Genomic DNA, 70,591 nt, shown 5'->3' with positions numbered 1-70,591 from the left:
CTCTAGCAAATTTATTTTTTAGCCAAACCTAATAACCACCTTTGGATAGAACATCTTTGGACTCAGTTGTTTTAAACAGACTGTCCGATCTCTGTCTTGCATGAATTGTTTCCCGCAGGAGAGCGTGGATGTCAATCACTGTGGCCGCCTGGTCGCCAGCTTTCCTTTGCCTTTGTTTTGTTTTGTTTGACACAGGGTTTTCTCTGTGTAGCCCTGGCTGTCCTGGAGCTCTGTAGACCGGGCTGGCCTGGAACTCACAGCTATCCCCTTGTCTCTGCCTCCCAAGTGCTGGGATTAAAGGTGTGCGCCCGGCTCAGTCTTTCCAACCTAAGGCCTTTCTCTGCTTTTCTCCTCCCTTGTAGTCAGAGCTCAGCTCAGGTTAATCATCTGCCCTGTGTTGAGCTTTTATCAGCTCACATCTTCCTACTGAGTTCACTTCTTATTTAATCAAGGTTCTAGGTAGGATAGGATATGAAAAGGAGAAATCCCCACCCCCAAAGGATTGCTGGAGGCATCTGAAGAGTGATTGTGACCCCATCAGTCCCCTGTGGATGAACAGTAGCCCCAGTGCGGCTGCCTTTTGGGGTGCTGGCACTGGGGGACTGCGTCCTGTGAGAGCAGTGGTGTCATTTCCTGCTCTCAGTGAGCACCCTTTCTCCAGTGCGACCTCCCTTACGCTCACTCACTCACCCCCTTGACTCCATACTTTTCTTACTGTGAAGAGGTGGAGTTAGTGCCGAGGCCAGGCCGACCTCAGGTCCCGCAACCCTGGAGAACACTGAAGTGCAGAGGCCAGGCCGACCTCAGGTCCCGCAACCCTGGAGAACACTGAAGTGCAGAGGCCAGGCCGACCTCAGGTCCCCCAACCCTGGAGAACACTGAAGTGCCGAGGCCAGGCCGACCTCAGGTCCCCCAACCCTGGAGAACACTGAAGTGCAGAGGCCAGGCCGACCTCAGGTCCCCCAACCCTGGAGAACACTGAAGTGCAGAGGCCAGGCCGACCTCAGGTCCCCCAACCCTGGAGAACACTGAAGTGCAGAGGCCAGGCCGACCTCAGGTCCTGCAACCCTGGAGAACACTGAAGTGCAGAGGCCAGGCCGACCTCAGGTCCTGCAACCCTGGAGAACACTGAAGTGCAGAGGCCAGGCCGACCTCAGGTCCTGCAACCCTGGAGAACACTGAAGTGCAGAGGCCAGGCCGACCCCAGGTCCCCCAACCCTGGAGAACACTGAAGTGCCGAGGCCAGGCCGACCTCAGGTCCCCCAACCCTGGAGAACACTGAAGTGCCGAGGCCAGGCCGACCTCAGGTCCCGCAACCCTGGAGAACACTGAAGTTCAGGGCTGCGTTCACTAGGCATCCCCCGCCCCCCACGGTTTCCTGTTCTGTGCCTTTGAAATACTTAAAATGTGGGATGAATAAAAAAGTGATTTAATATTTATAAATCATTAAGTGCCATGTTTCCAAGATATCTAAGGGCACAATATATATGAAATATTAGATAAGCTTAGTAAGCATAGGGTGTGATCTATGTTTTAAATTCATATCTTAAGTATGAATTTGCTGTTGTAAATGTGAAAATGTCTGTATATGTTTTTGCGTATACAATATATTTTGAAAACTACAAGTCAAATGACTTTAACTATATTGTCTTTGGATTTTTGGGTTATGTATAAATTGTTCATTTCGATTTGTTTTAATTTTGAACAGTGAAAGCGTATGTAAAGACATAACAGGTTCAAACTAAGCTTTAGGAGCTGGAGAGCTGGCTCAGGAGATAAGAGCTGCCCTCCAGACGACATAGCTTCTGTTCCCAGCACCAGCACTGCAGCTCACAGCCGCCTAAAGCTCCAGCTCCAGGGCGTCTTCCCGGGGCACTTGTACTCGTGTGTAAATACTCACCCGACATGTACACATAAACATAAATTGTACATAATAAATTTTATTGTGTATGAAATATGAAATGATAAGAAACCAGATGTGGCTGTAAATTATAATTTTGAAAAGCAGACTCATTAGCTTGGGTGGTCCTTACAAAGGGCCGTAGCATTTTCTCTTGAGCTCCTTTTATATTCCCGCTCCCTGTTAGGAGAAGCTAAAATAAATATGTAAATAAGGATGAAAACTGGGACAGCTGTTCTGCTTGGAGCTTCTCCCGTTGTAAGTCTACCCATTTGTATCACCTTTTCTCATGTTCGGAGTGCTGTACTGTAACTCCTGCGTAACCACTTTACTCTTTTATTTAAATTTTGTAGAAATAAGCTGAGCATACTGCTGCACGCCTTTAATCCCAGCACTTGGGAAGCAGAGGCAAGCGCATCTCTTGTGAGTTCGAGACCAGCCTGGTCTACATAGTGAGTTTCAGGACAGCCAATGCTACATAGTGAGACCTTGTCATGAGAAGGAAAAAAATGGTAGAAATAGCAAACAGGGTTGGTGTGTTGGTCTACCTGCAAGAGCGAGAACAATTCATGGCTTGAGTGCTGTCTTTCTCTGACAGAGCTCCACGAGAGAAGCCACTCAGAAAACTAATCTGAGTGGGTTCTTGAGTTAGCAGCAACCCGGGGCGCACAGGCATTAGTAAGGCTTTATGTGTGATCTGCTGCTGCTGCTGCTCCGGGTGTTAAGGCTTGATTCCCCTGCAGACCTTTGAGTGAGAAGGGTTCATATGTGCTCAGTGTATTAGCCACTATTTTTACCAAAAAGTGACAGACACGAAGAAGCTTTATGGTTTCACTTAATGGAGAAAGAGAGACGACGTCAGGAATGGCTTTGCTAGGGTCCCGACTTTATCTCTGGCCCTTGGGTCAAACAGACTTCTAACTACGGTGAATCAGTTCAGTGGTTTTTCTTTTCTTTTCCTTTTTAAGAGAAGTTGTCAAAAGAAAATAGAACACAGAGGCGGTGTGTAGGAATAATTTGATGAAAGGGTTTGAAGAAAAGAGCGAGTGCAGCTAAGTGCGTGACAGTGGCAGCAAAGGTAGCAAAGGTAGGTGTGCTGAGGCAGCAGGATGGAGAACTGGGCGCCCGGCTGCAGGAGCTGCCCGTCTTGTTGTTGGAGCGATTGTAGTTATTTCTGCTTCCTACCAGGGCTGTTTGGGGGAAAGTACATAGGCACAAAGTGGAAGGCGGCCTCGTGACTTTGAGAGAGAGCAGAAGGGATGTGTGGACAAAGTCCTGCCGTGCAACCCTTTATGCTGAAGGTACAATAACTAAGAGAATTTTTTGTTTGTTTATTTGTTTGGGTTTTTCGAGACAGCGTTTCTCTGTGTAGCCCTGGCTGTCCTGGACTCGCTTTGTAGACCAGGCTGGCCTCGAACTCACACTCTGGCCTTGAACTCGAACTCTGCTTCCCGAGTGCTGGGATTAAAGGCGTGCGCCACCACCGCCTGCCTAAGAGAAATTTTAAACTGACTTTAAAAGCCTATAAACACCCAGAGGAGCTTACAGGGTCATGTAGAGTTCTCTGAAATCACGGGACATGCTTGCTGCTTGTATGTCATTCAGCTTGTGTCATTACTATCAGTAGTGTGGTAAAATGCTCGTGTATTCACACTTGTTACGTATGCACACACACACACACACACACACACGATCGTGGGAAGATTACACTGCAAACTGTTAACAGTGGCTGTCTCCATGGCAGGAAACAATCACTGGCCGCTGTTGATGTGTGCCTGTGTCCCTTTTGGTCTCAGGAGTGACTTAGTAGTTAGAACAGTCACCTCTAAACATTTAACGCACCAGCACATGGTTTCCTAAGTTCAGACATGTAGGATGTTTTAAACACTGTTTTTACCTTTTCAGGGGCCTATTATCTAGAAAGTGCAATTTTGTTTTCCTTGGTGTAAGGAAACTGGCCAGGCCTGGTGGCACACACCTTTCATCTCAGCCCTAGGGACACAGAAACTGGCAGATCTCAAGTTTGAGGCCAGCCTAGTCTGCATAGTAAACTCCGGGTCGGCTGGGAGAGCTGTAGTGAGAAAGGAAAAGGCAGCTCTTCCGCCAGGGGAATGGCCCCGTCCAGTGTGACCGTCAGGAGCATCTTTTAAAGACTTGTTTTACTTGTTTGTTTTTAGTTGTGTGTGGGGTGTGCGTGTGTGAGTGCTGTCACCTGAAGAGGCCAGAGGACAGTGTCTGGTGTGTCCGAGCCTCCGAGGCTTGAGTTGCAGACTATTGTAAACCACCTGACACGAGTGCTGGGAAGTGAGCTCGGTCCTCCTCAAGCTGCGCATGCTCTTCAGTCCTGGCGGCATTTTACAATCACCTGTACTTTTGGCCATGTCCCCTTGATGGGGAGGCCTGATGGCACTCAGAGGAAGGATAGCACACTACCAAGAAGAGACTTGATACCCTAGCATCATATTCAGGGAGAGGAGGTCCCCCTCAGTCACAGTCATAGGGAAGGGGAATGGGGTGAAAGCGGGAGGGAGGGAGGGAGGAATGGGAGGATGCATGGGATGGGATAGCAAATGAGATGTAATATGAATTATTTTATTTTTCAATAAAAATGTGTAAAAAAAAAACAAAGACAAGAAAGCAAACAAAAAACTTTTAAAAAATAAAAAATAAAAAAATAAAATAAAATCAGCTGTACCTAGGATTCCCAGTATACGTTCTGAGCAGCCTTACCAGGAGAGTCACAGTTAATTATCCTTCCTAAAGTTGGAGAACTTTTTCAGTTTCTGCAGAAGATTTCAGCTGCAACTTGAACTCCAGTTGAGAGTCTCATGGCTTTTGACTAGGCACTGGCTTTTATGGTTTGGGTAGAAAAACAGCTGCCTGAGAAAATAATTACATAAATGGCCTTGAAATTGGAGGGTAATTTTGTCATCAGGGGACCTGTTGGATAGTTAATTTCTAAGACTTTCTCAAGGCTATATTTTATAAAGTGTATGGTTTGTCAGCATCCACTAGGCATTTAGAAAAACACTTAAGTTTAATTCATTGTGAAATTTTAGAGATAGAATGGGTTTGATCAGAATTTAGATAACTAAACTGCTGCCCTACTACGTCTTAAAATAATTTAGTTCATGACATAAGAATTGTCTGCTGATGTTGCTTTGTGGTCTCGTCCCAAAACAGAAAGAAGAGGGCAGGCTCCAGGGACAGCTTAACAGGTCGGACTCCAACCAGTACATCAGGGAGCTGAAGGATCAGATAGCCGAGCTGACTCATGAGGTGAGCGATAAGTGTTGGTCCTCACGTATGCCTTCCTGCCTTCCTGTCTGGATGTAACGCTTCACTACTGACCTTTTGGTGCTAAATGTTCTGTGAGTTCATGGTTTTAGAAGGTCGCCTTTTTAAGCAAAGATTTTTCTGTTCAAATAGGATTTGCCTTCCCTAACCCTTTAACAAGAACTTAAAATGGTCAGTCCGTGACACATATCTTTTTTTTTTTTTTATTGTGAGCTGAAAACACTTGGTGGTTGCCCATGCCTTAAATACACTTGTTATATTAAACTTTTTCTTACACCTAACTGACTAGATGTGTGCTGCTTGCCGTTGAGTGGAGGGGAAGTCTTTTCACTTCGGCCTTGTCTTCCCCTTCACGGTGCTCTTACTGAGATTGCAAAAAAGGATACTTGCCTAATATCAGTTAAACAGATTTCTTAGTATTTGAGTGCTTTTTAAACTGGCATCTAGGATCTCTGACAGCCAATGAAATTTCTCAGAATTTGACTAGCTCTTAGGCTAATTTAAATTACTTAACCAAGTCTATTGTGACTGGAGAGACTCTTTCTGTTAGTGCAGCTTAGGTCAGTTTTCTGTTCTTTACTATTTTTTTTCATGCTACAAATTCAGCAATACATATAAAACTTCTTTCTTATTTTGAATCTTAGTAAAATAATGTTTATTCACAATAATGACATTTGAAAGGAAAGCATAAACTTGATTTGCCTTAAGAAATGAAGAGGAAAGGAAACGCCTTGGCCGCTAGATGAATCTAACCCTCAAAGGAGCAAGTGTTGGCACTGCCCTTCCCTGGCCTTGCGTCCTTCGGTTGAAGGCTGAGTGCTGGGTGAAGCAACCCTGCAGGTGGTTAGTGGAAGAGTGAGCGCCTAGTGAAGAGGAAACAGAACCTAAAGCAAATGTGATAGGTTGACATGTGGCCGGCTCAGTTTCCCACGGCCTCTCACGGACGCTCCTGTCGCATCACGGCTATTACTCATGGCAACGCTGGAGGGTTAGGATCTCTTTATAATCTTTATCTGTTAGTATATTTTTAACAGATGACTTGTGTTTTATCTCTGCCCATGTGGGCACTCTGTAAGTCCTCCCTCTGCAAGTTTTTCCTTGTGCCTACAGCGTGTTCTTAAGAAATACTGATTGAAATAAAGCAAAAAATGTAAGAAAGCTAATATTGTTAGATTAAAAGTTATATATAAGTTGATTGTATTTCTAATACTAGCCTAAAAATCAATCAACAGGCATGAATTTTGCTTGTCACATCCTGTGACTGAAAAAACAAAGTTTTTCTCATTAAGACAGACAGAAAATTATTCACATGAGATTTAGCTTTAATGCTTTGATTGATTGATCGATCAATTTATGGATCTGTTTTTGGAGACAGGATCTTGCTTTGTCACCTAGATTGATTTAAAGCTTTGAATTTTTTTGCCTCAGCCGTTGGTGCACTGTGATTATAGGTGCACACCACTGACTGTGTATGTGGTTGGGCTTTGTGTGTCTATATATTAATGACTTTGAAAGAAGTTTCTTGTATAAACTTGAAGAGAAAATTAATCTTCTGAGTAAAACTTTCTGTTAAAGAGCTAGATCCAAATGAAAGATTCTAAGCTTGTGATGAGATACAGCTCAAAGTAGCCAAAATCCTGGGCTTAAGAAGCCCTTGATGGAAGCCAAGGCCTTGGAGCGTGCACAGCACACCTGGGGACCACACACAGGGTCAGCCGTGAACCTGAGGACGTGGTCGGAGCTCGGTGGAAGTGAATGTGACTCAAGGATTGTGTGAGGAAGTCATCAGGAGTCAGCGGAAACTGAGAGAAGGATTCTGTATGAAGGGTCAATACGAGGTCATTTCAGCTGATCAGTTGCAGATGCATCTCCGTTGTCTTTCCCAAGTAGGTTTTCATTCATTTGCCTGTTTTAGTTTATCGCAAAAGAAGCTAAACAAGTGAAATTTTACACCAATACCGGTTGAAACAGACGCCTGCCTGACCGACTGAAAAGGTGGGTCAGCGATCAGAGCATATCCTGCACTTTGCAGAGAGCCTGAATTTCAGAGGCTCGCAACCTCTGGTCTGTCACTCTGGCTCCAGGGTCCAAGTCTCCTCCTGGCTTCTGAGCACCTGCACAGGTGTGCACATCCTACACAGACAGATGCACGTGCTGTCTTACTGGCCTCCACCTGCCATTCCTTTAGCTGCTTGGTTCTCTAAGTCTTCATTTTCTTCTAGAATGTTCCTTTGTTTATAAAGGAGTAGCCAAGACTAGAATCAATGTCCTTACCCACAGATGGCATGCTGACAACAGTACAGTTCTAGAAACAGAAAGAAGGACTTTTTAATAAAAAGTTACTGTTTGTATTAATGGCAGCTGATGATCAAATTTTGATTTCTAAGAAAATTTTAATGTAAGAGCTAGGTGTGGTAGTACACGCCTGTAATCCCAGCACTTGGGAGACAGGCAGGCGGATCACTGTGAGTTCGAGGCCAGCCTGGTCTACAAAGTAAGTCCACGACAGCCAAGGCTACACAGAGCAACCTTGTCTCGAAAAAACAAAAAACAAAACAAAACAAAAAGTTGTCATATGTTTTTACAGTAGAAAAAGGTTAGTTTCCTCAGTGTAACAGCTTCTAATTACAAGGAGGTATATCCTTAAAATTAGGATATTTTTTCCCTTTGAGTCAGTGTACCAAATAGGAGCTCACACCAACCTCAGAACAAGTAAGATTTTCTTTGCTGACAGTCCCATGAATAGAGTGAACAGTCATATTTGTACACTTATGAAAACTACCCTTAAGATCCTTAAATGTTTACTGTGCCCTATAAATAATGTATGTATGTATGTATATAAACTAAGTTTAGTTGTACCATGTATAATTTTTTATTTAGAATAACTTCAATACATGAGATGCTTGTTTTTACATTCTTACTTGTTTGGACCTGGGCGTCAAACCCAGGCCCTGTGTACAGTAGTGAGCATTCCACCTACATCCCTAAATAAAACACTTAGGCTACTCGGTGCTCCATCATCTCGAGATGCCTGACGATAATGATCTTGTAAAGAGAGAACATTCACTTTAGCTCAACAGATCTGTAGGTTCCAGTCAGTGACTGGTTAGTGGGCCTGATTTTTTTTGGAGGAGAGGGGGGCTTGCTGAGTCAGCAGTACATGGTGGAATAAAATCCCGCATCTCATGCCAGGAATGCCAGGGCACCACATTTAGGGCACCTTTGGGGACACTCTCACAATGGTCTTCTTAGGCTCTTGCTGCCTCTTCTTGGATGTGCGCTATTACCCGTTCTTCTCAGACTCTTTGCGAGTGCGTGCGTGCATGCGTGGTGCATTGTGGGCACTAAGCAAGCACTGTATCACTGCTACATCCTCTGTCTAGCGCCATTTCATGAAAGTTGTAAAGCCTCCTGCTAGTGTCACCCTGGAGACCAAGCCTTTAGCACATGGGCCTCCAGGGAAGACAAATGACCCAGACTACAACAGCACTTAAAGCCAAGACTTAAGACTCATGTATTGTTAGGCCCGAGGTGTTTTTAAAATTTACGTAGCATTTCATTAGATAATGCGACAACGATAAGGCCCAAGAGTTAAGGGACTTATTCATAATTGCACACCTGTGAGCATATGAGATCCAATTAATGTCCCCACAGAAGGCTTGATTACAGCATCCCTTCCCTTCTATAGCCCTGAGGACTTGTGTGACTGTACCCGCCGTTCACGTATAAAAGTTCCCCGTTTAAATGAAAATTAATCACTTCTCTCAGAAAGGTGAATAGAAATCTAGGTTCACTTCATATTCTTTCTCTCTTTTCTATAGATTTTGGATTTTCATTTCATTCAAAACAAGGAAAATTATTTAACTTGACCTTGCAGATTTCTCAGTTTCTAGTGGGGGTATCCTAAAAATCCTAGAGATAAGGTGAGTCTCTAGACAAATCTGGTATTATATATACGCCCCCTTAGGAATAAAAGCATAACTGTAGATGAGTTAAATGAAGTAATTTAGCTGTTTGATATATTCTGTATGAAGAATTCATAACTGGTGGCCAGATTTCCTATAGATAGTTCTTCCCCTTCTTTCCTTCTCTCCTGTACACAGGGCTGCGTGTCTTTCTGCTCACTCTCTGCCTCATTAAATAGTATTATTTACCACATTCAGGGAAGAACTATAATTATACAGGCTGTCTTGCCCTAACCACTTTTCAGGCTTATGTTCTGCTGTATAAAGAGGCTCCGTCCAGTTATGTGCTTGTGACCTGCTCACACGTGCTTTTAACTTGTTAATGAAGCGTGTGTATTTGTGGTACTGATCTAATAAGAAACGAGCCAATTTATAAGAATAAAATACACACACACACACACACACACACACACACACACACACACACACACCAGATGGTCTAAAAACCACTTAAAGAAGAAAAATTCACAATTAGAAAACAAGAGGAAAGGTGCCAGAGAGGACAGGGAGATCGCTTGGGAATATGCAGATTTACGTAGGAGTTCTAGCACGAGGCTGGGGGGTAGTCTAGAGATTAAGAACACTGACTGCGCTTTTAGGGGACCCAGCCAGGTCCAATCCCCAAAACGCACATGGCGGCTCACAACCGTATCTGTGACCTCAGCCTCGGGATCTGACCTTTGAGGGCATCACATATATGCACATGGTGCAAAACTCCCACACATATAAAATAATAAGATAAATCAGAACATATTTAAAGAAATCTCTAGGGTAACGTCTGAGCAGGTAGCCAGCCAGTTTTGAGAGTACAGGGTTTGTGTCTGATATTTAGACTTAAAGGCTCAAATGTCTTCAAAAGATGATGCAGCGCCCTGGTCCCAGAGCAGGGCGAGTGAAGTTGTGCAGTTGACTACAGTGTGGAGCTGCCCTGGAGGCCTGGAGGGGAGGCCACAGCGCTTCCTACACTGCTCTGCTTGTGCGCGTGCTCCCTGAGGCTCAGAGGCGACCTGAGGTGGAAGTCAGCAGTGAGACGGGGTCTTGACCCTGTTTGTAAGTCGGCTTGCTTTTCAGAGTCCTGCCACTTTTTTGGAGTTCATGTTATTTCAGATATGGCCAATGGGAATTCTCTCAAGATGGTTGCAGTGTTGGGGCTCCCCCTACCCCTGCACCCACCTTCTCCCCCACCCCCATGGCCCATTAGTCTATCACTTCTGAGTTTGCTAGCATTTAAATAGTAAATTACGTGAGAATATTTATACTACGGTGTATAGTACCAAAGCAGTGCTTACTGGGGCTGATCAGTAAATGTCTTAAGATGTGGTCCTAAAACTCATCTGTGACAGTCAGAACAGCAGTGCAAGGCTTAAGAGACTAGGGCAGGGGAAGAAGAGTAACTCTACTACTCAGGAGGCTGAGGCAGCTGGCATCACTGGGAGTCTGAAGCCAGCCTGGGCTAGAGTAAGATCCTATCTCCAAAAAAGAGAGAGAAGGAAGGAAGGGAGGGAGGGAGGGAGGGAGGGAGGGAGGGAGGGAGGGAGGAGCTGGGGTGAAGGCCGGGGAAGCGCTAAGGCATATCACTTTGAAGGTGGGTGTAGCGCCTACATCTGTAATCCTAACACTTGAGGCTAAGGAAGAGGTCTGGAGCGATGGCTCAGCCATTAAAGGATGGGCTCACAACCAAAGATACAGGAGACGAGGAGGAAGGGCAAAAGTGCCAAGCCGGCATGGGCTCCAGGGTGAAGCCTGTCTCAAAGGAAGAAAAGAAAAAGAAAGAAAGGAAAAAAAAAAAAGAGCGCATGAGATATGAAAATTAAGAACAGGTGGTCGTCAGCAGTTTGTAAGACAACGAAGCGTGCTGCGAGCTCTGCTGCGCTAGACTCTTACAGTTCTCAGGAATGGGATTTAGCGGATGGAGTGAGGTAGGCTGTGCTTAAGGCTTTTTCCAGGACGGTAAGGACTAGTGAAAAATAACCCACAGCGTCAGCGTCCCGTGTCCTCTGTCAGGCGCTGCAGCTCTGCACACAACGCTTGTATTTAATAATGTCTTACATTTAAAAGCTTATGTTATTCCTACCCTTTGTCCAACAGCTGACTTCTCCTCTCACTGTTATGCCACACTTCCGGACATGTCCCTGAAACAGAGAGAAGGTGCTTGGTCTCCATGCAGTGTGTCTGGTTAACAGTAGTTCTGGACTTGTGCCTCACTCACTCAGTCACTCAGTCACTCACTCAGTCACTCTCTCACTCTCTCACTCATCCATCCATTCATTGATTCATGTGCATGTGGAGGGGTTGTTTTACTTTAGTTTTGGTTCCAGATTTTTGCATGCCTTTGTTCTCCATAGTGCTAGAGATGATTAGAAAACTCATCTTTACAACTGTGGACCTAGAGTAAGGAGACGCGGGCCTACGGCTTTGACACTGATCCTGTAACCTTAAAGTGCCAGTTCATCCAGCTAGTGAGCATTTGAACATCTTTTAGTTCCCAAGCATGCCTTAGGTATCGCCTCAGTTTATGATCCCAGAGCAGTCACACTGCCTGGTTCTTAAAGTTCCTTCTGTCCCGAGGCTCGGCCATGGGACAGGAAGTTGGAGCTGTCAGGGAAGGAAGGCGGTATGGCAGTGCTGTGGTTCAACCACATGGAAGCGTGGCCTGAGCACGCGGGACAGTCCCCAGCGTGGGCTGGAGAGGCGACTTTATGTAGAAGCACTTGCTTCAAAGGCTGGAGAACCAGAGTTCGGACCCCAACACCCATGTAAAGGACAAAACAAAAGCAACAAAAAAACCCAGGTGTGGTTGTGTGTCTTGAGGAATGGAGGTTGTGTTTTTATGCCGCTTGTTGCCAACCTGTAGGTTCAGTAAGATCCTCTCTAAGGAGCGAGGTAGAGGATGATAAGGCAAGACAGCTGATGTCCTCCTCTGGCCTCTTTGCACACATCACACACACATACACACACTCACACACACACACACACTCTCTCTCTCTCTCTTGCTCACACACACACACTCACACACATACACACCACTCGGGAGGCAGAGGCAGGCTGTGAGTTCGAGGCCAGCCTGGCCTACAAAGTGAGCCAAGGCTACACAGAGAAACCGTGTCTTTAAAAGCAAAAACAAACAAACAAACAAACAAATAAAATACCACAGTGCTTGCTTCCTCCTTCCCCCAAATTAAGGGCATTTATTAAGTGTCAGTAAAAAAGCTTTGCTTAAAGATGAACTGCTCTCAGATTTACTAAAGCACAAAGTTTTCAGCTGTGGCTGGAGGTTTTTACAGCAGTAAATCATGTGCTTTTCATGAACAGTATCTCACAGATGCAGTTGGACGTGAGATAATCAGATTTTCTCTCCCCACAAACAGAACAGCTGGAAATGTCTGCCCATATTTGTGTCACAGACTTGGTGCTGCTCTGTTGCCTGTCTGATTTAAGTTGTGGTCAGTGTGAGGAACCTGTGATGTGGTAAGATAGCATTCATGAGGTCATGTGGTTTGCAAGTGCCCAATCTCCACCGAGCAGCCTGCAAGCCTCAGGATGGAGGGGAGGATGCTAACCGAGCTGAAGGAGTGGGGGGGAGGGGGGTGGCAGGGGGGAGGGGGGAGGGTGGCGGCAGGGGGGAGGGGGGAGGGTGGCGGCAGGGGGGAGGGGGGAAGGGCGGTGGCAGGGGGAGGGGGGAGGGTGGCGGCAGGGGGGAGGGGGGAGGGGGGAGGGTGGCGGGGGTGGGGGGGAGGGCAGCGTGCGTGCGTCTTACATGTGCAGGGCTACAGCTCTGGAGAAACAGCACAACAAGTCACTCGTGGGCTCCTTTGTACTTAATGCCTCAGCCTAAAACATTCAGCATCTTCTTCCTATTAAGATGCAGCTGACAGAGGAAGCCTCCTTTGTTTTTTTATTGAGGGAAGAACTGCATGTAGAAGCTTTACATTGTTGGTGATTTTTATTTTTATCAGTTAGAAATTACTCTCCAAGTAGACAACTACTTATTTTCAGCCTGTCTGTATCTCTATTTGAATCATACACACAAAATTACTGCCTAGTTTTATAAAAGTAAACAATCATTTTATCAAGATAGCCATATGCGAGCAAGTTCACACACACACGAAGTTTATAGTTCTGTGGGCTTTTGGTGTGTTCACAGAGCGGTGCAGCCGTCATCCCAGTCAGTTCTAGAACTCTCTGTTGGTGCTGTAGAAGAAAAGCCCTGGAACCGTTAGCAGTCACTCCTCCCTCACCTTTAGGCAACCACTGGTTCCCTTTCTGTCTCTGGGGAGGTTCCTTGATACTGTGTGTCCACACTTCATTCTTTTGTATTGCCTAATAATGTTAAAAATATGAATATACCACATTCTATCTCTTGACTAGTTGATGGACATTGGCTTCCTCTCCTTTTGCTGTTCGTGACTAATGGTACTGTGAACATCACAGACAAACTTCTGTATGAGCCTTTGTTTACATTTGCTGACATGTGTTGGACCATAAGCCAACTCCAGGTTCACCAGTTGAAGGAATACCTTACTGTTTTCCAAAGCTGTTGTAACAGTTTTTGTCCCACCGTGTGTGTGAGGCTCCTGGTCTCTGGCTAGCTCTTGATCTGCCTGTGTGGTGATGGCCATCCTAGTGCGGTTGAAGGCTTCAGTCTCCTGTGTAGCCCGGACCGGTGGCTTCTAACTCACACTTCTCCCTTGGCCTCTCAGGTATTTGGGGGTCACGGTGGTTCTTAAAGCCTCCCTTGCATGGCGTAAAGAGTAGAACACCTTTGAATAGCCCAGTTGGATATTTATATCTTTAGGAAAATGTCTGTTTGAGTCCTTTTCTGATTTTGAAACCTATCTGTGTTTTTTGTTTGTTTGTTTGTTTTTTTCAAAATTGAGTTTTCAGAGACTTTTATACTTTCAAGTATACAACTATTATCAGATATATGATTTCTGGTTTCTAAACATATTTTTCAGCATATTTGCTAAAGCAGAGCAGTTTACTCTCTCACTAGAATAGCTTTCAGGCTGTCTTTTGTGGAGTATGTCTAGTATCTGAGTTTCTAGATTGAACCATGATTTTGGCAGGAAAAGAAAATGTAGCTTATTTAAAGTCTCAGTCCAAGCTATGACAACAGAAGCAAGGTGATAAAGAACAGGTCAACTGTTAACGGTTATGCTTCAGGAAACACCATCAAGAAAGCCGCAAGACAACCTTGGGAATGGGACGTCAAAACTGAAATGTCTGGGGATAGGGGGAGGGGGTCTGGGTGGATCCTGCTGAACTAGCACCAGGGTCTGGGTTCAGATCCTTAGTACTCATGGAAAAAACCAGGCGTGGTGATGTGATCCCAGCTCAAGGGCATGGGGGCAGGAGCATCCTAGGGCTCCCTGGGCAGCCCGACTGGCCAGTTGGTGAGCTGCAGGCTGGTAAAAGACCTCTCAAAAAGGAGATGGAGAACAATAAAGGAAGACACTGAGGTGTGACCTCTGCCGTCCATATGCACATGCCTGTGTGTACCTGTGTACAGCCCCAGGGAGGGAGGGAGGCGGATAGATACAGGGGGATGGATAGATAGATAGACAGATAGATATAGATCTCCTAGGTAGACAGACAGACAGACAGACAGAGATATGTAAGCATTAGGTAGATAGACAGACAGACAGACAGATATAGATACATAAACATTGTCTAATAAAATATGCAAAAAGCTTCTGGTTTCAGTATCAAAAGATTAACACCTCATTTATCAATCAAGTAAAGAATCTCAGCTGGGCAATGGTGGCGCAGGCCTTTAATCCCAGCACTGAGGAGGCAGAGGCAGGCTATCTCTGTGAGTTCAAGGCTAGCCTGATCTATAAAGGGAGTTCTAGGTCAGCCAGGGCTACACAGAGAGACCCTGTCTTGACTATTCAACCTAAAGCCTCGCCAGACTGTTTTCTAAAATATATCTACAAATGGCCAGTAACCACAAGAAAAATATGTTCAGCATCATTAGCCATTAAAGAAATGCAAATAAAACCACAGTAAATAACCAGGGACATATAAGCAGATAATAAACATTGACAAAGATGAGGAGAAATCTGAGCTCCTGTACACAGCAAGTAGGAAGAGAAAATGGTGCTGACTCCTTGAAAGATAATGTCTCATTTTCTCAAGTGGCTAAACATGCGTACCATCTGCCTACCAGTTCCACTTCTGCCTTTATACCCAAGAAAAATGAAATGTCCACGCTGAAACGGGTGCATGGATATTCCTAACATTGTTTATAGTAGCAGAAAATGAAACCCGTCCAGACTTCTGTCAGCAAGAGGGTAGGTGTAGGGCATCCATGCAATGGAAGGGAGCAAAAGAGTATAGTGCTGATGTGTGCTGTAAAACAGACAAAGGGTGAACAAGATCAGTCTCGGAAGGCCACAAACACAACAGCACCACTTTTATGAGAGGCACAGAATAGGAAAACCTGTAGAGACAGCCATAGACAGACAGCTCGCCGGGGTTGAGGAGAAGGTGGAAGGCAGACAGGGCATGACAGCTGATGGTGTGTGGTGGTTTTTTTGTTTGTTTGTTTGTTTGTTTGGGTGTTGAAAATATCTTCAGGTTGGTTGTGGCGATGGTTGCCCAGCTCTGTGGATATAGTCAGCCCTACTGCTGTACCTCAGTAGCCCTGCCCACTTTCCCCCCTTCATTTTAAACAAAGTCTCATTATGTAGCCAGTGCTGCCCTTAACTCACAATTCTCCATCCCAGATCCATGCATTGCTGTGTGGGGGCACCGTACCTTACCCGCTCAGTAGTCATATTTGAAAATTGATGCTCTTTGTCTTTTGAACATTCCCTGAGGTCTATGAATGATGCTTACTGCAGTGTTTAAAGACACTTTGTGCATATATGATGATGATGATGATGATGATGATGATGATGATGATGATGATGGATTCATAACTATAACACGTGTCTTGAGTGTTCTGGTACCTTGAAAACTTCAATACGAGTATCATGACCCACTAAAAAGGACCATGGCACTTGGCTCTTGCTTGTCTGTTAACTTGTTTTTACCACCCTACATTTCACTTTATTTGTATCTATTTAGGTTGTTGACGTCTGCCTAACTGGACAGGATGGGGCTTTCAGCAGTGCCGGGTGTGTGGTTGACTCCCCAGCTGTGTTCCTACGGGCACATACTTTTGTCCCTCAGTTACCTTGCAGAAATGAATGGTGGAATTAAAGTTGCTCCACAAAGGTACTTCAAACAATGCCAGAGACACTGCAAAGGCCACAAAAGAAGTACCCAGCATGTTGTCACAAGCAGTGTCCGTATGATAATATAGTTCTAATGACTTCCTGCCCCATGGGTCCCCACAGCCTTCAGCGTAAACCGAGATTCCTCCTGTTTGATCTGTCAAGACTTCGGCCCAGTCCCATCAGACTACCTGTTTCTCAGCACACGGTACCTTCTCAGCTTCTGCCTCTCTCGCAGGCACCCACACCTGGGTCTCCCCCTTAGCACCTGCTTGTCCCTAAAGACCCAGCTGAGGCATCGCCTTCCCGCCCTCCCCTTCAGCAGTCTCACCTCTGGCCCAGTGCCTGGCTTCGCCTGTGGATTTCTTGTTGACGCCCTGACATCAGCTATGCAGTCTCTTCCCTAGAGGAGGCTTGCTTGCTCTTTTCTTCCTCAGCTCGTCAGCATCTAGTGCTGTATTTGTGTTTGTCAGTGCACATTGGCTTTGCTTGATGTAAGGATAAAAACGGGCCATACAGCTTCAGCAATTCCTGTTGACATAATTCAGTCCAGAGAAAAAAGTAAAATTTGATGAGGGCAACTTGTTGGCAGTCTGAGTGTTTTTTAATACTTCAGCTAAAGGTTAAATCAAATGAAATTTTTGTGGTACTTTGATCTAGCCTTAAAAGTTCAGAGTGAAACAAGTGTGAAGTGATTTATTTCCTGTCACTGGTCATAATTTACATAGAACTTCATACATTCCTAGCCTCATCACCACGGCATTAGGCCGCTGTCTAAATATTGCTAATGGTTTCAATTCTGTCAAGATCCGTCAGCTCCAGGAAGAGACGTAGCCGCAGTCTTGCTCTACTTCCCACAGGACCTCGTGGAACAGGGTCTCTGTCTGTGGTGGCCCTCCCTCCTGCTCTGGAAACAGATGGGCAGGGTCAGTCTCTCCGGTTCCAGACTTTCCACCCTGTTCACATGTTGCTGTAGAGGTCTTTGCTGATTCAGAACGTGAATTAACCATTACATTTCATACATTTTTAAATAGATTCTTCAATTTCCTACATTTTGAGTGTTTTTAATGATTTACTTAATGTCTTTTTTTTAAGTTTTTTTTTTTGAGACAGGGTTTCTCTGTGTAGCCTTGGCTGTCCTAGAATCACTCTGTAGACGAGGCTGGCCTCAAATGCACGAAGATCAGCCTGCCTCTGTCTCCCAAGTGCTGGGATTAAAGGTGTGCGCCATCACCACCTGGCTTAGTGCCTTCCTTTTCTTTCTTTCTTTCTTTTTTCTTTTTTTAAGCTTTAAGTTGCTCAGTGTTTCAGGGAAATGTCTCAGCATTTCAGATTAGAGGACTTCTTAAGTACTGCATGTTGGAAAAAGGAAAAAGAAAGAAAAAAATAGCATGTCATTCCTCATTTGAATTTATTTTTTTCGAAGCCTAACTGTGCCCAGCTTTATTAAAGATACTTTTCATAAACAATCATGGTATTTCAGGCAAGACATGGGCAGACAATCATTTACAGTATACAGAAACTTCCAGACTTCCGTCTTGTATGGACTACCAAGATCAGAAAGACACGGTGAAACCCAAGGAAATCTCCAGTCAATGCTTTAAAAAGGGGAAGTAGCTTAGCCTGAGGGTTGACATTTCACGTTAAGGATGTTGTTTAAAAACTAAATCTGGAAAAACTACTGAACGTATTCTAGAAAGAATCCAACAAAATTATTGACCAAGTGTGTGGGGGGGGGGAATAAAATGTGTGTAATTTAGCATCCCATATGACTGTCAGACTTTAGCCCTACTCTCCTGTGTGAAGCACAGTGGATAGCCAGTTCTCTGTATCGTGTGTCACCTGCAGAAGTGTGATTCATCTGAAAAAGATCTGTGCTGTTCAGACCGTGACATACAAACACCAGTGTACGGAGGGGGCTTTGCGATCTGATATGACTCAATCTTGGAAATTTACTGCAACTGTTTTGCAGTTCACTCATTATCACATGACTCACTTCACTAGTTCAGACCTTGTCTAGTGCTGATCAAAGTTCATTTGGTTTAGGGGTTTTTTTTGGTGTGCGGATCGCTTTTTCCACTTTGTTGTGGATTGATCGTCTTTCAAAATACCCAGGGCTCTTTCCTTTTTTTTTTTTTTTTTGTTTGCACCGTGCAATCTCTGCTCACACACGGGAGAAAGGGTTCTTTAACTTGGAGTAATAAGCATCGTATCTGTACAGTGCCATGTAAATATATTCTATTAGTATCTCACTAATTATATAAATTCCTTTGTTCAGATGTTGGAAAATACCACTCGTGTCTCTTTAAAATCAAGTGTAGGAATGAACTCTTAACCCTTGACAAGCTAATCATGTGGCTACAAGAGAGCAAACAGGAAGAGAGCATTGTCACCTCATCTGACCCGTGGGCACTTGCCCAGGCGATCAGATCTCCCTGGTCTATACAGAGGCACCGCGACTCTGAAGTCAGTACACTTACTTGTTTATCTTAACATATAGCGGCTTAGTTCCTAGAGTAAACAGATGACAGCGTTAACACGCTTAAGACCCTTAGCTGCCATAGAGCCACGTGCAGCTTCATAAGGACCCCTGCAGCGTCTTCCCACTCTAAGATTTTAGTGGTGATTTTGATGTAAGGTAGGTGTAGTGGTTGCTAATAGCTTTTGTGTTTGAAGTTTCACATCACGCACTTAGAAATTCCGCTGTTTCCTGTCAGAGCCAGCACTCAAAGGACTACGGACAGAACAGCTTCCTGTTTCCTTATTAACTGCACAGCATTTTGTGCCCTGTTCCTCACTGGTTATGTATCTTACCCCCTTTGCCAGTCGCCAAAGGGTTGGTGGCTTCATGCTTGCAGAGAAGCCCTGAGCTCTGCCTCCATGACAGAGTGCAAGGCTAAGGTCCTGCCAGTTTTTAAAGTTGTGGTAAGCGTGTTCAGTGTCATACATGTTACATTCTTCATGTTCTTTTTCTTTGTTTCTTAATGCGTGCCATGATGAAGTGCTCCACATCAGGTAAGGACCGGTGCCCTGGGGACACCATGTTGCGTGTCCACCTCATGCCAGCCTCATGCCAGCCTCATGCCAGCGTGTCCCCTCATGCCGGCGTGTCCCTCTGTCTCATGCCGGCGTGTCCCTCTGTCTCATGCCGGCATGTCCATCTGTTTCATTGCCGACACTTGTACCTCACATGAGGCATGAATGTGCTCAGGGCCTTTGCAGAATTCTAGCAGCTTCCCCCCCCCCCCCCCCCCGAAACAGGGTTTCTCTGTGTAGCCTTGGCTGTCCTGGACTCACTTTGTAGAACAGGCTGGCCTCGAACTCACAGTGATCCGCCTGCCTCTGCCTCCCAAGTGCTGGGGTTAAAGGCGTGTGCCACCATGTCTTACTGAATTGGATTGTTATTTTGTTAGTTGGGTTAGGATCAAGTTGCAAGTCAGTTTTGAAGCATATTTGAGTATATGGGTTTTTTAAAGATTTTTATTTTGTGTGTATGAGTGTTTTGCCTGCATATATGTATGTATATTAGGTGCATGGCTTATGCCCATGGAGGTCAAAAGCGGTTGTTGGGTCCTCTGAAACTGAAATCACAAATAGTTGGAGTCACCATGTGGGTGCTGGGAGCCAAACCCAGGTCCTCTACAAAAACAGCAGGTGTTCTCGGGCCTCTGACGGACAGCCCAGGAGCTCAGTGACTCTACTAACTGCAGTAACCCTTCTGTCTTCACCCTCCCCTCGTGCTGGGTTGGAAGGGCACTCCTCCACGTCCAGCCTTTAGTGGAAGCTAGTGATGGAAACCCAGAGGCCCACACCTGGGCAGCAGCAAGAGCTGCACCTGCTGACCCCTCTGCTTAGGCCTTCAGTGCTGTCTTTGCCTGGTGTTGTGGCGCATGCCTGAGTCTCAGCAGCTGAGGAGGAGGGAGGGAAGAGGTTAGGATCATCTTTGGCTGCAGTCACGGTCAGATGAAGGACTGTGATTCCACTTGGGCCACCAGCCTGACCAACATGAAGGCAAAGTTCTCCAGAGCCGTGTGACCCTCTTGCTGGGCTTTATGCTTCTCCATGTCCATCTGCCTTAAAGAGCTAACCAGGAAGCTCCCAGAGCTTGTGGTTCCTTGGAAGGGTGTGTATTGGGAGAGGGGGTCAGAAATTCCTCCAAAGAAGGATTGGTTAAGCAGATCATGGTGTGTTCCTAAGTGAGGAGCCACTCAACCATCAGAAGATGCTCAGGCTAAGAAATGTGGAGCTGTCCCAGCAGTGGGGGACACGGGCTATAAGGGGGTGCATGCGGAAGTGAGGCTAGGCTTATCTCAGAGGGTATGACAAATGTTAACATTTGCCTCAGGATTATGGACCGTGGAGTTGCATTGTTTTCTAACTTCTCTTTACTTGATATGTTACTTATATAGTAAATTTATAACAACTAAAGGTATAATGCAGACAATTTTGGCAGTTACGTGGCAGCTTCTTTTTATAGAGATCATGTCCTCACAGGAATGACATGACTGTAAGTGTGTATGTTGTAGGTGCGCGGTTCTCTTTTCCCCCCTGCCCATCCTCTGCGTTGCTTGTCTCAGGTGTTGGCTTGACATCCCTGGTAATATCCACGTGAGGAATAAGCACAGGTTCAAGCCAGACAAGGTCTCGGCAACGAGGAAGTAAACATGGGCTCCCACTCAACCAAGAAGCAACCTGCAATTGACGCCCACTTGCCAAGGAAAAATAGTTTTCTCCAGTGGATTCTCGCTGGGTGTATTAACCACATTGAAAAGTAGGCTGCGTGCCCAGCAGTAGAGGCTGACACAGAATGATCTCAGTTGTATTTTTGTAGACATTTTGTCTCAATTGTGTTGTTCAGGCTTTTTTTTTTTGTCTTATTAGTCTTTTGCTTATTTATTGTAGTTTCTGATTTTGTATTTTTGTGTTTTTGTTTGTGTTTCTTGTGCCTCTCTCTCTCTCTCTCTCTCTCTCTCTCTCTCTCTCTCTCTCTCTCTCTCCCTCCCTCCCTCCCTCCCTCCCTCTCTCTTTCTTAAATTCTGGTTTATTTGCCTGTTTGTTTTCTAGACAAAGAAGAAATGGAGCAGGTGGGCAGGAAGGATCTAGGAGAAGATGGGGGAGAGGAAACCATGATTTTACTTTCTTTTATAAAAATATTATTTTCAAAAAAAGAGAGAGACTACTGAGATTGAAAAAAAAAGGGGGGAGCTGAGCTGGACCTGTTGACCTCGGTCTTCTTTGTAGGATGGTCTACCTCAGGCTCTTCTCTGGGGGTGTCTCAAGACTATAAAAAGGGGTCCTTTGCTTATAATTTGAGTCACGGGTCCTCTATTTCCATAGCAGATCTCCCTCTCTCGCCCTCCCCTTTTTCTCTCTCCTCCTTCCCTCTCTCTCCCCTAGCTCCTAGGTGGACCTCAGAGGTACTTTAAAAGCACTTCAGGAACTTAAAACCTATGTCTGATTTTACCTAGGAGTTTCACAGTTAAGGAATTCTTGTTGCTTGGTATTATAAGGATATTTGTGTTATATTTATCCAAGAATTAAAAAGGCAGTGAGCCTCTGGATAGTTTGCTTAAACTATGTCTGCTTTCCAGGACATACAGATGTCCTGATTCTGCCTCTGAATCTTAGCACTTGAGTGTCTAAGACACTCAGGTCACAAGTTCAAGACCACCTGAGCAACATAGTCCATAGTTTTCATCAATTGTTTTTCATCCCTGATTGGCCAAAAGACCGTCTGGTAAGACCAGAAGCACAGAGGGAACGCACTGCCTGGAGCAGTGTTTGGTTTAAGAGGGTCCTCAAGGGTGACTCACTTTCCCCCAAGCCCTCCCTGTGTCCCCAAAGGAGACAACTGTAGGAAACAGCCAGTTTAAACAGAGTGCTCCTGGGGCTGCCTCCAGGGCACGATTTGCCTCACAACAACCTTCTGTGCACTGAGAGATGGTGTCCCCTGGGCCTCTGCCAAGACTGAGCAGGCACTCACTGTCTGGAGGCTGAGAGTCCTGCTGTTTGAGTTTCTTCTCCTCATTGGCTCAGCCCCACTTGGTTTTAGCAGAGGGTCGGCCACAGTGATATCATTTTCATTCATTCTCCGTCGCTCAGGATCAAACCCAAGGCTTCTTACACAGCAGACGCACACGCATTCTGCCGTACCTCATCCCACATCTCTACAGCCTTCTCACGCTCACTGTCAGCCTCTCCTCTTAGAGAGAACAAAGACTCGATAGGGTTGGCGGCCATTCCACGGAGGGCTTCTATCCCAACAAACGCTGAAGGTCGTCTTTCCAAATATAACTAACTCCTGGAAGTCTGGTGGAGAGTTACAAATTCTGTAAACTGGAAAGCCAGGTCCTCTGTGCTGCGGAAGGCCCAGCGCTGGCCTTCTGCCCGTGCCCCGGACATGATGAACACTTCAGGGCATTTGCCCACATGCAGCTCTTTTGAAACCACACTCAGGACCTGAAATTCCCTGCCCAGGTGCCCACTGAACGCCCCCATCGTAGCCCAGCGTGCCCGTTCCTTAGTCCCATCAACACTTCTCAGAGAGGTGGTAGGCGTCACCCTCCATGTTGAGAACCTGAGCCTCATCTGATGAAGGCTGCAGTGTGTTCATTGTAACACATTTTGTTAAAGCAAAGGAAAACCACAGCTTTCCCAACAATTGACAAGCTGTGGTGGTTCTGCCATGCTACCACCTCTGTAACAGCCAGGAAGAAGGAAGGCATGTGTTCCTTAGTGTTTCCTCAGAAGGCTCCGGGGAAGAAAGAGAAAGGAAGAGATTAACTGACTGAGCCCAACACTCAGAGCTATAAATCATGTGTTGCAATGCGGCAGTGGGGCGTTGCATCAGAGCACAGCAGTTGTGATGAAGCTGAGCGGTACTCTGGCGTTCTGTGCCTTTTTGGTGGCTACTCGGAGCCGGGCTTAGGCTCCCTGAGCTGTGCCAAGAGGCCATATGCTACTTTAGTTTCACTGTCCCTCAGTATAATTTTCTCCTCTTGCTGTAGGGCAGGGGCGTTTCCTTCCTAGCCAGAAGTTGCTGCGCTCCAGCGTCCTTCGTTCCTCTTGCCACAGCAAGCAGGGAATCGCTGAGATGTCTCCACTTCTTCCTGGAGGTCCTGTCAGGAAGCCGGGAGGCAGCGCGGCAAGGCTCTAATGGCTTTTCTCTGCGAACCGTTAGTTTTGAAAGTGTTTGTAACGTTTCCTGCCTGTTGCACGTCGCCTTTATCTCAAGATTTGAAAGATAGTGACTGGGAGGCTGTCAGCGAGAGCAGGCATGCAGGTTGATAGGAATGACGGGGCGACAGGGGTGCACCTCACCACGGCCGCGTGGTCCGCACGGTAGTTGGTGGTCAGTTAATCGTTACTTGCTGGCTTTAATTCTGTACTTTCCGGTAGAGGAAATAGACACAGTGAACAGGACAAATGAAAGTCAAAGTTAACTTTATATTTGCAGCATAAGTTCCCGAGGGCAGGGTTGGGTGGTATCTGATGGTGACGCTAAGTAGGGGGCTTCGATGGAATTTAAGGAAAGCTGAAGCAGTGACCCCTGGGAAAGGGGCTTTTGGAAGATCTGGGCCACCAACTACGGAGAACTAATGGTTTCTCAGTCATTTGTATCACTTACAGGATTATGGTGGCGTGCTTTCAGGATGAACGTGTGTAGTAATGAAATGTAGCCTTTAAGCCCGTAATACCCACAGGTGAACCGATAGCCTGGCTGTGACTTACCTCAGAGTAATCCAGGGACAAAGATGGTGTGATTTATAATGTAGCCAGACTGACGTGTGTGAAAATGAGGTGATGCAGACATGGAGTTCATATTATCTTCAGCACAGTAAGGTTTTAGTTGAAATTGAAACTCTATTAACTGTGAAATCTCAGCAGGTTCCTCTCACGTTTCCATTTCCTGATCTGTAGAATCAGAACAATAAATTCCACAGCATAAGCCTGTTAAAATCAGTTAGAACGACTGCCCATTGCACAACACAGAAAACATTAAAAAAAAATATCTGTACGTAAAGAGATGAAGGCATTGTCTTCCACGAATATGAATTATCAGCTTCATCGTGAGGCCATTGCATGGGCTTCAGTTTGAGTGTATCCAATAACCTCGATTTTGTTTTCAACAGCTCAGGTGCCTCAAAGGCCAGCGGGACTTCTCCAGCCAACCGCCTTTTGACGGAATCCACATCGTCAGCCACTTAATAGGAGATGATGATTCTTTCCACTCATCGGACGAGGATTTCATAGATAGTTCCTTACAGGAAAGCGGCATTGCTTTTCCTTCGCACAGAAAGTCTGGCCCTGCGTCTCTGAATCCCGCTTTGGCAGACGGCAGCGAGAGCGAGGTGGAAGATGGTGCGCCAGGGACTCAGGGGAGCGACGGTGACGGCCCAGAGGGGCAGCCCCCACAGAGAGAGTCCTACTCAACCACAGTCTGACCGTCGCTGGGACAGTCTGAGGGCCTGAGCAGAGTTGGGACCATCGCTTTGTCCCGTGCGTTCACATGTGTGTTTCACAGTCTGCTCTGACTGTCTTTGCCAAATGTTCTCTGAAGTTTCCATTGCTACAGTAGACGGAAGCGTGCTAACTGGCAAATGGAGTTCTAACAGTATTACAGAATATTAATATTTCCTGTCTAGAAAATACTGCTATGTCTAAATGTGAGGACCATTTAAAAATTCAGGACTGTGGGAAGTTGGATTTTCTTTAAACAAAACCGTCTTGTGCAATATTTTATGCTCATTGAACAAATTGTACATTGGTGTTTGTCAATTTGTTTCCAAGGTAGCTGTCTCTGGACGTCTGACGAAAGCATAGCTGTGAGTTAACCTGTGTTCGGAGGATAGTGTGTCTCCACTGGAGTCGCAGCTTTGTTGGTGGGCCGTCAGAGACTGTCAGACAAAAACGCTCTGCTTCTCTGTATAATTTCTAAGCACAGAGTAACTGTTCTGAACATTTTTATTTTGTTTTTACTTTCTAAGTTTTGTACGTGTCATACTTACGTGTCAGTCGGAATAGCAGCAGTTCAGCTCCAGGTACACTGCATAGGCATCGACCTGAATCGCCCAGCGTTGCACATCCTCTTACGTGAATAGCAGACGTGGACGGTGACTGCTTTCAGCGTTCTAACAGGACTTCTGTAAATATCAAGTTAAAGGAAACTAAGTACAGACCACGCACTACTGTGTTAGCAGCAGCTGCACTCACTCAGCATTACACACTAGCAGATGCCCAGCGGATAGCTGTTCAAACACTACTGGCGAAGTCCTTTACTCTATCTTTAATAAACTTTTCATGATCAAAGAGGTTAAAGTTCATGCTAGTTCATGCTACTCTATTTAATATAATTTAGCACTAGGATAAGGTCCAAGATACATAGCAAATAATATCTGAAAAATAAATGTGAGGATAGTATTTAAGCTCTCTAGTTTCTAATCGAGAGGCAAAGCCATAAGAAACCTTTATTCCTAATCATTCCCTTGTATTCAGACTTTTTCTCTAGAAAACCGAATGCCTGATATTTGTAAGCTGAGAAACGGCACTCACCGTGGAACGGCTCCAGGCCTGTGCTGACCGGATGCTTCCCGCCCTCATTTTTGTTAGCAGCTTATGAAAAGAAAGCCATCGTGGAAAATAGAACTTAGTGTGTATGAACATACGTTTTTTGCACAAAATGTTGCATACATAAATATTTTATGAAATGGAACAGAGGAAACAAAAGTAGTTTTCTGTCTAAAACTCTGTAATGCCTTATGCTGCACTGTGGGCTGGGCTTTCCCAGCAAGACTGTCCTAACTGTTCTCTTGCCTGAAAGACAGGACCGGAAATACATATATGCCTCCTGTGTCCAGAGCACCCACTAAATTGTATTTAATTTACCTGCGTTAGATCACAAGCTAGTTACTTAAGGTATTAACTCAAATCTCTTAAAAGGTCTAGCTAATGAGTTTGCCAGTCCCCTGCTGTCTGCAGCGTTACTTGGGAAATCTGTTTAGCGAGTGTCTCCTGTAGATGCGGGCACAGTGAGCTCAGCCGTCAAGTCTCTCAGAGGGCGGAGACGGGCCCTGCTCCTGGAGTTGACAGCACTGCCACGGCCCAGTGCCTTAGAGAATCTCCTTTATGGCTCTGTTCAGTGAGTCCAGGAGGCTGTAACAGCCCAGTGAGGCAAGGTGGCTGTAGCCATGTTGTTTATCTAACCCCCTCGTCAGGAAACATGGATGGGGCTAGCAGTGTTGCCCAGAAGTTAGAATTGCTACCTAAGTGCCCAAGGCCCTGTGTTCAGTCCCAGTGCCAAGAAAAGACAGACAAGTGCAGAGAACTCCCTAACTCCTGCTAGTTTGAATTAGGTGTAAACAACCCTCCTGATTAAACCCTAATGCATTAACGCTCTTGTGATTTGTGCAGCGGAAAGCTAGAAGCAACGTCTCTTCAAGGTCTTTGCGTCAAGCCAGGTGCAGTGGTGCAAACCACATTCTCTGATACAAGGCAAGCAGAGGCAGGAAGATTGCCTGAGTGCAGGACCAGCCTGGATAACATAGTAAGATTTTGTCTCAAAAAAAAAATTTTTTTTTAAAATTTACTTACATCTGAGAAAGATGTAAAGTCTTTCTTCCCATTAGGGTCCAATAGGATACCGTGTCCTGATTACTGCATTTCATTGAAATTAATGTTAGCAGTCGTTCAAGACTCTGGAGACGAGACTGTGTTCTCCTGAGGGCTTTCATTCCATCTGACTGTTTGTGTCTCTCGAATGGAGTGCGCTCACACCCTTGGGCATGAAGGATGGCCTGTGGATGCAGGTGATAGGAAACCTTGCTCTCCTGGGTGACACACTAAAGGTGAGGCTGCAAGGCCAGGCATTAAGATCCGGAAAGCGCCTGCACACGGTGGGCAAGCTCTCTGCTGCTGAGCCGCACCCAGGCTCTGATTTCTGCAAAATCAATGCATACGTTTTCTTTATGGAAGACGAGGCCAAAGAGATTGTTTTATACCACTTCTACTCTGATTTTTGTTGTTTTGATTTTTTCTTTGTTTGTTTGGGCTTGTTTTTATTTTGCTTGGCTGGTTGTCAGCCACTCAGCATTTGCTGACTGATTGAAACATCATACTCCAGCTAACTGGCCGTTTATGTTGGGGAGGGGGGATCCTTTTCTAGCCCTGAACACAGTGCAGCTTGTTAATCTCCAGGCAGTGCCTTTGATTGAAAGTAATGTCTACTTCTTCTGAAGTATATTGCTCCTGGCATCATAAGAAGTCATTTGGGTCTTCACCCACCATTTGCATAATGCACTGTAATATTCAAATTTTTAAAAATTAAGGACATCAGTCATGTTTTGGTAAGCTTCTCATGCCAGCGTGGTTATCGCACAATACCAAGGCGTCGGTGGCCAACATGTGTAGAACCAGTAACTTACGAAAGCAGTGAGGTTTAACTTGAACCATTTTGCTGCTCTAGATTAGCAAGCAATTTTTAATTAATTTCTTTTTAATTCTGAAATTAATTAAAATTTCTTGTTGAAAGTAAGGTAGATGCTACTTAAAATCCAACTTTTTACATAACATCTGTGGCTCTACACACCCCTTCAGTCTAGAGAAGAATTGATACAGTAACACGTTAGACATGCAAAGTTACAAATGTATTTTGTTGTACTGTTGGGATTTTATTGTAACACTGTATGATAACCTAAAATGTTTACTTGTGCCTTTGCTTTAAATAATTAAAGTTTCTCGTTTTACAAGACTTTATTTCCTTAATTATTAAGAGGGAAGAGACAGCCAGGCGGTGGTGGCACACACCTCTAATCCTAGCACTCAGGGAGGCAGAGCAGGTGGATCTCTGTGAGTTCGAGGCCAGCCTGGTTTACAAAGCAAGTCCAGGACAGCCAGGGCTGCTACACAAAGAAACCCTGTCTCAAAAAATAAAAAAACAACAACAAAAGGGAGAGGGATCAGAGTCCTATTAATAAGTGTTTGGCCACAGAGGAGATTGGCACTGCTGAGGTGTGTGCGTCCTCTGGGGTTGTCACATCCACCCTGCTCCCCACACAGAGTGCCAAGCAGTCTGGATGGGACGGGCTTCTGGGAGACATTCTCAGTTTCATAGGCGTCCAGATGTATAGACTTGTTTCCTTAAGTATGAGTGGCAGTGGTTTGTTTTTTTTTTTTTTTTTAATCACAGATTCAGTTTGGGTTGTTGAGGGCATCATTAACGAATGCATCAGTACAATCAGACATGTGATTTAGACTTCATTATGGAGGCCACACAGAAAGAGCTTTGCGACTTTTGCAGTGTTACTGCAGTGTCCGTTTAGTGGACTGAGGAGCAGCAGATGCAGCCATCTGCCACTTGAAGATCCAGGCTTCTCTCCCTTGGAACGGTGGCATTTGGAGCCTGATCTTGGTTACAGGACATCCGCACACCGCAAGGCGTTTGTAATATCCGCAGCATCCACTGGCCAGATGCCAGCAGCACCCACGCCTTCAGCTGAGGCAGAACATCTCCAGGTGTGAGGAAAGGAGGGAGCCGCGGTGAGTGTGCTGTTGATGTGGGCACAGACTTGTCAGGGACTCAAAACCTTCAGAAAATGACGACATTTTTCCTTCCTCTGTGGTGTGAGGCTCAGAGAAATGGCAAAAGGCTTCCTCTGGATCCAAGTGTGTACAGAAGATAGCCGCCGTGCCTTTCTCCCCCGGGTGTTTGCGCCCTCAGAGACCGTCCTACCAGTGTTAGCCAAGCCTGTAGTCCAGACCCATCTGCTTAGCATCCACCCTGCCTCCGTTCTCTGTGTGTGACAACCACGCCTTGTTCAACTGCATAGGACAAACATGCTGAGCGTCCAGGCTACTGAGAGAGCCCAGGCCCTGCGGCCCCAGCTTTTTCCGTGTTTGTTGTCTTCTTCCATTTCCTCACCACTCCAGTCAGGTCTGTTCCTGGAGCTGTGCAAAGGATGTGGCGCCGACAAGGGGACAGAGGACGAAAGTCAGTCCATGGCCGAGAGATGCTTAGAAATGTAAAAGACTGAGGAAAGCCACTAGAGTCACATACAGGAACACATGTGCCCCTTGAAGACACGGGGAGAGTCGGAGTCTGTGTCCAGCAGTCAGTTAAAGAAGGAACATTCAAACCACAGCAGGTGTCGTTTCACGTCTGTTAGGATAGCTACCAAAAAGAAAAATAGGCTCTCATGGTTCTAAGGCAGGAGCATTGCTCCAGCCCAGGTATTTGAGACATACCTGGGTAACCTCATCAAACTGCATCCTGAAAAAGAAGAAAGGGAAGCTAACTAAAGCGTTGGCAGTGGTGTGGGAAAATGCTGGCCTGTGAGTGACCGCTGGAGCAGCTGTAGGGAGCAGCTCAGGGCTTTTGAAAAGGACTCACACGGTGCTACTCTGCAACCTAGCAGTTCTAGGTAAATACTTAAAGCAAGACTCGGGTGCTTACACCCCACTGTCCACAGGAGCCAGCGGAGGTTGGTGCGTGTGATGTATGCCTGTAAGGCAGCTGTAGCCACAAAAAGTGACGTTCTGGTGCATTGTACAGTAAGAGATGGACCTTGAAGACGTACTGTAGTGTTTTCACTACTAGCCAGATAGCCCTGGTCCCCTGAGACTGGACGCTTTATGAGGAGATGGGACAGCACAGCAGGCCTCGAAGCTGCTATTTGCAAAGACAGAGTTCTGGAAGTGGGTAATGCTGAGTGATGCCTGTGTAGCCATGAACGTGACTGGGTAGGATGTGAAATGTGTCCCCTCCCCAGGCTTATGTGCTTGAACACTCGGTCCCCAGGTAATGATGCTGTTTTAGGAAATGGTGCACCCTGTATGAAGTGAGGGTTTTCTGGAGGGAGCTGAGAGGCAGGACTCTGAGGATTACGACTAGTGTCCTGTCTAGCCAGAGGTCTCTGCTTCCTGACCCACCAACATGGGAAGGGCTCGCTCGCCAGCCCGTGTCTCTACTGCCACAGTGGACCAACCTGCGCTAGTGGTGAGCCCAGGACGTCCTGCTCCCCTGAGGTGCTGCTTTGCAGGTATTTTGGCGTAGGCAATGTGTAAGTAATAAATACAGGAAGGTGGCACCAAGACACGAGGTGGTCCCTGAGACGAGCATGATCCTGTGAGTCCTAGGTCTTTGGGACTGGCTTTCAGGGGGAGTGTAAAAGAGGTTGGAGCTTCAGGGTAACAGTGCTGTAAGCAGAGCCTCACGGCCATGTGTGAGCACGTAAAACCAGCATGCAGGTAAAAAAGTGAGCAGGAAAGATCAGCCGGACTCCAGGGGCTTGAGACGGAGCAAGGGCTCTTAGGGACTGAGCCGGAGACACACTAGCAAAGAATACGGCCGCATTCTGCCATGTCCTTGGTCAGTGGAGCTGAGCTGGCATTACTGACTGAATTGTCGTCTGCGGAAATTTCAAGGCAACATAGTGTTTGGGCTGTGGTGTGGTCTTTGCTCGTTCTTTTAAGCCAGGTTGAGGTAGGGAGGAGGAAAAGAAGCAGAAGAATATGAGAAATGTGCAGTTTTATCAGGAAAGGAGCAAGAACCCAGTAGCAGATGAGGCCACTGTGAGCAAAAGCAACTGTAGTTATGAAAGACTCTGCCCTGGGGCATGGAAGTGCTGTCTTGGGGACAGGGCTTCACCCGTGGAAGGTATGAGGGTGGAATAACCTAAGCCTATTTTTTTTTAATTCGATTTAGAAAGAGTGCCTTGGAAGACAGCCTCCTAAGTGCCGTGCTCCAATGTGGCCATTGAGAGAAATCTGTTCAGTTGCATAGGTTCTTAAAGGCCACTGCAATTATGGCCCAAGGAAGCTGGCAGTGTGTCACAGTTGAAGCAGAGCTTATGGCCACCTGGTTTTGTGGCTGTGCAGGTTGCAGGAGTGATGGGTTAATGGAGGTTGGGTGGCAGGTAGCAGGGATGGCCCTGCAGCGCGGTCGGGAGGGCACAGTTCGTGAAGCAGGGAGGGTGAAGGGTTGGTTTCCGTGGAGACACCAGCCAGGATGGTGATGATGCCAAAGGGAAGCCACATTCACCTGATGGACCAGCTCAGGAGAGGCGTGTGCACTTCAGGCCGTAGGGCTGTGGGTCGAGGCTCTTAGAACTCAGGTAACATCACTGCGAAGCCAAGATGCTGGACACAGAGATACAGGCTTGGTGTTGGCCTGCAGAGCCTTGCGCTTGCTCTGACAAGTCTTCCCTCCGTTTTGGAAGGGGAGTGTTCAGACCCTGCCATTTGTTGGAAGTGTGTAATTTGTGAACAGTGGCTCACAGCTAAGAAAGAGAGTTGGACTTAGTACTATAGGGACTTTTACAAAAGAGTAGTGCCACACGCCTGTAATTTCTCTAGAGGCAGGAGGACAGCAGTTTCAGGGCCAGCCTAGTTTATGTGGTAAGTCTCAGGTCAGCCAAGGCTGTATAGGGAAACCCTGACTTAGGTGAAAAAAGAAAAACAAAGAATACTGTAGAGATCTTTAAAGTTGAGTTGAATGTATTTGCTTTAAGAGATAACCATGAGGGCCAGGAGAGATGACTCAGCGATTAAGAGCACTGACTGCTCTTCCAGAGGTCATGAGTTCAATTCCCAGCAACCGCATGGTGGCTCACAACCATCTATAGTGAGATCTGGTGCCCTCTTCTGGCCTGCAGGTGTACAAACAGGCAGAGCACTGTGTACATGAGAGAGAGGGGGGAGGGGAAGGGAGGGAGATATTTGACCATGAGTCCTTACCATTTGGATATGAAAATCTACCCCATAGGTAGCTCTTTGAACATTTTCCCCAGCTGGTGGTGTGGACCTTGGCCATGTGACTGTACCACTGTGGGCTGTGGCTGCTCACACTGTGAGCTAAAAGGACTCCCTTTTAAGTTAATCTTATAACACCAAAAGCAGCTAATAGGATATTTAAAGCAATGAAATTGTTTATTTTACAAATTATCAGTTAAAAAATGCTAGGTGTGTTTATATTTGTTTGATTGTTTTAAGACAGGGTTTGTCTGTGTAGCCTTGCCTGTCCTGGACTCTTGTAGCCCAGGCTGGCCTCACATACACAAAGATCTGCCTGCCTCCGCCTCCCTGAGTGCTGGGATTACAGGCGTACACCACTGGGTCCAGCTGGTGTGTTTAGAATTTAAAATCAGCTTATAAATGAAAGACAGAAGGAAAAATAAAACCTGAGGTTACAAAATTTACAGTGGTCATGAAAATTTTAAGAATGACTAGAGAAGCGAGGCAGCAAGCGAGTGTGACCCCCAGCGTTCTGTAACTGAAGTCACACACAACTGCGTCGCGAGTTCAGTGCAGCCTGGGCGGCGTGAGACTCGGCCTCAGCAACGGAGATGATCTGGGATAGAATTCTGGGACTAAACTGGTGCTTAGGTTTTTGTCTTGGTTGAACCCGGACGAATGTCAGAAGAGCGCATGCGTTGGTGCGCGCCTGCGTGCAGAGGACATGTACCTTCTGCGCTGTCACTTTCCACCTTAGTCCCCTAGGACACCGTCTCACTCCTCAGTGATCACCCTGTCTCTAGCCCCAGATGACAGAAGAGAACCGTGCGGCCCACTTCAGGACCTCCCGTCCCAACGTGACTTCCACCAGCGCCCACGAGGCTGGCTCCCAGCTCCTCCAGAACCCAGTGTGGGCGTCACCTCCAGGAAGCCCTTTTGGCCCTTTCTGCAGCCTTTCCTTTTTTGTATTTATTGGAGGCATGGTGCCCAGAAGCCACAGTCCCCATGCGGGAGATCAGAGGACAACCTGCAGGAATTGGCTATCACCTTCCATTTTCTGGGTCCCAGGAACTGAACTTGGGTCCTCAGGCTTAGCAGCAAGCACCTTATCCCACTGAGCCATCTCGCTGGCCCTTAGCTTTACTTTCCTCCACAGTGCTGCTCGACCTGTGCCTTTTACCGTTCATTTATTTACTGGCTCTTCACACTTTGAAATGCAAATAGTGTTCCTCCTATCAGTATTTTCTGATGAAGAAATACTTGAATAGTTTATTTTACCTCCGTTTCTAGGAGAAGGAAGGAACATCAGTGAAATGGAAAACCCAGAATTTGAGTGCAGCTGGCATAGCTCTGTGTGATCCCTGAGCACCGCCCAGGCCACTGCTGAGATGAGGAAGGCCGGGCTCCTACCCTCAGAAGTCACAGTAGATACAGAGGTGTGGTTGTAAGATTAGCTCCACAGGACTTCAGAGGTTGCGTCTGGTTTGCCAGCAGGCTAGGGGGTGTAACTCAGTTGGTACAGTTCTTACCTACTGTGTACGAAATCCTGGGCCCCATCCTGTGGTGGTCTGAATCAGGAAGTTACCCTTAGGCTCATAGATCTGAATGCTTGTCTTTTTTTTTTTTAAATAAAGATTTATTTATTTATTTTATGTGCACAGTGCTCTGCCTGCTTGTCCCCCTGCAGGCCAGAAGAAGGCATCAGATCACACTATAGATGGTTGTGAGCCACCATGTGGTTGCTGAGAATTGAACTTAACCACTGAGCCATCTCTCCAGCCCCCGCTCTGAGGTTTCCAGAGCTGCTCCATTCACACTTAGCTGTCTGCTTCACACTGAACCTCGCAGGTGCAACTCCAGCACAGTGCCCGCTGTGTTTCCCACCGTGGTGGTCATGGACTCCCCTCTGAAACCATGAGTCCCCCAGTGTCTCACCGTGGTGGTCATGGACTCCCCTCTGAAATCATGAGCCCCCCAGTTTCTCACCATGGTGGGCATGGACTCCCCTCTGAAACCATGAGCCCCCCAGTGTCTCACCGTGGTGGTCATGGACTCCCCTCTGAAATCATGAGCCCCCCAGTTTCTCACCATGGTGGGCATGGACTCCCCTCTGAAACCATGAGCCCCCCAGTGTCTCACCATGGTGGGCATGGACTCCCCTCTGAAACCATGAGGCCCCCAGTTTGCTTTCTTTTACAAGTTGCCTTGGTCTTGGTGTTTTGTCCCGGCAATAGAAAAATAGCTAAGACACATTCCCAGAGCCTCATAAAGCAAGTGTGGCATTACAAGTCTGGACTCTCTCAGCGCTAGTGAGAAGAGTCACAAGTTCAAGGTTGCCCTCTGTTACAATGCAAGTCCAAGGCCAGTCTAGGCCACATGAGAGTGTCTCAAAAACAAACAAACAAACAAACAAACAAAAAATACCCAGCAACTTAAAGGTGGCCGGGGCTGGGGGGAGGGGGCAGGGACCTCTTCTGAATGTGCTCCAGCTGCAAGCACACGGTGTCTCACTCCCTCCCGTGACATACTTTGTATGTAGCTGCTAATATCCCCTAGTTGGGCCTGTGACTGTTTCCAATCTGTTGAAAGTGTATCTTAATCCAGTGTGCTGAGGGAAGAGTTAGGTTCAGAAAGCCTTCCTCAGATGTCCCTCAGAGGAGCTGCTACTGTGTCTGCAGCTGCCCTCACCCCATGTTGTCGGGGACAACCACGTTTTCGGGGACCATCTTCACAAAGGGGAGAGTAGAAAGATGCTGGCTGATTTGAAAGATGTTTCTCTGATTTGTTTTACAGGAAGTGCGTTCTGTACACATGAGAGACTCTGGGGCAGGAGGCCTTGTGGCAGTTGAAATGCACCTGGGAGCTCCCAACTGTCTCCGCGTCTGCCGCTGTACACAGTCTGCACGGCAGGCTGGAGCTGCAGCCCGTCAGCCACTGGGCCTGGAGCCCCGTTCACTCCAGGGCTCTTCCTTCTGGAAGAGGTTCTCTGGGCTCTGTGTAACCTCTGCCCTTCCGCTGCGGGCCAGGGCTGGTGCCCCTCCTAGTGCTGTCTGTATGGTCAGCCTCCAGGGACACTTAGGGCCTACCCTGGCCCTTGTGGGTAGCAAGGATGGTGTTTCGTCCCCCACTGGCCTCTGGTTTATCTTCGTGAAAATCTGGCTCTTGTGCCAGTTGGGTGGAGCACGGGGTTAGACCGCGCACACTGGGCTGTAGACAGAGCTGGTGGGGTTCTTACCTACCTGGAGTTTGATCCTCAGCACCAATAAACTAAGCATGGTGTTGCACACCTGTTATCCCAGGAGGTGGAGGCAGGGGGATCAGAAGTTCAAGGCCATCCTTGAGTTTGAGGCCCGCCTGGGCTGCATAATACCCTTTCTCAAAAAACAAAACAAACAAACAAAAAAAGCAATGAAAAAACGAGCAGACATTCGTCTTGCAGCCTCTGCACTGCCAACCAGCTGTTGACCCTCCAGCCTCTGAGCCATAATCTAATCGCCTTCCACTCACCTGCTACCCCAGCATGGCTGAGCTATTGTGCGAACTGAAAATTCCAGGTGAGGTGGCAGAAACCAGAGTCAGGCACTATCATACTAAAGTGTGTGTGTGTGCGCGCATGCAAATTCATTTGTGTACATGTGTGTGAGTGTGTGTGTACGCATGTGTATATGCAAATACATGTATATACATGTGTGTATATGTGTCTGTGTGAGTGTGTGTGTGTGTGTGTTGAGGCAGTTCTGGGGGTGGTGCTCAGCACAGCGCTGGGACTTGAGGACTCAGTGAATCGAACGTCCCTTCTGACTTCATTCTATAGCTGTGCCCTAACTCTAATATTCCCACAATGTTATGGGTTTTGTCTGGTTTTTGTGCTAGATATCCAAGCTGGGCCATACTGTGTTGCCTTTTTCTTTGCTGACTAGTATTCTACTGTGTACCACTGTGGGTACATGACAGGTCTACTGTGATAATTTTTACACATAATTTTTTAATGTGATGTCACTTAGCTTTCAGTTTATATACAGAGTTGCACACTATTACTACTCTGTAGTTTCAAAATATTTTACCACCTGAAAAATACTTCACACTAATTAGCAGTCACTCCTTCCTCCTACTCTTCCCCTGCTCCCTCTGTCATGGCAACCACTGATCTGCTTTCTTTATTTTTATTTTAAGTGTTTGTGTGTTTGCTTGCGTGAGTGTCCCGGTGCCCTCAGAGCCCAGAAGACAGTGTCACATCTTCTGGGACTGGAGTTACAGATAGTTGTGAGCTACCACGTGGGTGCTGGGAGTCGAACCAGGGTCCTCGAGAAGAGCAGCCAGTGCTCTTACCTGTTGAGCCATCTCTCCAGACTCTCATCTGCTTTGTCTGCCCAGAGACCCGGCCCTGCACGATGCTTCCTGTAAGCAGAAGGATGCAGATTCTCAGCATGGGGGTCTCAGCGGATGTGTGTCTGCGTGCACCACCTGTGCAGTTGCCCACAGACGCCAGAGATCATTGGATCCACTGGACCTGGAGTCAGAGCTGGCTATGACCTGCCTGGTGTGAGTGCTGGGAATCAACTAGGTCCCCTGTAACAGCAGCCAGAACTCTCAGCCACTGAGCCAGCTATGTCTTTGAGGCTCATCCATGTTGTAGCCTGTATCCATTGTTTATTGTTATTATCAATTATTACTATTTATTTTATTATTATTATTATTATTATTATTATTATTATTATTATTATTATTATTATTATTATTATTATTATTATTAAAGACAGGGTCTCTCTGTGTAGCCCTGGCTGTCCTGGACTCACTTTGTAGACCAGGCTGGCCTCGAACTCACAGAGATCCGCCTACCTCTGCCTCCCGAGTGCTGGATTAAAAGCGTGCGCCACCACGCCCGGCTAGCCACTGCTCTTTCCTCTACTGTGTGGGCATACTGAATTTTGTTTACCTATGGTTTGTCACCATTTCTTTGCCACTGCAAGTGATGATAATGCAGTTATCCATGCACACTTTCTGTTAGGACATAGGTTTTCATTTCAGTGTGTGCCCCGTGGTAGAACTGATGGGTCATATACGTAATTCTGCATAACTCTCTGTCAAACATCTTCAAGAAGTGTCCTCCACAGTGCTTTACATCCTGCAGCCGCACCACATGATGAGGTTTCTCGCTCCCCACTGACGCTGGCTGCCGCCCGTCTTTGCTGTCCTGCGGTGGTTTCTCAAGGCGGATTTGTTTCCCTCTGTGGCTGATGGTGTTGAAAACACTTCCATCCTTTGTGTATAGTCTTTGGAAAATGTGAACTTAAAAGTTTTGCCCACTTTAAAGTTGGTTGTTTTTCTTAGTTCGGTTTTTGTTTATCCCATTTTATTTTATTTTATTTTATTTTTACTCTTTTTTAGATGCAGCAGCTCACGCAGCTTCATGCTGGCCTCTGTGTAGCCAACAACGACCCTGAGTTCTAGTCTCTTCCTTCTCCCTCCCGGGGGCCGGGATCACATATGCCTACCACCTTGCCTGACCTGGTGGAACAAGTTACATATTTTATACAGATTTCCTTGTCAGATACATAATGTCCACACTTAGCAAATACTTTCCTATTCTATTAATAGGGTTTTTCTCTAATTTCTTAGTTTGTCCTTTGAACTACAAACTCTTACTCTGATGAAATTCATGCTGGTCCAGTTATTTGTTTGTTTTTTATTAGTATTGTAAAATATGTGCGTGGGCATAAGTGGAGGACAGAGGAAAACGCGCAAGAGTCGGATCTACTCGGTGGGTCCCAGGGGTCAGGCTCAGGCCGCTGTGCTTGTTGGCAGCCTCTGTACCCACTGCGCTGTCTGCACATCACACTGTTGTGGCCTTACAGGGACTTTGCAGCCGGGGAGCAGAGCTCTTGTGCTGCCACCGTCACTAGCTCCCTGTTGTCCCGCACGCCCAGAGATCATTAGTCATGTGAGGCAGCAGTAACTGGGCTTTGGACCTGACTCAGTCTCAGTCTCGGGTTGTATTTTGTTTTGTTTTTAATGTATTTTTTCTATCCCATGGTCTAATCTTTAATAACACATTGTATTTAGATAGGTACTCTTCCTCCTCCTCCTCCTCCTCCTCCTCCTCTTCCTCTTCCTCCTCCTCCTCTCCTTCTTCTTCTTCTTCTTCTTCTTCTTCTTCTTCTTCTTCTTCTTCTTCTTCTTCTTCTTCTTCTTCTTCTTCTTCTTCTTCTTCTTCACCTACTGGGTTTTTCAGACAGGCTCCCACCGTGTAGCCTAGGCTAGCCTCCAAGTTGAACCCTCCCATCTGCCTCCCAAGTGCTAAGATTATAGGTATTTCCTCTCCTCCCACTGTTTCGATACGTTGAACCATCTAATCTCCACAACAGTGTTACTATCTTAGCTTTATAGTTTAGGAAATTAAAGAACGGGGTTTAAAAACTTTGCCCAAAGTTTAGAGCTAATAATTGGTGACTTTTTCTCAAATTTATAATAAGTTTCAAATTCCAGGTGCTTATTTGTTGTTTATTCCTTTCATGAAAGATGGTTAGGGTGTAGTTGGGTGTTTTCAGGTATAAGTTAATAAGAAGTGGGTCTTGACAAAAATCACCGAAGTCTCTCTATGAGCTCCGCTGACTTCAGCAGTAGCTTGCTACACAATATTCCTGGTGTTACCAACCGTATTCTGGCTGGTGACAAATATCTAACAAAAGCAACTTTAAGAGAAGCTTTTACTTGGGCTCAGAGTTTGAGGGGCAGCTCATGGCAGGAAGCTCGTGGCACAGAAGTGTCAGCCACGTCTCATCCCCATCAGGAACGCGGGAGACAGGGAAGCTAGTGCTCAGCCATGTGTGAGCCTTTTTACTTACTCTCGACCCAGTCTATGGAATGGTCCTCAGCTAGCCCTCTCTGGGGGCACTCTCACAGACACTCGGAAGTATACCTGCTTGACGGTACTGACCATCACGGCCCTCTCTATTTTCCATGCTTGGTTTCTGCTCTCTCGGTACAGCATTCTTCGTCGCTCACTTGCCCAGCATGCAAGCCCTGCGTGCAGTCCCTAGCACTGGGTGCCAAGCATGACGTCAGCCAGGGTACACGGGAAGACGTGCTTTCTCCAGGGGCTGCCGAGGACGGTGCCTGGGTGTCAAGGGCCATGTGCTGTTACTTGCCTGGACAGGTTTTTATTCTACTTGATTGATGTTTTGGAAGTGCGCACAGGACTCCCTGCTCCTCCGATGGCTCCGGACTCTGAAACTCTAGTGCTGCTCCTGCGTAGAGGACTCCTCCCACCAGATTCTTCCAGTTCGGACTCTGGTAACTGGAGACATCCTGCTGCGATGGACACCTTGACCAAAGCAGCCTGGGAGGAAAGGATTTACTCTGCTTACACTTTCACATCACTGCCCATCACTGAAGGAAGTCAGGGCAGGAACTCACACAGGGCAGGACCTGGAGGCAGGAGCTGATGCAGAGGCCATGGAGGGTGCTGCTTACTGGCTTGCTCCCCACAGTTCCCCACCCACAATGGGCGGGGCCTCCCCATCCATCACTAATTAAGAAAATGCCTTACAGCCATCAGCCCAATCCTATGGAGACTTTTTTTTTCTCTTAATTGAGGTTCACTCCTCTCGGATGACTTAAGCCTGTGTCAAGGTAAAACCAGCCAGTTCAGACTCCTTTCTCCCTCTTCTTTCCTGTCCTCCCGTTTCCCCCCACCATTTTCTTAAAGGGATTTCAAGACTTCTGAATTAACAGCTTTGCTTTTCCCAGGATGTTTTTATCACAGCAACAGGAAAGTAACTAATATATAACCAAAATAAATCTTTTCTTAGACCAGGCATGATGGTGCATGCCTTTAATCTCAGGACTCGGGACTTGGGAGGCAGAAGCAGGTGGAACTCTGTGGGTTCAAAGCCAGCCTGATCTACAGAGTGAGTTCCAGGATAGCCAGGACTACACAGAGAAACCCTGTCTCAAAAAAAAAAAATCATTTGTTAGATGTTTTGGTCCAAGCAATTAATTCGTTATTTAGTGAGTGTTTTATTTTGTAATAACTAATACACGAAAATTATCGTGAGAACTTTGGCCGCTGCTGTGAGTTCGCAGGACGTGAGAACTCGGAGGTGTGGCCAGGGAAGACCTAGCGTCCAGTCGGCAGAGATCAGTGCATGACACTAGCAGAAGCTCAGAAGACCAAAAAGCTGCAGACAGAGAGCTGGCGTTGGAGCCATATGTTCCTGTAACATTCTGAAGAGTGTACAGCCGTGCCCTGCTGTGTCCTTGGATCTCAAGTTCAGTGTAAGAGGCTGAAGAGATTTCATGATAGCATTGCGTCTAGAACGTGTGTGGCTGTTACTCGCTGCCTTTAGCCAGACATAACGGTGAGGTCTGAGATCAGTAAGCAGAGTAGACAGATGGAGGAAATGTACAGGCTTACTGAGGGAAGCTTCCGGTGGAGTGATTTTCAAACAGGTATACATTGGGAGCTGTTTTCCTGTGTTTAGCCACACAGAGGCTGCTGTAGTCATGGCTTTGGTGGCCTAAGTGTATCTCAATATGGCAGCAAAAGCTGGCATCATCCACGTGGTACTGGTTTTGTGGGCATGCCAAATGCATGAAGCTCTAGGGTTGTGAGGGCTGTACCAAGGCCCCAGGAAGAAGACAAGAAGTCCAGGCAGAGTGGGCGGCAGCATCAGTGTCTTCCTTTGCTTTCTATCACTGTGGTAAAACACATGACAAAAGCATGCCTGCCCTGCCGTGACAGCCCTTTTCTCATCCAGCCTGAATAGATTCTTGCTCCCCAGCCCCTTGCAAAAGGGGAAATTTTAATGGACTTTGTAAAGTCTAACGCATAGAGTGTTTTTTGTTTGTTTGTTGTTTGTTGCTATTGTTGGTTTTTTGTTTTTTGTTTTTTTGGTAGCCACAGGAAAATGCTAAGTCAGACACAGAGGCCAATAATAAATGGCCGTCAAAAGGCCCTAATGTAGTCCCCACACCAGTGTTCTAATTCATAACGTTCCATCTCTTCACAGTGTCGCAGAGCCTAGCCCAGTCAGTGAAGCTAAGGATCTGAGAGCCTGAATGTGCCTTTATGAAGACACTTCAGTTTATACCTGAGAGAGGTGCCACCACAGTTGCCATGTTTGTAGATGAGGAAACCAAGGCTTGGGGAGACAAAGCTGTAATTCCCAGCATCCACCAGTCTAGTCAAATGCCCTACCTTTACCACATGCTTTTGCCGCCTCTCAGTTACTCTGTAATTAATCACCATTCCTGGAAGAGGTTCTGCAAGTACATGCCTTCAGGAAAATGACTCAGCAGTGTGTACTCATAGACCTTAGGAGGGTCTCAGCCTTGAACCAATAGTGGACTCACTGCTGGTGATAAATCAGTCTCTCTCTCTGTCTGTCTCTCTCTCTCTGTCTCTCTGTCTCTCTGTGTCTCTGTCTCTCTCTCTGTCTCTGTCTCTCTGTCTGTCTGTGTCTCTGTCTCTCTCTCTCGCTCTCTCGTGTGTTTTACATGTGTTCTTTGAGAGTTTCATACATGTATGTATGTATATTCTGGTCATATCCATGCCTTAGTCTTCCCTCCCCAGCCAGCTCTCCTCAGATTCTCCACCTCACTGCAAACCCCTCCTGACTCCACGCACATGTGCACACACACACACAGGCACATGCTAGTGCTGTCTGTAAGTATGTGAATGTGAGGTCATTCAGGGGAACAAGGGAAGCCAGAGCCCTCCCCCACGGGGGCCGACACTGGTTCCTCAGCTGGAGGCAGAGCCTTGCGAGCCCACCCCCAGCAGCTCTGAAATTATCACTGCCTTGATGTCCTTAGGCAGCCGCAGCTGCTGTGAGTTCCCGGGCACAGGCTGGTCACATACAGAAGACACTGTTGTCTGGCAATCAGCCTTAAAGTCTTTCACAAACTCTTTATGGACAGAAGAAGTAATGCTGCAGTATTATAGGACTTCATTTTTGATAATACGACAGAGTTCATGATGACCAAGCCTGTGGTGGGGGTTTTTGGTTTATTTAAAACACTCAGTTATTTCAACATGTTTTTGTTTTAATCCCAGGTGTGGGATATGGGGCTGCTTCGGACTGCAGCTGACTCTCCTCATTGCAGGCTCTGAGAAGGGCTTGATCTTTGCCAGCTGCAGATGATAGTTTAATTCTGGAGACTGTGAGGAAATAAATGTCAGAGCTCAGAGAGGAGAGGGGGGTGCTCCAAAGAAGGCTGCTGCTCCTCCCCCTGCTGCTGCTCTTCCTGCTGCTGCTCCCCTCTGCTGCTCCTCCCCTGCTGCTGCTCCCCCTGCTGCTGCTCCCCCTGCTGCTCCTCCCTCTGCTGCTCCTCCCCATCCTGCTGCTCCTCCCCATCCTGCTGCTCCTCCTCATGCTGCTCCTCCTCCTGCTGCTCCTTTCCCTCCTGCTGCTGCTCCCCTGCTGCTCCTCTCCCTCCTGCTGCTCCTCTCCCTCCTGCTGCTCCTCCCCCTGCTGCTTCTCCCTCTGCTGCTCCTCCCCTGCTGCTCCTCCTCCTGCTGCTGCTCCCCTGCTGCTCCTCCTGCTGCTGCTCCCCTGCTGCTCCTCCTCCTGCTGCTGCTCCCCTGCTGCTCCTCTCCCTCCTGCTGCTCCTCTCCCTCCTGCTGCTCCTCTCCCTGCTGCTTCTCCTCTCCCTGCTGCTGCTCTTCCCCTGCTGCTGCTCCTCCCCCGTTGCTGCTCCTCCTGCTGCTGCTCCCCCTGCTGCTCCTCCCTCCTGCTGCTCCTCCCCTGCTGCTCCTCCCCCTGCTGCTGCTCCCCCTGCAGCTCCTGTTGTGGTTTGGTGAGAAGAAGCTGGAGATATCCTGAAATGAAGATTGGACTTGCCCCCAAAGAACCCGGCAACCCTAACCAGCAGGAAATGGTCAAACAGAGAGAGCTGTTCTCCATTTCTCCCCACTGGTCCTTTTTCTCCTCCCTGGTGTTGGAAGGGATTTAAAAAAAAAAAAAAAAAGCACGCCTGCACAAACTAGCAAGCAACTGCCACAGACACTAAAGCTAAGTGAGCAAAAAGTGAGTTCAAGGTGCCAACCCTGAGCTGCAGCATCGGACTTTCACAGGCCAAAAGCATATGTACGGAAGGTGGCCAGTGCTGGAGAGAGGCCCAGAGGCTCAAAAGGCACCTGCTGGTCTTACAGAGGACATGGTTCTAGTTCCCAGCACCTACGTGGTGGGGCACGGCTAGCCACGGGCACACTTTCAGTGCACATACACACGTGCAGGCAAAACACTATATGCATAAAATAAAAAGGGAAGGGAGGGGGAGAGGGAAGAGGGAGGGAGAAGAGATGGCCTCTTCTAACACATGCCTGGGAACTCTGTATCCCTGGGAACATACAGATGCCTGGTACTGGAGCCCCATTGTTCACTCTGGACAAAGGTCAGTTTTGTTTGTTTTTGTTTTTTGAGACAAGGTCTCTCTGTGTATCCCTGGCTGTCCTGGACTCACTCTGTAGACCAGGCTGGCCTCGAATTCACAGCGATCCCCCTGCCTCTGCTTCCTGAGTGCTGGGATTAAAGGCTTGCGCCACCACACCTGGCTCAAAGGTCAATTTTGAATGGACTAAAGACCTTAACAAACTTGGAAACTACAGGGAAAGGGTGTAAGAGGCATTGGCAACAGCTTGCTGAATAAAATGCTAGCATCTCGGGAAATAGTTGCAAGACCTGACAGGTAGGGCCATATCCAATTGAAAGCCTTGAACGAAAGGAAATGCTTGCCAGAGTGAGGAGACTGCCTACATAGTGGGAGAAATCCCGCCGGCCTTTTATGTGGCCAAGATTAATATCCAAACTATATAAAGAAAACTAACCAATTAAACAGAAAAAAAACAATCAAATAATCAAATGACAAATGAACAGACAGCTCACAGAAAGACTATAAGTGGTCAATAATTACATGGGAGAAATGTTCAATGATGAGAGAAATGCAAATCAAAGCTTCACTGCAATGTTCTTCCACTCTCGTCACAGTGACTGTTAATTTGACTCACTAAGATGAAAAAATTGAATATTTTAAAACTCTACTTTTAGAATAACCCAAGTACACTTTAAAAAGTCACAGTATAACTGGAGAGCAAGAGACACTGTAATTTTCTAGTAACAATAAAATCACAGTCCATCATCATCACCCCGATGGACAACTATGTAACAGTGTGTGAGTTATGCATCTGGATGCCTTTATGAAGACAACACTCCAATGTGTCCCTGGTGCCTGTGCTAAGAGAGTGGAAGCGGGATGTTTCTAATATTCTCTTTCCTCTACTTTGAACACGTTTTTACTGGTTTGGGGGGTGTAGGTTGGTTGGTAGAGTGCTAGCTCACACTCGGGAAGTCCTGGGTTCCATCTTCAATACCACATAAAACCAAGCATCGTCCCAGCACCTGGGAGGTAGAGGCAGGGGGATCACGAGTTCATGGTCATCCTCAGGTTCGTAGCTCATCTGATGCTGGCCTGGGCTTCATGAGACCCTGCTGGGAAAATGTGGGGAAAGTAACAGAGAACATTCCATCAGCTGTGCTGGTCCAGGGACTCTAATGCTATTGTTTTTGTTGACCTTCTGTTGAGCATAAATCAGCCTGCACTGCTGAGGTGATGGGTGGGGTCTTTGTGAGAGAGGAGGAAAGAATTTATCTCCTCCACCCCTTCTCAGGCCCCCTCAAGCCCACAGTGGCCATGTGACTTTGAACTCGAAGCCTTACCACTCTGCTGTAAAGAGATGAGGTTTTCGAATCAACATAGTTTGTTGGATTTAAGTCATTTAAATTGTTTTGTTTTGTTTTGTTTTTCAAGACATGGTTTTTCTGTGTAGCCTTGGCTGTCCTGGACTCGAACTCACAGAGATCCACCTGCCTCTGCCTCCCTGAGTGCTGGGGATTGCTGGCCAGGTGCCACTGAGCCTGGCTGTCATTTTCATTTTTTAACTGATGTAGAAAAGCACAAAGGTGCAGCAGCGTGTGCGCCCCAATACACAAACCTGGACTTCTCAGACCACTGCTTGGATAACCACTAGATTCCTTGCTTGAGGAACAGCCAGGCATGCTCTTCACGAGGCCATAGGAGCAGGGAGTGGGCGGCATCTTGGGCCACTGGGCCCCCAAAGTCCCTTCTGAAGGCAACCCTGGTGCAAGGGGAGTTCACCATGGCTGATCTTCAGCAGTGCCTCAAAGTTCCCAGAACCCCTCGCTCTTACCTCCCATCTAGATAAAGGGGTCAGACATTCCTTTCAAGGTTGCTGGGTTTTGTGAGTAATTTTTTAAAAGCTATGATACATAGAGTCCTCCATTCAGAATAAAATGTTTCACCAAACATCCTGGAGGAAGTGATGAAAACTAAAAAGAAAAATAAATGCATTTTTTTCGTTACTTTTTCCATTCACTAAATTAAATTGACTTTTTTTTTTTCCATGAGAGTTCACACTGGGTCTGTCTTTGTAAGAGTCACACTGCTCAGCCCACACACACTGTGGTGTGTTATTTACTCCGTCTCTTCTCAGGAACCATTCTCACCTGTGAACCCTGAACACCAAAGCTAACAGTCCCTTTCCTCTTCAGATGTGTGAAATCTGTCTTGTAAAAATTTACATTTTAGTGATACCATATTTTATAAAGAATTACAAATTTAACCATGCCAGTCAGAAAAGGGCTATTAGAGGAAGGCAGTGTTTTCACATTAAAAGATCCGCAGCATTACTGTACGACGGGTCTTGCCCAGCATGGTGGCCCACCCTGTGGCACCAGCCCTTCAGGCTGACCACTGGAGGATCAGCACAGTTTTGAAGACAGCCTTGTCTATGATGTCGTAGGTTCCAGTCCAACTAGGACTACAAAGTAAAAACTTGTCTCAAAAAACTGGGTGGCGGGCAGGGTCTGTTAGATAAACTAATTTTAAGGTTTGTAAGTGGGAAAGGCTAAACTTTTATCAGCAAATAAAAATTGATTCCATGTCACAAAGGACAAAAGGGAGGCAGGAGAGAGGTGTGCTGAACTGGCTCAGGGAGTAACAGTATTTGTCCCTGACACCCACAGGGGGAGGCGGGTATGCAGTACAAACACTGAATCTCTCCTTAACTTACTTCCCAGCTTTTGTATTGCCTATTGGCTATGACTGATCAGCCACCAAATCACACTCTGAGTGATGTCATCCTTTGAATATTATTTTAATCAGTTGCCACTCATGAGGATTTTTATTTTAATTATATATTTGTCCGTTTGGTAGGACATGCAAAAATCATAAGGTAATTTCTGAGAATCGGTTTTCTCCTCTCCCCATGTGAATTCCAGGGGATTGAAGGCACTGGCTTTGGCAACCTTAATCGTTGGCCTAGAGATAACTATTTATCTGAGTCTTAAGTTCAGGAATCACACAGTTATCACTTTGTATCTATTTTCTTTGAATTTAACTATCTTAGAGAAAAAGAAAAAAACCAAGCACTCATCCATCCTCTTTCCCACTTTATTCACTAAGATGGTTTATCCAAAGACAGAAATCACATAGGCTTCTTCTTCAATGCCCGAGAACAACTACAGGACTATGCCAGGGTGTGGCCATTGCTCTAACGAGCACCTCTACTAAAATAAAGACTAGTTCTATAGTGCCCCCCTCCCAGTCTTTTCGCTGCTTGCCGATATTCTTCGGCTTCTGTGTCACCCCAAGAGTCTACCTGAATGCTTCTGGTATGTATCAAGCACCACTCAGATACCTAGAAACTCCACTCTTAAAGCATACATCAGAAAGAAAGGGTGTGAGATGGGGTCATCTCCAGCACTGTGCACACATGCACAAAGAAAAGGAGGAAGCGGTGTTAGGAAAACTTACATCACATTACTTAAAATGAGGAGGAGGGAGGGAGAGAGAGAGAGAGAAGGTTCAATGCTTGGGCAAGAGTGATTAAGAAAATTACAGTTAAAAGATCGTTTACAGCATTTGAAATGGTAAAAGGCAATTATAATTCAAAAGTATTTTTAAAAAGTAAAAGAAAACAAAAGTATTTTTTGCTGGCGCACTAAAAAGAATTATACATGTTAATATGCTATATGATGTTTTAATGTTATTTTTACTTAAGTAAATTTTACTGTAAGAGGTTTGTGTACTATAAAAATACTAAAAAAATACATTTATGGCTATGGTTTTTTAAAGTTATAGCTATGAGATTGCTTTCTTTTTTCGAGAATGGAGAAAAACAAAAACAAAAACAAAACCACCTGAAAAGCTCTTCGGTTTTATTCTTTTCCTTATCAGATTACATGCAGTGCATCTTATAACACTCTTAAGCTTCTTCGGCCTCAGGCCTCTTACTTATAGCACCCTTCACTCTCGCTTCCGAGGTGAACCAGTGAAGAGCGAACTTCAAAGGCCTTTTCCAGCCCGCCACCATTCCCGCAGCGCAGGCTGATGGTCCCACTTCCTGGTGAGAAACAGCTGGCTATGCTGAACTTGCTTGCCCATGGACACGGGTTGGTTTTTGGCAGGACAGAGACTGATAATCACATCTCCCTTTAAAAGTCATGAAGTCCTTTTCTCTCCTGGTAACGCGCGCGCGCGTCTGAGCAACTCAAAAGAGGCAACCACCACCAGAATGCATGCTGGGAGTGCGAGCAGCGCCCTCTTTGGGCTTTTCCAAGCCTCCCAGGAGAACATTACACAGGTAAGTCCCATGGAAGAAAACATGGCTGCCATGAGTAATAGCGTCTCATCTTTCTTTATGTCTCTTTGGTTGTTTGAAACTAAGCCTAATTTTTTTTTTTTTAACCTGTGGCTTTCCTGCCTTGGCCTCCTGAGCACTGAGATGATAAATGCCACGTGCTGGCTCCTCCCTGTCTCTGTCAATAGCTTGTGTGGGATGGCCCTCCAGATAAACAGGTGCCTGGCCAGATACCTGAAATGCTGGAAGATGAGTTCAGTTGGCACTAGGCATCTACAGGTGCATTATTAATGCTACTTTAAAAAATAAATCAGTAACTTGCTTGAAAAAAAAATAGTAAATGCAAGTGTTTTTCTCACCGACCTACCGTCCTCCATCAGATCTGATTTTCAAAGTAAGGAGAGGAACCCTTCTGTGTGAGAGACAACAGGGTTGGGGCTGGGGGCGGAGCTAGTGGCACATTGGTTCCCTCTTTACCTTCAGTTTGGTAGAGAATAAACAGGAGGTGATTTGAAGTGCTATGCCAGACAAGTCCTTACAGAATCACCTCCCGGTTTGGCTCCCTGCTCCTACTTTGCAGCCTCTTAGCCTCCCTAGGTCCCCTCTCCCTGCCCTCCTCCAAGGCTCTCCAAGTGTGGGCGTCACACCCCCACACCTCAACCTGCCTCAGAGGCCTCCCGTCCTCGCTTAGTACCTGCTTTAATGCGGATTTATGTCGTTTAGTCATACAACGGCATGGCTCAGCCTGTAAACACATACAGGGGATTCAATGACATCTGCCTCCTACTCACTCCAGAGGCCCCAGGCCCCAGCTCTCCAAGTCTGAAATGCCAAGAGGTTACTGGTCAAAGTGTCACAGTGTCAGAGGAAGGGCTGGAGTATTGTTCAAGGTGCTGGTGTCCTCCATGGCTCCTCCAGCCACACCCAACCAAAGTGCTCACCAGTCGCAGAGCCTGGAGAGGAAGTCTTGACTTTGAGCTCACTTCTATGAAAAAACAAAACCAAACCAAAACAAAACAAAAACAGCTCTACCATTTATTTTATAATTTGGTTAATAAGAATTTAATTGTCACACTTGTCATTTAAATTAAAAAAAAATTTCCCTGTTGAAAAGGACAGAAGATAACAAGGGAAAGATTTACTCTGAGATAGTCACAATAGAATAGGACAAAGCACACAATACATGAATTATTAATAAAATATGCCCGATTTCCCTTCAGCTAATTCGGTATGTGTGACCCTTCTAAAACTGCACACCTCTGCGTGCATCTTCAAAAAGGGGTGACCCGAGGACAGCTTAGCAGGCAGGATGTGTGTCCTAGCATACAACAGCACTACAGGCCATATGGATAAGGTGTCCAATTCATTAAAACACTTGAAGCAATGCTATGATAACCAAATATTTCCCACAAATTCGCATTATTTTACAGTGAAAAAGTATCACTTTTTTTCCACAGAAAGGGCTTCCCACTCCACCCTTTCTTATGATAATGTAAATCTAAGCTGTGATAATTGCAGGGTTAGTTCATTGTCAGGTGCGTGTAAATCCCGGGGTTTCATTCTCCAGAACCAACAAAGCAAACGTTTGAACATGTGTTAGTTGTTTTTGAAATTTGTGGAGCATCGTCGGCTCCCAGAATTTCATTGCAGAGTTTTGGTACACGAAACAGAGCTCAAAACCCAGCCCAACTCACTTGGATCGTCACCGTGCTGACAAGGGCTTCACCCCTGCGACGAGAGGATGCACAGTACACACACTGCATAATATACAGTCTTAAGTGGTTGTATTTTTATTTGATGAAAAGTGAGGTTTTGAACTCTCCCCTCCCCGCCCCCTTATCAACAGGGTTAATTCCACGCCTCCACTGAGGGCAAGGCCACGGTGGGCGTCATTCTCAAAGCCTCATTTTGCAATCACACCACTGTCCTCCTGGCCCGGTACCTCCTGCGGCTCCAGGCGCCAAATCAACCCCCCCCACCACCACCTCGGCCCGGGCCCCGCAGGGCGGGCTCAGCTGAGGCGCAGCCCCCCGGCCCCCCCACTCCGCCCCACATGCCGCCTTTAATTTCTCAGCTCCGACCACCGGAAGCAAGAGCGAGGCGAGGACCCTGACGGTGAGGACGCGCCCACCGATGCCCGCTGGCGCCCCGAAGGGACGAGCCGCCACCCTGGCCCTTGTTCACCGGGCTCGACGCTCGCCCACCTCTTCCAAATTTAACCGTTACCTAAATCCGAAGGGAAATGAGCAAACCTCTGGGATTGGGTGTCAAGGTATTTTCAGCTTCGTTGGGCGTATTTATCCCCAAGTGTTTCCACAACAAGTTATTTCGGGGGCCAGAGGCGCAGGTTTCGCTCTGCGGACGCGGTGGCCACCAGCCCGGCTCCAGGCCGGCGGCACCGGGGTCTGGTGATTCACCGGGGGTGGGGGGTGGGGCGACGCTGCCCAAGCTGGCGACCGGGTTGGGGTGCGGGCGACCAGAGGGCCAGGGAGGCCTCGTGCGAGCAGAATGCTCCCAGCGCCCGCTCCCGAAATCTGTTGTCCTGAATCTGTGACTTCTCGTTGCGGAAGTCTCCAGGAGCCAAGAATACTTCGATTTTCTTTCTAGTCATTTCTAGGCTAGGTACTCAGACCTCCCGGGCCCTCCACAGATAGCCCTGCTGTCCCACAGACAAAACACATGGGGAGGGCGGTTCAGGGGTGCCCGGGAAGCTGACTGCAAGGATCACCCCACCACCACCTCCTGTAGCCTCCTGACCCCTTGCGCAAAGAAGGCTCAAGGCCCGCCGCCCCACTGGGGGATGGGGATGGGTCTGAGAGGGCTAGCGAGCGCCTCTAACGCTCAGGAAGTGAAGTTTGCGGTTTTGGGGGCTGAGCTCGGAAGGAGATTAAAAAAAAAAAAAAAAAAGTCAGAGAGACAGATCAGTCTCTCCCGAAAGCAAGATTCAGTTTGCACACTCTCAGAGCTCGGTGCCCGTGCCCTGACCCCGCAGGTAGGTTTGTTGAACTGCTGTGCCTCCTGCCCTGGCGGGGGTGGCCTTGAGGGCTGGTAGGAGGACACAGACACTTCGGGGACGTCCCGAGGACGCAGGCGGGTCCCCACCTGCTGCAGAGCTCCTGCGGCTAGGCTCTGAAGTCGCCCAAGTGGTGGAGCAAAAGATCTGGGCTAGCGGGCACACAGTTTGTAGGTTAGAATAGGAGGGCGGGACCCACGCGGGACGGAAACATCTGGTGGGCAGGGCATGTGGCGGCAGCTAGGTTCTGGAAGCCGCCTCCTGAGCGCCTTGCCTTCAGGTCCCGAATTCCCGGGGCCTCAGATGACCAGGGGGAAGCCTGGCGGGGCCGCCGTGCCAGGAGCGTGCCGCCCCGCCCCCTGGACGCCAGCTGCAGCACGAGGTCGCCTTCCCACGCGCCGGGCCTTGGGCCTTGCCATCCCCCCCCTCCTACCCGGAACCCAGCAAAGCCCTCCAGGGTGCGAGAAAGGCGTAGGTTTGTGGCCAAAGAGTGAGGACGCCACCTCTGTGTCTACCCTGTCCCGCGTGGTGCTGACGCACAGACCCAGCGCGGAATCAGACAGTCCTTCTGCTTCCCACGGATCAGGTTCCTGGCCAGCGCGGGCCGGAGCCTCACCGAGGCCCCCCAGGGTCCTTGTCCTGTTTTCCTCCTCTTCGCGCTTGCCCTAAGAATTGCGTGTGGGGGCGGGAGGGAGGAGGCTGTTCGGTTGGTTTGGTTTGAGAGTCTGTACAGTCCAAGGAGTGCAGGAAAAAATCGAAGCGGCAGAGCGCTGGTCCTGGGAACCAAATTCGACCTAGGTGTGTGGCCCCCTAGCCCCAAGGCCTTCTGGAGCCTAGGTCTCTGGGAGCGATTTCCAGCATACTTTTCTCCCCACTCTTCCTGGAAGCCCACACGTTAGGGCTGGGGATCTGGAGCAGGAGTCCTCAGGCTCATTTTGAGTGGGGACGACAGACACTGTTCCGTACCGCGCCCGTGAGCAGAGCGGCCCGGTTCCGTGGCCCTAACCGGACGATGCCCGAGGACCATGCGCGTACATCGCCTCGTCTTCTCTGTGCCCTGAGGCGGTTCAACCTTCATTGCCTTGGACCTTGGAGGCAGGTGGATTCGTTTCACCCTAGGCCTCCGTACTGACCGGCCCCCAGAGCCGACCAGGAGGAGCAGGAACGGAGTCGCAGCCCCGCCTCCCCGCCGGGCTCAGGTTTCGACCCGAGATTAGGTGAACTGATTGGGGGTTAATGAGAGCGAGGCCAGCTCGCAGTTCTGCTGGCTCCGGGACCCAGGCCTCCTGGCCACTGCTCGCTCGCTCGCTCGCTCGTGCTCCCTCCGGTTTCATCTTGTTGGCCCCTTAAATCGTTGATGCTCCACAAATTTGGGCGCCGCGTGTTTGCAAGTCTGCACGCACGCACAGACTCATCTTCCCCAGGACAAAGTTTTTGGTGAGCAGATCAAAAAATGCTTCTTCCTGGGATTTAGTTTTTGAGGCGGGGCCTACGGGGTCTGGAGTGTTTCACAGTGGTCGCCGCCGCCCTGGCCAGGGCCGCACCACTTTCCCAGTGGGCGTTTCTCCTGAGGCAAGTGTTGGTCCTTTGCCACCCCCACACCCCCTTTCCTGTCCCTCTGGCCTCTGCTGCACACAGACCCTCAGCCTCTATCTACTACGCCCCTCTTTCGCTTGTTTGTCGCAGGGTTCTTGGAGGTCTTGGCTCTGTGGCCCTTCCGGGTCCCAACCACTGGTGCCCTTGATCGGCTAAACTAATCCACGCGTCCCAGTCGCCCCAGCCTAGGAGGGACTAGGCGGGCTTTGCAGGGCTGAGTTGGGATAACGGATCCGGTTGTGGACTACAGCTCTCTGGGGAGTGATGAGCGAGCTTGCTAGGGAAGGGGAGGGCTGGGGAGTGGGCAGGGCAGAGCGAATAGACCTGAGCCAGAGCTCGGGGACTGGTTTTACCACTGAGCCGCTGCAGTAGCGCCGGAGGCCCAGACTCGCGCCACCTGTCCGAGTGCCACCTGGTGAGCGCGGCGCCTGGGGGCCAAGCCCCTCCTCCCGCAGGCCTCCCTCCCCTCCCCTCCCCTCCCCTCCCCGGCCAGCACTCTCCCTTGGCCTGGGCACGGACTACAGCCGCCAGCCGTGCTGACCCGCATTTCGACCCGGTTCTCCCCTCCTCTCAGAACTTGGAGTAACCTCAGGCTGACCGAGGGCCCAAACATCTGTCCGGCGGCTGGCCACCATGCCGCGCTCCTTCCTGGTCAAGAGCAAGAAGGCGCACAGCTACCACCAACCGCGTTCCCCGGGGCCAGACTACTCCCTCCGCCTGGAGACCGTGCCTGCGCTGGGCAGAGCAGGTGCGAGGCGCAGGGAGGCCGGGTGGGGCAGCTGCCGGGGAAGCCGACTCTACTCCAAGCCACCCCGCTCCCGGGAACCAGCGAGGCTATCCCAATGCCCCTCGGGTGGCTCAGGCTTGCCAAGCTTGCCAGAGATGGCCTTCCCGCTCCTAGGGGGGCCCTAAATCCACCGGGTCTGAGTGGACAGAGGAGGACGCAGGCACCAGGGTGGAACCTCTTCAGTTCCTCAAGGCTTAGGTGTTTCTTCTCCCCTGACTCTTCTCCGCAGACAGAGGCGTTGTGAGTGAGGACGAGGCGGCGAAGATGGAGCCCGGAGACCGTTTGTCCCCCGACTCTCAGCTAACCGAGGCTCCCGACAGAGCCTCTGCGTCTCCCAACAGCTGCGAAGGCAGCGTCTGTGACCAGAGCTCCGAGTTCGAGGACTTCTGGAGGCCGCCTTCTCCCTCGGTGTCTCCAGGTAAGGACCTGTTTCGAGGTCTTGTGACAGAGTTCCAGCGACCTAGCAGTACTGAGGGGAAGCCCTCACAGGAGATGCTGCACGTCTGTCTAGGGAGCTGGCTCCTAAGGAGACTGGCTGCAGGGGGAGGCCTTCAGGCCCCGTACTGGAGATCTTGCTTCCTTCCGAGGCGCTTAGCTCCAGGCTGGCTCTTAATTCGTTTGCCTGGGACTGACAGGTGAGATCAAGTGAGCCTACCAGAGTTTCCTACTAGAATTCATTGCTAAGAAAGTGTCAGATCCTAGAATCCAGAACCCAGACCCAAATACCTCACACAAGAGACCTGAGGAGCCTGAGACCCACAAATCTCAGCTTGCTGGCTCTGCCTTTGAACGGTTCATTTTCCCCCTTTCTCCTGCTAAGAAGGCCCAGGCTGGGGGGGGGGGGGGAGAGCAGGGGGGATCAGACCCTTGCGTTCATTTCCAGGAAGCAACTGAGGTCCCTGCAAACCAAGTGACTAGCTCATCCACCACGACCACCGCCACCACCACCACTACCCCCACACCCCCGTGTAAGCAGAGAGCTCTTCCTGGCTCTGTGTGACTAACAGCCTGTCATGGAACAGGCCCGCCCAGAATGCAGTGTGCGGGTACACGTTTACTCATATCCATCCAGTATCCACTTTTAGCGAAAATCACGTCTGTGGAGGAAGCAGAGTTCTTCTGAAAGCGGCTGACCCTTAACTGTAGTTTTCTTTTTAATCAGAAATGTATCAGGGATGAGCATACTTGTCTGCTGTCCCTTGCTAACTACGCTAAAACAGCTTCACAGCTTTGAGAAATCTTGGTGCCGGTCCAGTTTGTTCAGGCTGATACTTCTAGATAGCCTGGGCCTCCCAGTTTATCGGCCTCCCCCCCCCCCATAGATTATGAAGAAGGGGAGGAGGATTGAGTGGAATACTTGGAATAAGAGAGGTCAGGAGCTAGTAGCACGACCCTAGCCCTAAACTCTAAGTGTCTTTCCCAACAGGACTAGCAGGTGCTGGAAGGTGGGGGTGGGGGTATCCAGCCAGAGAACTATCAAATAGAATTTACCTACCTCCTCACCCTATGTCATTTGAAGAATCACTTTGCTGCTCTGTCGCCGGCCCAGGAAGCCCCGCAGGCCTACCTGAGTTTTACCTGGGGTGTTCTAACCAGCTAGGACGCCTGACAGCAGTGCGCGCGGGCTCCGCCCTGCAGCCTCGAACTTGCCCCTATGGTCCCTTGTGCCTCCACAGCGTCCGAAAAGTCCCTGTGCCGGTCTCTGGATGAAGCTCAGCCCTACACGCTGCCTCTCAAGCCCTACGCGTGGAGCGGCCTTGCGGGGTCTGACCTGAGGCACCTGGTGCGGAGCTACCGGCAGTGCAGCGCCCTGGAGCGCAGCGCGGGGCTGAGCCTGTTCTGCGAGCGCGGCGCGGAGCCTGGCCACCCGGCCGCACGGTACGGCCCCGAGCCGGCTGCGGGCGAAGCAAGTGCGGGGCCGCCGGGCAGCTGCGGCGGCGGTGGCGGCGGCGGCGCAGGAGGCGCCACCAACGGCGCGGGCTTGGGGCTCTACGGTGACTTCGGGCCTGTGGCGGCGGCCGGGCTGTACGAAAGGCCCAGCGCAGCAGCAGGCCGGCTGTACCAAGATCGGGCCCACGAACTCCACGCAGACAAGAGCGTGGGCGTCAAGGTGGAGTCAGAGCTGCTGTGCACCCGCCTGCTCCTGGGCGGCGGCTCCTACAAGTGCATCAAATGCAGCAAGGTGAGGCTCCCCGCGCGCCCTGGCCTCAGTCAGCCCTGCGCCTGAGTCCCCTGCCGCCGCCGCCGCCGCCCCGGCATCCGCTCTGCGCCCACCCGCAATCCTCCTCAGCCGTCTTCTCCCCGGTCCCGCTCGCCCCCAGGTGTTCTCCACACCGCACGGGCTGGAGGTGCACGTGCGCCGGTCCCACAGCGGCACGAGACCCTTTGCGTGCGAGATGTGCGGCAAGACCTTCGGGCACGCGGTGAGCCTGGAGCAGCACAAGGCCGTGCACTCGCAGGTGAGCTTGGCGCTGGCAGCCTGACCTGCACCAGGGAACCTTTCGAGGTGTCTGTCCGCGAGGCAGGCCCAGCCACTTTCCCACTGCATCCAGACTCCTTCCAGTAGCCCCCTCAGCTTGTTCTGATTTAGGTGTGCAGAGAAAAGTGGGTGATAGAGGCCTGGGGTTTGCTGCAACCTTAGTTTGAGGTGTTGCGCGAGCCTCCAGCGGTGGGGTTCTGTCGGATGAGAGGAAGCTTTGCCCGCACGGACATTTACTGCTGATGAAATGACTTTAGTGTTTATGTTCCCTTCATCCTTTCTGAGTGGCAAGGTAACAGTTCACTTCACAGTACCGGGTAGCCAGCGCTGGGCATTCATTCATTCATTCATTCATTTATATCTGTTGCCCGCGCACACCAGGTCCTTGATGAGTGCTTGTGTGATGATCAAAGAAAGGGAGATAAGCAAATTATTACACAAGTGTCCGTGACAACAGGCCATCTCGCCCAAAACCCACAGTGACTGGGGCGGCAGCGCGGCGGCGCGGGGGCGGGGAGGCGTGGGCGCGGGGGTGGCATCTTAAGTGGCTGAGGTCCTGTTGAGGGTGAAGAAACCTATCGACGGGTGTCGAAAATGTAGGGCGGAGCTACGCATTCCTCACCCACTCCCCAATCCTCACCCCCACCCCCATCCCCCCACCCCCCATCCTCCCACTCCCCGCCCCGCCCCGCCCCGCCCCCGGAGCTGTGGAGGGCTGTGGCTGATAATCCTTAGGTGTTGAAGCAAGGGATGGAGTTTTAAACTATGCGCCTGTGGGGGGCGGGGAGGGAGAGAGCTCCTGGCTCTGTGAGATCAGAGGAGGGAAGCATTTTTTCCTCCCTCTCCCCCCCCTGCAGGAACGCAGCTTTGATTGTAAGATCTGCGGCAAGAGCTTCAAGAGGTCATCCACGCTGTCCACACACCTCCTCATTCACTCGGACACCCGGCCCTACCCCTGCCAGTACTGCGGCAAGAGATTCCACCAGAAGTCAGACATGAAGAAACACACCTTCATCCACACAGGTGAGCTAAGCCTGGCCTTGTAGGAGATGCTCAGGAGGCCAACAGGACTCCCCTCTGACAGTCTGGCTCCAGTGAGTGCTTGGATGAGTTCTCCCCCGGAGGGACCCTGGTTTGGCATTGGGTCTGAAGGAGTAACTTTCTCTATGTTAAAGTTAAGAGCTTTGCTGCGTCACACCTCCCAGAAGGTCACTTTAAATGTTTGCTAGAGATACTGGGGTTCCTTGCCGCACCTACGTTTCAATTTTATAGGAGTGTTCTTTGTTTGGGTAGAAAAAGAAAGGCAAGTGGTCACCAAGTTTCCAGGTGACTCTGTGCTGACAGCTCCAAGAGACAGGAACTGTTCTATAGCCCCATCTCAGAGGTGAGGAAACCGAGGCTCATAAGGACCAGTAACTTAGCCGGGATTGCGCAGGGCTCAAGTTCAGACTTGTTCTTCTGAGTTCTCAAGAGTATGTGGCCTTGACTCGTTTGCTGTTGTAGTGGACTTTCTCACAGTTGTGGGTGTTGGTAAATGGGGGGAACATCTGTTCATTTGTTGTTCTTCTTAAAATGGCAACGGTTTTGTTCCCTAACAGTGACAGTTCCTTACCTGTTGGCAATGCTTTAAACACATCCAAGTGTTTCAGACTGTTCATTTCCGTTGGGCCTTTCCTGCTCCCCCAGACAGTAAAATGGGGCCTTTTTACTCAGACATCTAGTGATCTATCAAAGCCAGTTTGAGTAAATCTCAGCGCTCCAGCTTGCAGCCTGGGACGCCTTCCTTGATGCTTCAGGTGCAAATGGGTGGTAAACTTACTGTCGGGAGCTTGTGAACTGCAGGGACTCTCTTGCCCCTTGGTTACATGAGGCCACAGTTTCTGACTTTACCAAAGGATAAGAACACTTCTTTAAATCAAATCACACCTGGTGCAGCAGCACACAGGAGGCAAAGACAGGTGGATCCCTGTGAGACAGAGGCTAGCCTTGGCTACTTTATGAATCTAGGCCAGCTAGGGCTATATAGCAAGACCCTATAACTGAAAAAAAAAATCACTGTGTCTTCTAAGAGTCAGTCAAAGTTTGTAAATATTCATGAACAATGTAGAAATTTGTATCAGAAAACTCGAGGTGGGGGGAGGAGGCCCTCACTGTAATCATGCCCCCTTACCCGAAATTTTCATGAAATTCACTCTTAATAAATCACTTGAGACACTTTATAAAAATGAAAATAGAATCTTGACTGAATGACACACTTAAGCCTTTATTAGACGTTCCTATTATGGCTAGAGTTTATTTCTCAGCCTGTTTGCCTTTAGAGGACAGGGTAGGTTTTGTAAGGCGAGTCTTTATCAAGAAATCTTAAGCACAAAGGGAGATGGAAGATCTTGAAAACGAGTAGGCAGACACACTTTTCGCTTGTCTGTTTGACCTCTCAAGGCCAAGTCCCAGCCATAGGGCCCTAAGGGGACTGTTTGGGAACGTGTGCCGTTTACCCAAATTTTAACCAGTGCACAAGAGCGAGGAAAGACGGAAGCTGCTGGTTTTCTTCTTGTTACCTATTTTAAATATTTTCCCTCCGCTGGCTATTGATCTGCACCAGAGTTGTTAGCATATTAGGAAACCTGTGATTTAAAACTTCAATTAAAAAAAAAGAAGTAAAAGATAAAAAGAATAGACAGCCTTACGAACTGATTTGTGGTCCGAATGTGGACTTAAAAAAAAAAAAAAAAAGACATTGGATGAGCCTGTGTTCTTCAAGCGCAAGGAAGACAGCTTCACCGGCCACACAGAACTACACCCACTTGGAAACTCAGATTTGAAAACTTCCTCAGAGGAAAGTAGTCATAGGGTCTGTAGGACGGCCCCTCCCACCTCTCCTGCTGAACATCTGCTGTGGGGGCCTGTGCTTCTAAAAGCTGGCAGGCTAGTCCTCCGGGGTGGACTCAGCTGGCGAAGGCACGTGGCCTTTGCTCAGTTTCCGTTTAGCAGGAAACCGTTTGAGACCTTTGGCTGGGAGCCTCCACTCAAAAAGCCTTCCCTTCCACCTGGTACACCCGTGGCTTGCTGGTACCGACTTACAAGCCAGGAGGTAGCGAAGCATCACAGCCCTTTAAGGTCTTAGCCAGCTGCTAGCAAGAGCCACCGTGGGTTGCAACGGGGGCCCCTCCCAGCTTGATCATAGGCTCATACTTCCTGCCCTTGGTCCTTGCAGGTGAGAAGCCCCACAAATGCCAGGTGTGTGGCAAAGCGTTCAGTCAGAGCTCCAACCTCATCACACACAGCAGAAAGCACACAGGCTTCAAGCCCTTTGGCTGTGACCTGTGCGGGAAGGGCTTCCAGAGGAAGGTGGATCTCAGGAGGCACCGGGAGACGCAGCATGGACTCAAATGAGTACCCCTGGCCTTCTGCAACAGCAGCCCCGTAACACTATCGCGCGCCCGGTCCGCGGAGGGTGCCTTCCCAGCCTGCCTCCAGCCCCTCCTCAGGCTCTGAGTCCCGTGTGCAAAGCTCACCATGGTTAAACCCCTTCACTTTTCTTCCCGAAGCTGCTGGGGGAGATAAATTCCCTTCTCAAAGGTCAGCCCAGAGCGGGACCACAGCGATGGTCGGTGCTTTGGGCATCTCCGCAGCTGAAGATGGAGAGCGCAAAGGAAATCTCGCATCCCTCAGTCCTTTGCAGCGCTTAAACTTTGGACACTATTGGTGCGTTCATTGAGAGAGAAGAGCATCACTGTTCTGAGGAGAAGGCTGACTCCTCTCTCCTCCTTCAGACTCTGGTTTAGGGAAGCAAACCTCACTCCTTTGAAATCACTGCATACACCAGTAAGCCTGCTGCAAAGAAGCAGCAGGAAGAAAATGGAGAGTCAGAGGCCTTGTGTAGTCCTCAGAGGAGGTGTGGACACGATGTCCTTTGTGTACTCAGCAGGGGTTTATCGACCACAGGTTATCAGACCATGCTAGGTACTGACTGAGGAGCCAGAAATGGAAGTCACCCTCCCCCGAAAGCTATCAGTTGGACCCCAACTGAGTTCTTCTCTTCCAAGGAGTACTGAAAAAAAGGCCACACAAACACTCAGACTTCCCTTTGGGAGTTTTTCAAGTGTAAAAAAACAATTGGAAGGTTATTTTAAAAATCCATGAGCAAATCCAGTTTTCATGGTCAAGTGGCTATTTCATAAAACGGTAGAAGTTGGATAAAGACTGTGGACTCAGTTCCTGCCGCTTGTGTACACCCAGGGGAAAAAGTCGTATTTTTATTGTGAGGGTTGTAAATATTTCTAAATCTTCTTGAGTGCATTATGTATGCTAGATCATATTTATTAGAATGTTGTTTTAACTTAATAAAGTATTAAGATTATTGCAGCTTGCCTTTCATTAGGCCAGGGATTTCAGGGGAAGGCATTGTTGGTTTTGCTTATTTCTCCCTGTGGGGTACGCTGGGACAGGAGGAGTGTAGAGAATTATCAAAGAGTAAATCCTGATTGCTCCAATTTCCATTATTTTTCCTTTCCTTTTACTCCTCAGAGACACTTACTTCTCTCTAAAACAGATTTATTTTTATTATTTTTAATCATGTGTTTGTGTGTGGATAGGTGCACATGTGTGCTCATAACCACAGAGGCCAGAGAGGACCTCATTGAGCTGAGGTAGTTGTGAGTGGTTGCAAGCCACCAGACGTGTGCTGATAACCAAACTCAGGTCCTTCTAAAGAGCAGGAGGCAGTCTAAAACTGCTGGGCTAGCTCTCCAGCCCCACAACCAACCAGCCAACCAACCTACCTAGCTCTCTGTTCTTTCATCTTTTGAAAGAGAGTCTCACTATATGCATATAGTGAACTCATCGAGGTCCGTCTGCCTTCTAAGTGCTGGGATTAAAGGACTGTGCCACCCACACCTGCCCAATCCATCTTAAATGAAAACTTAGGAGGCGTATAAAACTCAACTCCTATAGCTTGTGGAGTCCTAGATGGATCCATAGGGACATTGGTTCTTACCTCTGAGAATTTCACCTCAAAACAAAACAAAACAAAACAAAAAATACCAGGACATAGGCTTGTAGATTAAAAAAAAAATCTTTGATTTAGAGATCTGAGTGCTTTTAAAATATTCACTTGTTTATGTGTATGTGTGTGTGTTTGTGTGTGTGTGGTATGTGTGTAAATGTATGTGCATGAATGTGCAGGTGCCTGAGGTGTCCCTTGAAGCTGGATTGTTGTGAGCTGTGTGACATAAGTGCTGGGCACAACTCAGGTGCTTTGCTCAGAGCCCTCCCCAGCCCGGGGCTCAGTGCAGACGCTGTCACTGAGGCATCCTGCGACTTGACAGATGTTCCCACTGCAAAGCCCTGGTCCTTCCACCCCAATCTAGTTCTGACTACTCAGATCCCATGGAGACTGGAGTGAAAAGGAGAGAAGACAAAGGGAAGGAGAGAGAGAGGTTGATTGATTGGCTGGCTGGCTGGCTGGCTGATGTGGATTGTGGATCTGGGTTTGTCCTGGGGTCACTATCCTGTGACGAACACCACGAGGAGGAAAGGGTTTATTTGTGTATTTTTGGCTTGCATATCACAAGTCATCTTCCACTGAGGGAGGCCAAGGCAGGAACTCAAACAGGGCAGGAACCTGGAGTCAGGAGCTGATGCAGAGGCTGTGGAGGGTGCTGCTCACTGGCTTGTTCCTCATGGCTTGTCCAACCTCACCCACAATGGGCTGGGCCCTCCTTCCTTACTCACTACAGCCCGATCTCATGGACACACTTTCTCCGATGAGGCTCCCTGTGCTGAGATAACTCCAGTGTGGGTCGAGCTGACATGAAACCAGCCAACACAAGCTAATTTTCTTCCAGTCCCGTCCACAGGTCCTTTAAAAGCCTGAAACAGGAGCGAAGTCCTGGCCTTCCCTGCTGCCTGCGCTCTGGAGGCTTCAGGACCTTCAGCCCACACACGTGGCCCAGTGGACCGGCCAGCACCTGCCCATTTCCATCCAGGTCAACTTCTCACATGTTAACTGAGTCCCCAGTGCGTGTTTGCAGACACAGAAGTGAGCTCAGGTTCTGTGGGGTGCCGAGAAGCCACCTGCCTCCTCCTGCAGCCAGGAGCCACAGGAGACTTTCTGAGTGGGGGTTTCGGGGGCCTTTGTGTCTCTCCAATCTAAGTCCTTGGCGGCCTTTGTGACCAAATCTTTCCTGGCCGGTGGACTCTCAGTCAAAGTTTGCTCCTGTGTGAGGCTGGAAGGCAGCTTTTCAGGAACTGTGGGTGATGAAGGGTATGAGGGTAGGGGAATCCATTCACAGTATCCTGGGAGGCAAAGCCTGATTGAATGAAGAGAAGACATCTTGCTCACGAGTCAGTGTGTGCACTGGTCTGTTAGTTCAACTTGATTGAAAAGTAAAATTGTAATAAAGGGGGGGGGTTGGAGTGATTGAAATCTATGGGCTCTGTCTTCTCCCCATCTTATTGAGGCCAGGAGGCTCTTTGGTCCACTTTTACTTTTTTGTTTATGCTATTGGGAGTTGTGTTCTCTCTTGCTCTCTGTCTCTCTCTCCTCTTCTCTCTCTCTTCCTCACACATGCTCTCTCTTACTCTCTCTTCTCTCTTGCTCTCTGTCTCTCTCCTTCTCCTCTCTCTTAACTCTTTCCCTCCCCCTCTCTCTCCCTCTCTCTCTCTCTGTCTGTCCATCTGTCTCTCTCTGCCCATCTGTCTCTCTCCCTCCCTCTTTCTCTCCCCCTCTCTTCCTCTCTCCCTCTCTCTCTTGCTCTCTGTCTCTCTCTGTCTGTCTGTCCATCTGTCTCCCTCCCTCTCCCTTTCTGTGTTGTGTTAGTTGTTTGTGTTCTTTGAGTTCTTTGAGACAGGGCTTGCTATGTAGCCCAGGCTGGACTTGAACTCATAATCTCCCTGTGATTATGGGGGCTCAAGTGGCTGGGATAACAGGTGTGTTTTACCATGCTTAGTCTAGAAATTATACTTTTGGTGTTAACTATATGCTTTTTTATTGGGAAAAATATTTATCTCAATATCCCTCAGTTTAGAATCAAAACAAATTACTGTGCCAGGTGCCCTGTGAAATTTGAAGATTGCAAATATCTCTTTTAATGTTATTACTTGGCTCCATTAAAAATGGATTGTGAATATTCCATGTCACATTATTCATGAGGTGGGCTCTCTGCCTTTTGTCTGCCAGAGTAACAGTAGAAAGGGTAACGGGAGACACCAGCGCACTTTGTTTCTGTCACTAAATTTTTAATAACACCTCCAGCTAGCCAGTTGGTGAAGCTCAGCTCTTGCACAAAAGTGGAAAAGCACAGCTAACTCTGAGAAGTCTTCAGGAGCTAATTTGAGTTTTGTTCATCGACACCAGACATGATTAAGTTACCTATCAAGTGTGCTGAGCTATCAGGATTCAAGCCCAGTAAAAGGTGAATTCCATCTGATTGGTTTGAGACACAAATGGAACAATTGAGTTCTCTAAGCCCCGCCTTAATTAAAGGGGCAGCGAGCATCATTTGGGTGAACATAATGATTTGACCCAAGCCCTTTTGTCTGTTTAACCTGATCATTTAACAGAAGCAAGTTAGCAGAAAGGAAACCAAAAGGCCCTCACTGATCTCCCCTTGCATCTCTAGAACTCTGTCTGGTTAAATCTGCTCTTCTGAGTTATTACCAAAGTCAACGGTTTCTATGAAGCTCATCACATATTTATTTAACCAACTCTTTTTATCCATTAAGCCTAGTCTAAAACAAAAAATTCAGACACATTTCACCCAGAGCCTACCTTTAAAGTTCACGGATTAGTTTTTGTTTTCCAACCCTTTATCCAAAGGTCTATATACTTTTGTTTGTTTAATTTTTTTGGTCAGGGTACTCATAATTTATCTCTAAATGCTTCATTCATTTATTTGCTATATAAACATACATCTAAAACTGAAATATATTTCACAATAAGAATTTGGACCTTTTTATTTATTATTGTTATTATTATTAATTATTAATTATTTTGAGAAGGGTTTAACTCTGAGCTAGCAATCTCTTTGCCTTCTGAGGGCTGGATTTACAGGTGACTTTTTTTGTTTTTGAGACAGGGTGTCTCCGTGTAGCCTTGGCTGTCCTGGACTCACTTTGTAGACTAGGCTGGCCTCGAATTCACAGAGATCTCCCTGCCTCTGCCTCCCTGAGTGCTGGGATCAAAGGCGTGGACCACACATGTCTGGTTCCATGTGAGTTCTAACAATCTTCTCTTGGACAATTTTTTCCCTGATGTCTTAGTATTTAATTATTAATCTTATAGTTTTTTTTGGAAGATGTTTTAGAAAAAACGAAGGTTTAGAATTGCAGTGCTATTCACTTTTTAAGCAAAGCCCTTAAACCAGACTGGAAGGTTCCAAAGAAGCAACAATTGTCTGGGGTGTGCCCACCATTCCGTTATGTTTGCCTATTTTATTCATTTAAAAATTTTTGTTATGTCTTTGTTTATATATGTGGGGGGTATGTTAAGGTCAGCGGACAACTTTATCTCTATCCCCTGTAGATTCTGGGCATCAGGCATACTGGCAAGCACCTTAAGTTGCTTTACTTTGAAGTAGAATACTACAGGTGAGATGGAAGGTCACTGGATCAGCTGCAGGTGAGATGGAAGGTCACCGGATCAGCTGCAGGTGAGATGGAAGGTCACCGGATCAGCTGCAGGTGAGATGGAAGGTCACCGGATCAGCTGCAGGTGAGATGGAAGGTCACCGGATCAGCTGCAGGTGAGATGGAAGGTCACCGGATCGGCTGCAGGTGAGATGGAAGGTCACTGGATCGGCTACAGGTGAGATGGAAGGTCACTGGATCGGCTGCAGGTGAGATGGAAGGTCACTGGATCGGCTACAGGTGAGATGGAAGGTCACTGGATCGGCTGCAGGTGAGATGGAAGGTCACTGGATCAGCTGCAGGTGAGATGGAAGGTCACTGGATCAGCTGCAGGTGAGATGGAAGGTCACTGGATCAGCTGCAGGTGAGATGGAAGGTCACTGGATCGGCTACAGGTGAGATGGAAGGTCACTGGATCGGCTACAGGTGAGATGGAAGGTCACTGGATCGGCTACAGGTGAGATGGAAGGTCACTGGATCGGCTACAGGTGAGATGGAAGGTCACTGGATCAGCTGCAGGTGAGATGGAAGGTCACTGGATCGGCTACAGGTGAGATGGAAGGTCACTGGATTGGCCTCACTTCCTGTCATCTGCTTCCCCTCAGAGGCATTCGCTATAGATGAGAAATGCAACTGTCAGGGCTGAAGCAATGCTGTGGATTTCTTTATATTTCCATCTGCTTTATGCTATAGCATATTTCAACCCCGCAGGAATGACCTCTTGGTTTATATGTCTATGTTTTTATTTTAGCTCAGTGCTTCGTTCTTGAAATGTTGTGTTGTTGCCTGTGGATTTCTTCATGATTTTTAACTGCTACATATAGAATTCCTTCATCTGAATGCCAGTGGATTATCTGTTTTGTGTTAGGAGAGTTTGATCAACTCTGATTTTCTGTATTTTCAAACAATTTTACAGCAGGGAGCCCTGCCTTGTTATTACAGCATTTTAAATTTGATCACTTTACAGCCTGATCCCCGCCCCCTTCCTTCTCTCCTTCCAGTCCCAGCCTCACGCCTCCCATCCCCCATCCCCTGGTTATAGCTTTCCCTCCTCCCCTCACGCTACTCTTCCCTACTTCGTGGCAGCAATGGCCAGCGCTGCGATGAATGGGAGTAGGGGACGCTCTTAATCTTCTGAATTTAGTGTGATGTTTTTAGTAGGGCGTTGGCAAATAGCTTTTAAGAAATGAAGCTAAGGTCTGGGGAGACGGCTCAGTGCGTGAGGTGCTTGCTGTGTGAGCATGAGGCTTTACCTACAGACCCTCAGAATCCATGGGAAAAGCCAGGCAAGACATGAGGTGACAATACTGGGGAGCTGGAGACAGGAGGATCTCTGGGGCTCGCTGGCCAGCTTGTCTTGCAAATCAGAGAGCTCCTGGCTCAGTGACAGACCCTGTTTGATGATGATGATGGTGATGACGGTGATGATGGTGGTGGTGATGGTGATGATGGTGGTGAAGGTGGTGGTGATGGTGGTGGTGATGATGGTGGTGGTGGTGAAGGTGGTGGTGATGGTGATGATGATGATGGTGGTGATGGCAGTCATGATGATGATGATGACAATGACAACTGTGATCGTGTGATGATGATGATGATGACGATGATGACGATGATGACAACTGCAGTGATGATGATGATGATGATGATGGTGGTGGTAGTGATGATGATGACAACTATGATGATGACATTGATGATGATGGCGGTGATGGTGATGATGATGATGGTGGTGATGGCGGTCATGATGATGATGATGACAATGACAACTGTGATCGTGTGATGATGATGATGATGACGATGATGACGATGATGACAACTGCGGTGATGATGATGATGATGATGATGATGACGACGATGGTGGTAGTGATGATGATGACAACTATGATGATGACATTGATGATGATGGCGGTGATGGTGATGATGATGATGGTGGTGATGGCGGTCATGATGATGATGATGACAATGACAACTGTGATGGTGATGATGATGTGAAGAGTCATAGAGGAGGGAGGCAAACCACCACAGAGTAGCACTTTTGTATGGCATATTTATGACTTACTTTTGCCTGGGTTTTGACTATGCCATGCAGTATATAAAAGTATACATAAAACTTAAAAAATTAAATAAAGGTAAAACTAGATACTCTTCAAATTCTTTTTGTTTATAAATATTCCTCTTTTTCCATCTAAATTACCACCATTTCTTTTTTATACCATCTTTTTATGCAATTACCTTTGGCTCCCACACTCAGGCACACATGTGTGCACATACATATGCAACATATGTATATAACACACACATACACACACACACACACACACACACACATACACACACAAAACACATTTTGATGGCTGATCTTGATAGTCACCTTGACACCACTGGCAAGAGGGGACCTCAAGTGAGGAGTTGCCCCATCAGATTAGGCCATGGCCACTTCTTGGGGGGTATTTTCTTGATTGCTAGTGATGTAGGAGGTCCCAGCCCACTGTGGGCAGCACCAACCTTAGGCAGGTAGGCCTGGGTTGTACAAGGAAAGTCACTGGACATGAGCAAGGAAGCTAGCCAGTGAGAAATGTTCCTCCGTGGACTTCAGTTCCTATCTGAGCTTCTGCCCTGACTCCCTCAGTGATGGCATGTCACCCGTGAGGCGGAATAAACCCTTTCCTTCCCAAGTTGCTTTTGGTCCTGGTGTCTTATCACAGTAGCAGACACCAAACCAGAACAGAAATAAATGTTTTTTTTTAAAAAATCATATTTGTGCTAGGCATAGAAGCACACACCTTTCTTCACAGCACTGGGGAGGCAGAGGCTAGTGGACCTCTGTCAGTTCTAGTCTAGCCCAAGTTACCTGGTGAAAGACTGTCTCAAAAAAACTATTAGGGTAAGATTTTCTATTTGTCTCCCTCCTTTCTTTGTCAGTGGTGGAAGTGGAAGATGGGGCCTTCAATCTGCAGCACCCTACTGCAGAGCTGCACTGGGTCCTGGGGTGAATGTTGCCTTTGTTTGGTTAGATTCTTAGGGGATGCGGTCTTTCTACATAGATGTAATCTCTTGAGTGCTCAGGGTTCAGGTGTGTGATTTTACCCAGACAAATGCAATCTTCTAATAGTTTATAAGTATTTATTTACTCTTATTGTTTTTTTCAAATTTCTTGAAAAGCCTTATGGCCCCTTTCCCTTTAATTCGTTATGTAGTAGATATTTACAGATAAAAAAATATCTTTACTTCATTATGACCACTGGGATTTAGGGCTGTGCTATCATGTCCTGCCAAAATGTTAGTTTTTTATTCTTTTAGATTGTCTATGTATGTGTTTGCTGCTCTCTAATGTCCAACAAACATTTACCAATAAAATCTACATGCACACGAGAGAAAGGGGGAGGAAGTTTGAAAGTCTGCTCAGCCCCAAACAGCTAGACATTGCTTTAGAGCACCTGTTCACTTTCTGGTATTTCGGGAGGATCCTAACTTGCAAGGCTTTCAGAGCCTGATTTTAACTGTGGGAAAGAAGTGAAAACAGGAAGCCAGATTTAGTTCTTAAAGCTTTACAAACTTCATTGAGAAATTTCTTATTTTGTTAAATTAAGAAGCCTAGTTTCAATTCTGTTTTTTTTTTTTTCCACATGAACCGGATAATTCCTAGGTTGCCCCTTCTGAGAAGCAGAGCCAACTGGGTGTCTGTCTAAGAGCTGCACAGTCGAGCCTCAGTAGTCAGCCTGGGCCAGCGGGTTGGAGTGGAGAGCCCTGAGACTTCTGGGGAGGGTCGGGAGCCGTTCCTTCCCAGCGTTTAGTACACTTGTGTGTGTTCCACCTCGTGAAGTTTCCTGCCCTGAGATTTCACAGAAACCCGACTTCCTCTTTCCCTGCACTGAAACCACTATTCATGGGAGGATTAATAGATAATCTCAGCCTGGCTGAGGGAGAGCCGCCACAGCGCGGGCTTTTGTATATTTATGACTTACTTTTGCCTGGTTTTTGGTTATGCCACACAGTATATAAAAGAATACATAAAAATAAGAAAATTAAAATAAAGGCTGAACTAGATACTCCTCAAAATCTTTTATTTGTAAATCCTCCTCTTTTTTTCCCCCATCTACACTGTAACATTTTGTTGTTGTTGTTTTGTCATTTTCTTTTGTTCTTCAAGACAGGGTTTCTCTGCACAGCCTTGGCTATCATGGACTTGCTTTGTAGTCCAGGCAAGCCTTGAGCTCATAGAAATCTGCCTGCCTCTGCCCATCCCCACCTCCCAGTGCTGGGATTACAGGCGAGTGTCACTGCTCCCAGCTCACTTTTTTTTTTTTAAACACTATCTAAACATGACAACTATCAAGGCATGCTTAAGATGTATGTAGCTGGCTTGGTGTGGTGGCGCACGCCTTTAATCCCAGCACTTGGGAGGCAGAGGCAGGAGGATCACTGTGAGTTGGAGGCCAGCCTGGTGTGTCTAGGATATAGCTAGGGCTATACAGAGAGACCCTGTCTGTGAAAACTGAAAAAGAAAGGAAGGAAAGGAGGAAGGAAGGAAGGAAGGAAGGAAGGAAGGAAGGAAGGAAGTGTGCAGCCAAGTCCTTCTGCTCCAGACGCTGTGGAAAAAGAGGTCAGCACTGTCCTGCTGTTCTGTCTGTTCATCTGTCTCTCTGTGCATGGCTCAAGGAGGAAGGAACAGGTGCAGCCAGCAGATGCTCATACACATTTTTTGTGAAATGATTGTGTCCTGTGTACGCACCACACATTTCTTACTGAATTAAAAAAAAGAAAAAAAGCTGTTAGCAAAGTCACACTAAACATTTACTCAGTATTTATTTGATGACTCCTGTGGGGCTGTGAGCAAACCTGTGTTCGCCAGATACAACACCAGCGACAGCGCACAGGGAGGACCCCGCCAGTTCTAGCTTAGAGAAGCAGTGAGCGCATTGCATCTCCCACAGAGCCTACTCCTTCACTAAGCTAGAACCGGGGTGGCCTGCTGAGAAGTCCAGCCCAGCGCGGTGACAACCATGCATTCAAGCCGTATCCCTGGAATCTGCTGCACAGTTTGCAGGCAGCTCCACCGAAGAGGCCTTTCGCCTCCCCCAGATTATGTAGTCTGTGGGAGGAGGCTTGTGGGTCCTGGGCTCTGTTGTGAGTTCATATAGCCTTTCCCCTCCTCTGTCAGGGATGCCTCAGCCAGAGGAAGCAGCTACACTGCACACTTCAAACCCCGGTTCATTGTCAGGTAAATCACGACAGGGCAGGGCAGGTTTTGGCTGACGGATCCATCACACTTACTTTCATATTGGGCACGGGAGGGTAAGTCAGCCTGGCCAAGTGTAGGGCCAGCTATCTAACCAAACACCCTCTGTGCGCCACTGATGGTGTTTTCTCAGGGGACTCGCCTCCTGCTAGTCATCCTTGGTCCAGGACCAGAGAGCTTCAGGTCTGGGAAGTAAATCTGAAATGTCCTAGGACAGTTTCCGTCAGTTTGGAGAGACAGACGCTGAGTTGTGCTGAACTGTGGTGGTGTTGGCCTGTGGTGCTGGCTACTAAGGGGGCTGAGGTGAGGGGAGCATCATTTCAGGGCATGCCTGGGCTACAGAGTGAGCTCAAGGTAGTGAGCATAGGTAGTTTATGTAAGCCCTTGCCTCAGATAAAATTTAAAATGTCTTGGGCTGTAGCTCAGTGGCAGAGTTCTTGCCTAGAGGGCCTTGGCCGAGTTCAGTTCTTAGTACAAAAAAGGAAAGAGCAAAATGCCATTGAATAAGAGACAAGAAGGTCACGTTTGTAAATGATGCTCTATGGAATGGCTTGGTATGGTTATGGGGGGTGGATCAATTCTGCAGTGAGCGAGCTGGAGGCCCAGGGTAGCTGTTCCAGTGTGAGGGCCCAACACTGATGTCTCAGATCTAGTATATTGCGGGGGGGGGGGGGGCACTATTTTACTCTATTCTAATCCTTAGTAGACTGAGTGAGGCCCACCCACACTAGAGAGGTCGTCAGCGCTTTGCTTAGTATAGTAGTTTGAGTGTTACTCTCATCCAGAGCGGCCCTCACAGACACACCCAGAATAATGTTTGACCATCTCTCTGGGAGCCCTGTGACGCAGACGGGTTGGCAGGCAGAGTTACTTGTCATGGTCTTTAAGCTGCCGGGCATGCCTGTCAGAACAAACGGCTCTCTAGTTGCTGCAGTACCTGCCTGCAAATCTCAGTGGCTTACACAATAAAGTTTATTTCTCAAATACCATGGTGGATTTGGGTTGTATGCACACTGCTGCCTTCATGTGTCATTGAGAAATCTTGCCATATTCCTTCCTGTGGTGCTCCTAGGGAATTCTGTG

The 70,591-nt window shown here is 47.9% G+C and overlaps 2 protein-coding genes across 14 annotated transcripts in view; both read left to right on the top strand.

Annotated features, from left to right (window-relative positions):
* The window catches only part of EVI5 (ecotropic viral integration site 5), a 151,531-nt gene extending 123,405 nt beyond the window's left edge, over positions 1-28,126 (top strand). For 7 of the 13 annotated variants that reach the window (XM_084758770.1, XM_084758761.1, XM_084758771.1 and 4 more), the window contains 2 exons: positions 5,084-5,179; positions 24,515-28,126. In XM_084758770.1, coding sequence (XP_084614896.1) covers positions 5,084-5,179; positions 24,515-24,826 — 408 coding nt within the window. In that variant the 3' untranslated portion in view covers positions 24,827-28,126. Of the gene's footprint in view, positions 1-757; positions 876-5,083; positions 5,193-7,112; positions 7,193-12,530; positions 12,631-16,233; positions 16,964-24,514 lie in introns of those variants that run through there. The other 6 variants (XM_084758774.1, XM_084758763.1, XM_084758762.1 and 3 more) reach the window with 6 other exon arrangements.
* A 23,126-nt stretch (positions 28,127-51,252) lies between these two features.
* GFI1 (growth factor independent 1 transcriptional repressor) lies at positions 51,253-59,994 on the top strand. Its single transcript, XM_084759892.1, has 7 exons — positions 51,253-52,793; positions 52,953-53,126; positions 53,395-53,583; positions 54,842-55,347; positions 55,487-55,624; positions 56,502-56,667; positions 58,859-59,994. The coding sequence occupies exons 2-7, from the start codon at positions 53,012-53,014 to the stop codon at positions 59,035-59,037; spliced, it is 1,293 nt and encodes a 430-aa protein (XP_084616018.1). The 5' UTR covers positions 51,253-52,793; positions 52,953-53,011; the 3' UTR covers positions 59,038-59,994.
* Positions 59,995-70,591: the final 10,597 nt, after the last annotated feature.

The sequence above is a fragment of the Acomys minous genome (assembly GCF_964271855.1).
Source record: "Acomys minous genome assembly, chromosome: 15".
In the NCBI taxonomy this organism is placed as follows: Eukaryota; Metazoa; Chordata; class Mammalia; order Rodentia; family Muridae; genus Acomys; species Acomys minous.
The sequence above is the reverse complement of the archived record's forward strand: the minus strand, read 5'-3'. Positions and strand labels throughout refer to the sequence as shown.

What these genes read in the sequence shown, in the direction of transcription:
- GFI1 (XM_084759892.1), top strand. Translation starts at nt 53,012, where the DNA reads ATGCCGCGCTCCTTCCTGGTCAAGAGCAAGAAGGCGCACAGCTACCAC. An exon ending in AGTGCATCAAATGCAGCAAG is followed by an intron (nt 55,348 to 55,486) that starts GTGAGGCTCCCC and finishes GCTCGCCCCCAG; the next exon opens with GTGTTCTCCACACCGCACGG. An exon ending in ACAAGGCCGTGCACTCGCAG is followed by an intron (nt 55,625 to 56,501) that starts GTGAGCTTGGCG and finishes CCCCCCCTGCAG; the next exon opens with GAACGCAGCTTTGATTGTAA.